Source organism: Eucyclogobius newberryi, unplaced genomic scaffold (assembly GCF_026437365.1).
Source record: "Eucyclogobius newberryi isolate DKJ021-1_F unplaced genomic scaffold, fEucNew1.0.hap1 SCAF_8, whole genome shotgun sequence".
Taxonomy (NCBI): Eukaryota; Metazoa; Chordata; class Actinopteri; order Gobiiformes; family Gobiidae; genus Eucyclogobius; species Eucyclogobius newberryi.
Genome location: NW_027316500.1, coordinates 31,635,104 through 31,694,285, shown reverse-complemented (window position 1 = coordinate 31,694,285; position 59,182 = coordinate 31,635,104). Strand labels below are relative to the sequence as shown.

At 42.4% G+C, this 59,182-nt stretch overlaps 3 protein-coding genes across 3 annotated transcripts; 1 reads left to right on the top strand and 2 right to left on the bottom strand.

Moving 5' to 3' along the window:
• The first annotated feature begins 5,548 nt into the window (after positions 1–5,548).
• LOC140350814 (B-cadherin-like) lies at positions 5,549–24,011 on the top strand. The gene is made up of 20 exons (XM_072436330.1): positions 5,549–5,600; positions 8,078–8,192; positions 10,872–10,960; positions 11,487–11,676; positions 13,255–13,316; positions 13,474–13,542; positions 13,765–13,863; positions 14,220–14,375; positions 14,908–15,052; positions 15,739–15,911; positions 16,003–16,131; positions 16,213–16,398; positions 17,468–17,712; positions 18,121–18,263; positions 20,205–20,296; positions 20,811–20,943; positions 21,965–22,183; positions 22,425–22,552; positions 22,664–22,807; positions 23,757–24,011. The coding sequence occupies exons 1-20, from the start codon at positions 5,550–5,552 to the stop codon at positions 24,009–24,011; spliced, it is 2,823 nt and encodes a 940-aa protein (XP_072292431.1). The 5' UTR covers position 5,549.
• Positions 24,012–26,338: 2,327 nt separating this feature from the next.
• Positions 26,339–42,531, bottom strand: pcgf6 (polycomb group ring finger 6). Its single transcript, XM_072437168.1, has 10 exons — positions 41,983–42,531; positions 39,548–39,644; positions 38,716–38,812; positions 37,841–37,896; positions 37,694–37,753; positions 36,642–36,762; positions 36,535–36,562; positions 32,111–32,209; positions 28,433–28,519; positions 26,339–27,461 (listed from the first exon to the last, which is right to left on the bottom strand). The coding sequence occupies exons 1-10, from the start codon at positions 42,046–42,048 to the stop codon at positions 27,414–27,416; spliced, it is 759 nt and encodes a 252-aa protein (XP_072293269.1). The 5' UTR covers positions 42,049–42,531; the 3' UTR covers positions 26,339–27,413.
• A 4,554-nt stretch (positions 42,532–47,085) lies between these two features.
• Positions 47,086–48,164, bottom strand: hcar1-3 (hydroxycarboxylic acid receptor 1-3). The gene has a single exon (XM_072437166.1). The coding sequence runs from the start codon at positions 48,137–48,139 to the stop codon at positions 47,198–47,200; it is 942 nt and encodes a 313-aa protein (XP_072293267.1). The 5' UTR covers positions 48,140–48,164; the 3' UTR covers positions 47,086–47,197.
• Between the last annotated feature and the right edge of the window lie 11,018 nt (positions 48,165–59,182).

Sequence of the window (59,182 nt, the reverse complement as noted above, 5' to 3'; positions counted from 1 at the left end):
GACACGTTTGTTCCAATCAGAAGATCTACTCCTGCATCAATATCTGGGATGTTAATGTGTCTAAGGTGTTTAAGGTCCTTCGCTTGCGGAATGTTTCCTCTGTGAACAGGCATGCTCTTTTGAGTAAAGACCTCATGTAAGACACAGAAGTCATTAGAGTCTAATCCAGCTACTTTCAACTACTTTCAAGTCAGCCAACATATGACTGTCTACCACGTTCTCTTGTCCCACATTTCGAAGAAGAATTCTCATCTTTCTGCCTGAGAGCTTCAGTGCAGAATGAAGCAGTGCTCTCAGGATCCAAGAAAGCATAAGTCATTACAGTTTTTTGTCCTCTTTTGGACTTTACTTGGACAGGCAGGATCGACAACGCACAGTCCTGCTCGCCAGCCCCAGTCAAACCTCTAGACTGAATAGACACCACAGCACCTTCTCCGGCCCCTTCTGAGCTCCCATTTGCCTGTACAGAACTTCCTTGCCTGGTTTTGGAATTGATATGCAACAACGTGAGGTGCTTAAGATTGCATCTCTACCGATGTGCCCGATGCACAAACAACCAAAGCACATCCTATTTTCCTTCAAAAAAGAAATTATCTTTCTATCCAACAGAAGGCAAATATCTAATCCATGACCAGCTCCACAAAACAAACAAATCTTATCAGGCAAGTTCTCATATTTAATTACAGGCTCCACTGTTCTTTCAACCGGTGCTATTGTTGTGGCAAAACTACTTCTTCTAGGCTGATGTTTAACAGGTTTGAATTCTTTCTTTCCAGTTCCTGGTGAATCTTGTATATCTCCAAACACAGGATTACTTGCAATCTTTACTTGCCTTTCTACAAAGTTTACAATATCATGAAATGTTACTCTGCGGTTAAACTTTTCCTGAATATCACATGCAACACTTCTCCAGCGATCCCTAAGTTTATAGGGCAACTTTTTTCACAATGGCTTGCATGTTGGTGGGGGTATTCAAATCACTCACACAACCTCGCATCATATTGCAGCATTCTCGCAGCAATAAACTGTAAGCCTGAAGCGTCTTAATGTCTCACCCTACACCACTGGCCGTGACACCTTTTCCATGTAGGTGGAGGCTACTTTGAAAGGATCTCCAAAATGTCCTTGAGGAAGACACTTTCCTGGGCTGGCCTCTGGTGTACTGCCCATGGTAGTACAAACAGTCCCTTTGGTTTTGAGTTCTTGCTTCAATGTTGTATTCAAACCCTCTAATAAAGGTTTGATATTGCAGTGGATCTCCATCAAAGGCATGCATGTCTCTTTTGGGCAGAAGAAAAAGTGACTGCTGCTCAACCAATAAAGATGTCATTTCATTCTGCTTCTCCAGAACCGAAAAATAAATGCTGATCAGAATGATTCTCATTTGCAGTTGCAGATGGGTGAGACTGAAGGTGGAAAACGGCTTGATGTTCTGTGTGACTTATGAATGCTGGCAGACCAGCCCCAGAGGCAGCAGTATGAGGCATGGCATTATAAGTTACCTTAGGGTCCACAGCACGATCAGAAAGATTAGCACCCTCCACAGCCTCCGTTTGCAACTGCTGGGTGAACGTTGGAATAAATGTGTCCTCGGTCGGTGCACTGTCCAGTACCCCTCCCAAGGACTCCAAGAAGGTACTCCAGTACTCTGCACTGCTTTTCGGCCAGTAGGCCAACACAACAGTGAGAGACCTGTCCCCCACCCGAAGGTGTTGGGACGGGATCCTCTCGTCCACCGGGGTGAACTCCAACACATGGCGGCTGAGCTGAGGGGCTATAAGCCCACACCAGCCCGCTGCCTCTCCCCGCGGGCATCACCAGAGAAGTGGAGAGTCCAGCCAATCTTGAGGAGATGGGTTCCAGAGCCCAAACTGTGCGTGGAGGTGAGGCCGACTATATCTAGTCGAGATCGCTCAACCTCCCGCACAAGCTCAGGCTCCTTCCCCCCAGCGAGGTGACATTCCATGTCCCCAGAGTTAGCTTATGCGTCCGGAGATCTGTTTGTCGAGGCCCCTGCTGTCGACTGCTGCCCAGATCACTCTGCACCGGCCCCTTATAGATCCTCCTGCGGGTGGTGGGCCCACGGGAGGACGGCCCCACGTCACTCGTTCGGGCTGTGCCCGGCTGTGCCCCATGGGGAAAGACCCGGCCACCAGGGGCTCGCCGTCGAGCACCCACCCCAGGCCTGGCTCCAGGATGGGGCCCCAGTGACGCCAATCCAGGTGACATAACTAACCCTTGTTGTTGTACGTCATAATGGACTTCTGAACCGCTCTTTATCTGACCCGTCACCCAGGACCTGTTTGCCTTGGCCCCACCTCACCGACAACATAGCTCCTGGGATCATTCGGGCGCTCAAACCCCTCCATCACGTTATGGTCGGTTCAAGGAGGAGCGAATGAAACATAAGATTCTAAAATAAATGTGTATTTAAACAAAAGCGCTTTCTTTAGAAGAAAGAAGAGGAAGATGAAGAAGAAGCTGTGGAATAAAGTTTGGAGGAATCTGAAGAATGAAGTCTAAAAAAAAAGTCTAAAGAATAAAGTCTGGCAATAATGTAACGCTAGCTGCTTACTTATATAGCACAGGCGTTTATAGAGTTGGGATGTGTTGGAGACTGAGCCGAGGATGAGGAGCAAGAGGATGTTCTAACATACTTTGAACTCATGGGCTTTGAAACACCAAAGTAATGAATGAAGAACTTCTAAAGGATACGACAAGCTGCAGGGAGATTCCTTGGAACAAAGGAGCTTGATTGGGCAGATATAGAAAACAGGCTAAAGGCGCTAAATGGGAGTCGGAGTGATGGGGGTCTGCTTGTGGGGAGTCAGAGTGATCAGAGTGACGAGATGGGGGTGGGGGTGGTCTCCTGTCCTCGCCCAGTCTCGTAGACGCACGGCTACCAAGCAGCGACATCAGTGGACATATTAAAGCCTATAGAATGAAGCCTGAAGAATAAAGCTGTACGGTGGAAGCACCGAACGTCAAAGAAGGAGAGGAAGATGAAGAAGAGTCTCCCTGGAATAAAGCCGGTTGGTCTCTGAAACAACAACTATTCTAGTCACAAAGACATATCATGACCTCATGGGCTTTGTAACAACAAAGCAATGGAAGGAGTACTTTTATGGTCTACGACAGAGTCTGAGGACTACGACAAAGTCTGAGGAATAAAGTCTGGCGGTAATGCAACACTTGGATGCCAACCGCCATAAAACAACAACAACAACAACTTCTATAGGATACAATAACAAAGACATCTCATGACCTCATGGGCTTTATAACACCAAAGCAATGGAAAAAGAACTTTTAAGGACTACGACAAAGTCTGAGGAATAAAGTCTGGCGGTAATGCAACACTCGGATGCCAACCGCCATAAAACACCACCAACAACAACCACCATAATACTCCAAAGAAGAAGAAGAATAAAGCCATAGGATACAATGACAAAGGCATCTCATGACCTCTTGGGCACAACAACAGATGCAACACTTGGATGCCAACCGCCATTATAGTACAAAACTGTGAGGAGACCTTGCTCAACACCCGGTCTGGAGAGACGGGAGATGGCGGAGGAGAGTGGATCGGGGATGGAAGACGTTCTGGACGGCGTGGAGGAGCAGCCTTTTCTGCCTGCACGTGCCCGGAAACGTAAAAAGTCCCTTAGCTCGTCCGAGGGTTCTGGGAATGAGCAGCAGGATGAGGCTGAAGCTATTGATATCCGGGGTGAGAGCAGAGACTGTAAGGTGATCATAAAGCTTGCACAGGATAGTGCATCCTTTAAGGAGTGGAATTCAGTGGCATTGTCAAAGAGCCTAACTGTAGCTGTGGGAGTGATCAAGAGTGCGAGTGTCCTTAGAGATGGCTCGCTGCTGGTCGTGTGCAAGGACGCGGCTCAGCAACGGAAGGCGATTGGAACTACACGTCTGGGTGGAAAGGACATTCTTGTGTCTGATGCTGAAAGAAACACGGTCAGAGGAGTTATCGTAGGTGTCCCTACGGCGACGTCTGTGGATGAAGTTAAGGAGAATTTTACGGGAGTTACGGTGGTGGACGCTAGGCGTTTGAAGGTGACCCGGTTTGGGGTAAGATGTGACAGCTTGTCGGTAATGGTAACACTTGAAGGGAGGTGCCTGCCTAGTAAGGTGTTCATTGGGTACATGTGCTATAGTGTCAGGCCATATGTTCCGCCGCCCCTGCGTTGCTTTAAGTGCCAGCGCTTTGGGCATATTGCGGCGGTCTGTAGAGGGAGGCAAAGGTGTGGTAAATGTGCAGGAGATCACGAGTATGGGAAGTGTGACGTGGGAGCAAAACTGAAGTGCTGTAACTGTGGGGAAGAACATAGCTCTGCCTACGGGGGATGCAGGTTTAGCAAAAGAGCTGCTGAGGTGCAGAAAATAAAGGTCTCTCAAGGTATATCCTATGCAGATGCAGTCAAGAAAGTTTCAAGTAACGAGTTTAGAGTAAATACAGAGAGAGGAGCCAGCGCTGCTCCCAGCCAGGGCGAAATGAGAAAGACAGCGTGGCTCCCAAGAAGTGTGAAGGTTTCAAGAGTGGAGGTCCCAAGTGTGCAGGTTCCAGAATTAATGAGAATACCCTGGTTGTGGATAGAGAGGATTTTGTACTCTTTATGGTGGATGTTGTAAACTGTGCTGCTCAGACTCAAAGCAGAACTGAAAGGATCAGGATCATTGCTAAAGCTGCAGGGAGATTCCTTGGAACAAAGGAGCTTGATTGGGCAGATATAGAAAACAGGCTAAAGGCTCTAAATGGGAGTCGGAGTGATGGGGGTCTGCTTGTGGGGAGTCAGAGTGATCAGAGTGACGAGATGGGGGTGGGGGTGGTCTCCTGTCCTCGCCCAGTCTCGTAGACGCACGGCTACCAAGCGGCGACATCAGTGGACATATTAAAGCCTATAGAATGAAGCCTAAAGAATAAAGCTGTACGGTGGAAGCACCGAACGTCAAAGAAGGAGAGGAAGATGAAGAAGAGTCTCCCTGGAATAGAGCCGGTTGGTCTCTGAAACAACAACTATTCTAGTCACAAAGACATATCATGACCTCATGGGCTTTGTAACACCAAAGCAATGGAAGGAGTACTTTTACGGACTACGACAGAGTCTGAGGACTACGACAAAGTCTGAGGAATAAAGTCTGGCGGTAATGCAACACTTGGATGCCAACCGCCATAAAACAACAACAACAACAACAACGGACTACGACAGAGTCTGAGGACAAAGCACTGGAAGTCAAGGCACTGGAAGAAGAACTTTTAGGACTACGACAAAGTCTAAGGAATAAAGTCTGGCGGTAATGCAACACTCGGATGTCAACCGCCATAAAACAACAACAACAACAACAACAACAACACTTGGATGCCAACCGCCATAAAACCACAACAACAACAACAACAACTAAAGTCTGGTGGTAATTCAACACTTGGATGCCAACCGCCATAAAACAACACCAACACCACCAACACCAACACCACCAACAACAACAACTACTTGGATACCTGCCGCCATAAAACACCAAAGAAGAAGACGACTCCGATGGGGACGGCCACGTTTGCGGCGTTGGGCGCTTTGCTCATCGTGTTACAGGTGAGATTAGTTTGTTTGAGTCGAACGCTTTCTGTCGCATTATTCTTTAGTCAGTAAAACACCCGGTGAAGTGGATTCACTGCGAACTGTCATTGATTTTGTGTCAAATGACACGTGGTGTCTCGTGAAACCCGTGGTAAATCAACTTCAGGAAGTCTAAAGATACAAATTCTAAAGTTTCATTGATCCTGCCCAACAAATAATTGTATATTGCGACATTATGTACATTTTACGTCGTCGCGTCAACAAAGGGTACAAGAGTTGAAAAAATGCTTGATTTTTCTTTATTTCATTCAATTAATTAATTACAACTCTCAACAATTGGAATATTCAATTTCCTGGACTATTTTGATTGTGCTTTTGCCAACTAATTTATCCCTCAAAAAATATCATTTTGCTCGTATTTCTACACGATTTATTTTGACACAAGTTCACAGCAACTACTTTAGTGCTTCACAACAGCTTTTTCCTCTGGTTTGTGTGACTTCTCATCAAGTCCCGGAGCTAAATGGCTAATTACTGTATCAAAATGCGGTTCCGACTCGAGTTAGCTGAAGTTTTCATGTAATAGTGCTGCGCGGGCGTGACCTCAGAATATTAATGAGCACTACAAATGTCCTGTATGTTAGTCAAACACTTTCATATTACATGGGAAAATGGCAGAACAACAGCGACTATGACAGGAAATCGCCATCAAAGAAGATGACGTCCCAGGAGTGAAGCTGAAACAGCATAAAGTAGAAGAACATTCTGTATTAGTTGAAGCGATGTTTACGGTGCAGAGGACGTCGTATTAGCAGAAAGAAGGCACAACTTGTAGAAAGGTACGTCCGGGCTTTCAGCGTCTTCATCTAGACTCTTCTCTCTCTCCTCGGTTCACAACAAGTCCGAGTTTTGAACATTATGACATGCCATTTGTAAGTGTCTACGCGCCTAAATAAAACTCATGTTAATTCTACAGCGTGAGCGGAACACGATAAACGTGATACATTCGGAGCTCCAGCGCAGGCCGCGGTGCGTGACAGCCTGCGTGCCCAGGTTCGCTTACCTATGCGGGGCAGAAGAGTCCACTCCGTCCACGGAGTGATCCAAGACTCGGTCCCGGTAAAACAAAGCCCATAGTCCAACAATCGGGAAGAAGTGCATTTCTCCCAAACCAGTGATTTGTCCCGGTTTTGCACAGGCTTCGTCCCGTGTGACCAGCTCTTAACCAGGACTAAACCAGGTCTAAACCAGGTCTAAAACAGGTCTAAACCAGGTCTAAACCAGGACTAAACCAGGTCTTAACCAGGTCCAAACTAGGACTGAACCAGGACTGAACCAGGTCTTTACCAGGACTAAACCAGGTCTTAACCAGGTCCAAACTAGGACTGAACCAGGACTGAACCAGGTCTTTACCAGGACTAAACCAGGTCTTAACCAGGTCCAAACCAGGACTAAACCAGGACTAAACCAGGTCTTAACCAGGTCTTAAATAGGTCCAAACCAGGACTAAACCAGGACTAAACCAGGTCTTAACCAGGTCCGAACCAGGACTGAACCAGGTCTTTACCAGGACTAAACCAGGTCTAAACCAGGTCTAAACCAGGACTTAACCAGGTCCAAACCAGGACTAAACCAGGACTAAACGAGGACTAAACCAGGTCTAAACCAGGACTAAACTCTGGGTCGAAAATGTCATGGAATGAGACATACACCAATGCTATTCCTTAACACATAGAGAAAACAATTCAACTTAGAATATGAAACGACACAGAAATATCAGATGTTTGTGTGGCAAGCTTGGGAGAAAACGCCGGGACGGGTTCACGCAGGCTGTTGTAAGCAGCCTACGTGACCCTCCTGCGTCTCACCCCGTTTTTTTCTCATGGAGGTTGTTTTTATTAGATATTCTGGAATAGGCGGGTCACATTTCTCATTGGTCAGCTTCACATCAAGGCACTTGTCTTTTACAACAGTTGGTATTTTTCCGTAGAGAGGGGGTGCAACTCCCCCCCTGGGGTGTTACCCAAACTCCCCTGAGTAAACATTCCGTTGCTCCATCTTTAGACCCCTTCACAAACAAATGCTGTCACACACCCGTTTTTCTCTTAGACTAATGATGCAGATAATATATCACTATTATGCAGATAAAATACATCACAGAAATATAATCATATATTCACATTTTATCACAATAATACTCCTCAAAATAATGGTGCTTGTTTTCAAAACAACGTTCATGACATTATCTCATTGTGTATTTTGCCATCACAGTGAATATTTGTGTATTTTGTAATTGTGACATCTTCACATTTAGACGTGGGAAACTGGTTCATGCAAAACACGGTTCTGGTGATTAAAGTGTGTTTTGTAAAATGTGTTAGTTCTTCCTCACAGTTTTGCTGATTCCACATGAATGTTTTTATGATCTGAGTTGCAGTGATATTTCCATATTGATCTCAGACTAAAGGTCTAAAGTCTTTGTTCTCTTGCAGACCTCATGCTCGCTCTCCACAGACGCTCCATCATGTTCTCCTGGTTTCTCCTCTGACTCGTTCCTCTTCAGAGTCGACAGAAGGCGGCTCCACTCCGGCATGAGGCTCGGCAAAGGTACAACACCTTTATCCTGCCGCTCTTTTCCCAAAGGGTTCAGCTCCTTTGTGGAAGGTGGATAAATAAATGTGAAAGAAACAGTCAGAATATGTTCAAATATTTACTTTCATGATTTCACTTTATTTAGTTTTGAACATCTGGTAAAAGACGAAAAGCACAGATCAGTGCCCGCCAGACGTTTTAATCTGGCCCGCCGAACATTTCAAATGTATATTAAAAAAAAGAAGAAAAAAAAGTTTTTTTTATATTTTTTTAAAAATCGATTCATAGAACCGTAGTTACATCCGTAACCGTTTTTATCGCTAGAAAACTACGCGTCCCACAATGCCGCCGGTGGCCGCCCCTCCCCCACGGGGCTCTGCTGCACTGCTGTGTGAGCTGCTGAGGTAGAAGTGCACTTTTGAGTAGAAGTTTAGTGGTGAGTCAGTTCAGGTGTACAGATAAATACACAGACGTGGAAATGTTAGTTAGTACATTTAAAAGTTTTTTTAGATCTTGAGAAGTTTATTTTGTTATAAAGTCAAATGTTTATCTCTGTGTAGATCAACTCTGAAGTTGTAATGCACATAAACTGAAGCACAGTATTGGTGTAATTAGGCCCGAGCCGAAGGACAAGTATCGTCCCGGCGAGGGACTTATTATAATTGGTACCGGGGCTGGAAAACTGCAAAAATCGAGTACTAAACAAAGATGGATATGCTCGTGGGTGATATCGAAAATTAGAACTCAGTGAGTTCTAATTTAGAACTCTAAATTCTAATTTTGAGTGAAGGTTTCGTGAAAAAATATTAAAAGACGGCTCAGTAGCGCCACCTCAAAAATCAAATAACATGGGGCCAATGGGAGCCCGACGCCAAAAAAAGTGGCCGTAAAAATATGACGCTCACTCCCAAAAATATTTCATGGGAGGACATGTAAAAAATAATATTATGACATAATATTAAGTCATACAGGAAGTCGGCTATATTGGATAAACTCGGCGCTGACAAATGTGCACCTCGTCGTACATTTGGCATTTTCTCTTACAGTTTTGATCAAAATCACTTCAACCTTTGCCACAAGACACAAAACCCATGAGCAAAGTAGTGAATTCTGAAGCTGATACGTATTATGGTATGGTCATCATGAATTTTAAACAAAATTGCGATTTATGGAAATTTAAAAAAAATTCTACATTTCTTACACATTTTATGGGGGGAAAGTTTTGACGTAGCGTTTGTGGGGATTTTAAAGTTGAACGCAGTAATGTGCAAATGTAGTGGCTAGCTAATAAAATGGCTCTCTAGCGCCCTCTCCAAATTTGACTTTTAAAAATTCATAAAAGACCATTTATGTGTTGTAGACAGCTGAAAATATTTATAAGGATTGAATGTGTAACTGGGCACAATGTGACAAAATTACGTGACTCTAGCTTGAGATTTTATACGACAAAACAATTACAGAAAAAAGAGTTTCCATTATTATTATTTATTTATTTTTCCTCCCACAAATCACCTCAATTTTGACGCCCTGAAAATTAACGAAAACGAAATTTTTTTTAACAAACAATTCAGGATCGTAAAAAAATTGTTATTTTGTGCGTAAAATTTTTTTAATAGCAAAATAACTCGCTAGCGCCATCTACACTGATGGGGATATTTTGTCTTAGACTTATGAAACTTGATACATACATACCTCATGTCAAGACAAGTAAAAAATTGTATTATGATCCCACCCTAAACCTCATAGGGAGTCAGCCATTGTGGGTGGAACCCAGAATTTTAACACCTCATACTTTATTTTTTCCCACTTTGGATTTTCAGTCAAAAGTCTTGAACATTTTTCAAAATGAACTTAACACATGTGTGATTAGAGGTAATTATTTTGATTTTTGATACAGTTCCAAATGTGGGCGTGGCAAGCTCGTTAACAAAAATGGCATTTTTTTGTGATAAAACTTGCGTTTCTCTGGAATGACATGTCCTATTTCCTGGTATTAAGATAAGTTTGGGGTAAAATTATGAGCTGAACAGTATGATGTATAACATATAAGTTGTAAGTTATACAGAGGCTCTACAGCGCCCCCTTGAATATTTAGAGGTCAAAAAATGTACTTAAATATAGTCAAATCAAATTTGCCATTTACCATTCTGATTGATAAAGCCAGGGATGGCATACCTCCATCAACAAGTATGTTGCCGTGGAAACCTGACAAATATTGTCATTGATTTATATGTGTTTTGGTTTACAAGCATTTTGAAAGGGATGAAAAAATGTACTTTGATGTAGACAAATTAAATTTGGCACAGACATCCTTCACAAGCAATGACCACATCTCCAGCTAAGATGCAAAGTGTTTATTCTCATAAATTAGAATGATAATTAGAAGAGGGAAGGAGGAAGGTGCACAAAGTCACAAACGCTGACGTAATTGCTTTAAAACAGCGGAGGCTATATAAAGCTATTTATTTCTTATATTTTTAATATTTTTATGTTTTACGTTATGTTCGGCCCGCAACCCAGCCTGAGCGTCAAAATTCGGCCCGCGGCCCAAATGAATTTGACACCCCTGATATAAACTCTTAGCTGTTTAAATATTGTCCATTATTGTTTGCTAAAGCCAAATTGAAATTGCACAAGAGTAATTGAAACACTTTATCGCTCGTGTCGATCCTGAAGGTTTTGTTTCTGTTCCAGTGGAGTTCAGCGACTGCTCGGATCGAAGGAGGTTCGTGTTCCACAGCGAAGACTCTGGATTTTCCGTTCAGAGCGACGGAGCGCTCACGGTGAGACAAACGCACACGTTACACCTGTGTGCGGTGACTAAAACTACAGCTTTCATTAGTGTTTGGGACATTCACCATGAAGAGAGTCAGATGCTTTTATGTCAATCCAACAGAAATGTGCAAAAACATGTTCAAACCGTATAATTGAGGACAAATGTGAAATGTCTGTAGAATAAATCAGGAAAATGCAGAAATGTGTGACTGTCGAGATGATTCTGTTCATTGACTATATCGTGTCCTTGAGTTATGTCGTTCCCATTTAGTCTGTTGTCTAGAAAAGTAAGAAAAGTGTTGACATCTGTTTATCTAACGCTGACATTCATTTATCAATCAGAAGGTTTGATCATTAACCATGAGCTCAAAAAGAGGCAGAAGCGTCTCGTGTACTGTCCAAAACTGTGATATTTATCCAACAAAACTCAACTCGACAAACTCTACGAAAGACTTGTTTTCAGTTGTCACGGTTACTCAGATGAACCTTTAACTTCATCTGGTGCTTTTGTTCCCGTCGCCCTCGAATGTCCAGGTGAAGCGACACGTGTCTCTGCACGACGGCCACAGACACTTCTCCGTCCACTCCTGGGACTCCAACGGGAACAAGTTCACCGCCCTGGTCCGAGTGCAGCACCAGGAGCGTCACCACGGCAACCAGAACCAGGAGCATCACCACGGAGATCAGCACCAGGAGCGTCACCACGGAGACCAGAACCAGGAGCGTCACCACGAAGACCAGAACCAGGAGCGTCACCACGAAGACCAGCACCAGGAGCGTCACCACGGAGACCAGCACCAGGAGCGTCACCACGGAGACCAGCACCAGGAGCGTCACCACGGCGACCAGAACCAGGAGCGTCACCACGGAGACCAGCACCAGGAGCGTCACCACGGCGACCAGAACCAGGAGCATCACCACGGAGACCAGCACCAGGAGCGTCACCACGGAGACCAGCACCAGGAGCGTCACCACGGAGACCAGAACCAGGAGCGTCACCACGAAGACCAGCACCAGGAGCGTCACCACGGAGACCAGCACCAGGAGCGTCACCACGGAGACCAGCACCAGGAGCGTCACCACGGCGACCAGAACCAGGAGCGTCACCACGAAGACCAGCACCAGGAGCGTCACCACGGAGACCAGCACCAGGAGCGTCACCACGGAGACCAGAACCAGGAGCGTCACCACGGAGACCAGAACCAGGAGCGTCACCACGGAGACCAGAACCAGGAGCGTCACCACGAAGACCAGCACCAGGAGCGTCACCACGGAGACCAGCACCAGGAGCGTCACCACGGAGACCAGCACCAGGAGCGTCACCACGGCGACCAGAACCAGGAGCGTCACCACGAAGACCAGCACCAGGAGCGTCACCACGGAGACCAGCACCAGGAGCGTCACCACGGAGACCAGCACCAGGAGCGTCACCACGGCGACCAGAACCAGGAGCATCACCACGGAGACCAGCACCAGGAGCGTCACCACGGAGACCAGCACCAGGAGCATCACCACGGAGACCAGCACCAGGAGCGTCACCACGGAGACCAGCACCAGGAGCGTCACCACGGAGACCAGCACCAGGAGCGTCACCACGGAGACCAGAACCAGGAGCGTCACCACGGAGACCAGAACCAGGAGCGTCACCACGGAGACCAGCTCCAGGAGCGTCACCACGGAGACCAGAACCAGGAGCGTCACCACGGAGACCAGAACCAGGAGCGTCACCACGGAGACCAGAACCAGGAGCGTCACCACGGAGACCAGAACCAGGAGCGTCACCACGAAGACCAGCACCAGGAGCGTCACCACGGAGACCAGCACCAGGAGCGTCACCACGGAGACCAGCACCAGGAGCGTCACCACGGCGACCAGAACCAGGAGCGTCACCACGAAGACCAGCACCAGGAGCGTCACCACGGAGACCAGCACCAGGAGCGTCACCACGGAGACCAGCACCAGGAGCGTCACCACGGCGACCAGAACCAGGAGCATCACCACGGAGACCAGCACCAGGAGCGTCACCACGGAGACCAGCACCAGGAGCATCACCACGGAGACCAGCACCAGGAGCGTCACCACGGAGACCAGCACCAGGAGCGTCACCACGGAGACCAGCACCAGGAGCGTCACCACGGAGACCAGAACCAGGAGCGTCACCACGGAGACCAGAACCAGGAGCGTCACCACGGAGACCAGCTCCAGGAGCGTCACCACGGAGACCAGAACCAGGAGCGTCACCACGGAGACCAGCTCCAGGAGCGTCACCAGGGAGACCAGCTCCAGGAGCGTCACCAGGGAGACCAGCACCAGGAGCGTCACCAGGGAAACCACGAGAAGCACCACACCCACGGACAAACGGAGGTAGATCTGTTTCTTTTCTTCTTTGTCAAATAGATTTCTCCTCAACTCTTGGTGCAGCGCTGCCCCCTACTGGCATGTATGCAGTAGTTTGTGTATATTTCTTTTCTACTCTTTCTCCTTTTGACAAACGTCTTCAAATGTTTGTCTTTCTGTTCAGACTCCGCCCGTCGCTCAGGTTCTTGTTCAAGACGTTTCCAGTCGCCAGAAACGAGAAGCTACAAGAAACGTAAGAAACCAGGATCATCTGGACCGATCATCATAGGTCACATCAGGCTTTAGGACATCTGGACCGGGACTAGACCGGACTCTGGACCGGGACTAGACCGGACTCTGGACCGGGACTAGACCGGACTCTGGACCGGGACTAGACCGGACTCTGGACCGGGACTAGACCGGACTCTGGACCGGGGCCTGTATTAAACATTAAAGTTGTGTTGGTGCGTTTCAGGAGGAGTCTTTCCCTAAAGACCTGAAGAGGAAGAGGCCTATTGTTATAGAATTCCCTGAAAACGAAGAAGGTCCTTTCCCAAAGACAGTTGGGATTCGGGTGAGAAACTTCACAAAGGCCCAAACAAAGACCGTTGTATCATTAAATCTAAATGTCAATTGTAATTAAAACACTTCATAAATATTCTATAAACATTCAGTTTAGAGCTCTAAAATCTGTCTCAATCAAAGTGAAATGTAATGAATATTAAACACATTATTTTCAGTTCTCAAACAAAAGCAGAAGTACTAAAAAGCATGTTTGAAGAAGAACAATAACTCATGTGTAATATGTAGGAGAGTATTTAACCCTTTTACAGTAACAGCGCCACCTATGGAGTGTTTGCAGGAGTGTTAATCGTCCTCTTGAGCAGAAAGAGCAGCAGAAACTTGAACTGGATGTAAATGTGTTTTTAGATCGAATCCCCCAAAGGCAAAGCTGGTGGGTTTCACTACAGCATCACGGGCCCCGGGGCCGATCAGCCTCCTGAGGGACTCTTCACTATGGACAAGACCTCTGGGAGGATTTATGTGACACAGCCTCTGGACAGAGAAGCCACTGACCACTACATTGTGAGTCTCCCCGCCTAAGGCCCAAAGTCACCCGTGACCCTGAAAGGGAACAAGCGGTAGAAAATAATGAATGAATGAATATTTGACTGTTGTAAAAAGCCCCAATATTTCTTATGACTAAATCATTGATTTGAACACTTTAAATTGAGGCCGACAAACGGAGTCAAAATCTTTCTCAGCGTCCAGACTTATTATTACTGCCATGTTTTGTTTTTTAGATCTGGCTGGTTAAGTGTATATATCATTCTGTTAATAAATCCTGTCTGATCATTGTGAATCAGTCAAAATGTCTTTCATAAGCTCTATTTAAATACATAAAACATGTCAAATGACTCAAAGTGTTGACTTCATTCTGTGGTTTTCATATTTTGTGAAATTCTGAGGTTAATCCCAGTTTCTCCAGTGAAATGACTTTATGTTCCACTCAAAACTTTCCTGAAGTACAGACTTTAGAATGCTTTTTGGAAATGGCTCATGTGGAAGAGTTGACTTTCCTTTCATGTTTAGTATTAACACTTTGTCCTTTTCTCAGCTCATGGTTCATGCTGTTGCTGAAGGCTCCGGTCAGGATGAAGAACTCGAGGAGATTAAATTAATTGTGATCGACATGAACGACAACCGGCCGGTCTTTACCAACGACACGTACTTTGGCGAAGTGGCAGAGTCGTCACCTCTCAGTAATGATCACCTCTGTTCATTATGCACCTTTATGTAACGCACACGCAGCTCATTCAACTCCACACAACATGGCAAATAAAAGACACTTCCAAATGATACTAATGCACACCAGGTCTAAATAATCCTCCCATTTACTCCAGAGTCGCTCAAATTGGTCCATTTTCCGTTTGCCAGTGATGTCGGTCCAGTTTGTGTCATCTATTGTTTGTGATTGTGTTTTCCCTGCTCCCAGCAATATATTCCAAAGGTATCCATTGATTGTGTCCATGATCGGAGTTTTGAGTTCCAAATGCATAGTTCTGAAATTGAGAGTGACGTGTGATTGACATGTGTCCAGTTTTCATATTTTACAAGAATAATGACTGTTGGGATCTGCTGCCTGTCCGGTCCATGGCTTTTTCTGTGTGCGGGTTTTACATCCAAACACTGATCCGTCTGGGCCAATTCACTGGTCCACATTTACTTGTAAACCTTTTTCTTTTTTAAATAAAAGCCTATCCCTAACCCTAAAAAATAAATAAAAAATACAATTAAAAATAAAATAGAATAAATAAACTTAAAATTAGAATTAAATTAGAATTAAATTTTAATTAAATTAAAAAACATACAATTAAAATAAAATAAACATAAAATATGAATAAATACAAATAGATAAATACATTTTACTCTGCATTTTCTTCTTTAGATTATAACATCCTGCAGGTGACAGCGACCGACGCAGATGAGGAGGGGACGACTAACACTCTTATTCAGTTCAAGATCCTGGACCAGGAGCCAAAGACTCCCTCATCCGACATGTTCACCATCAACCCCGTCAACGGCTTCATCCGAGTGAACGCTCAAGGCCTGGACAAAGAGGTGTGTTTCAATCTAAAGGTCTCACTTGCTTTACTCTGCCGCGTCTGCCCTGTGGCTGTGGCCTCAAGTCTGTGGATCTGGTCTGTTACAGAAGAACACAAAGTACACTCTGGAGATCCAGGCGGCCGACATGGAAGGAAATGGACTCACCGGGAAAACTAAAGTCATTCTGACCGTAACCGACAGCAACAACAACGCCCCGGCCTACGAGCAAACGCAGGTGAGGGCGGGGTTTAGACCTGGTTCAGTCCTGGTTTGTGTTTTTGGTTCGGTCCTGGTCTTATTCTCTCCATTTCTTCAGTACACGGCCACAGTCGCTGAGAATAAGAAAGACACTATGGTGGTGAAGATGCTGGTGACGGACAAGGACGACGCCCACACGCCGGCCTGGAACGCCAAATTCACCATCGTCGACGGCGACGTAAATGGGCTGTTCTTCGTGGAAACCGGCCCCAACAAACAGGAGGGAATCATCTCCACTGCAAAGGTACAAAAGACTCATATTGTGGTGATGGTAATCGTTCTGTGGATTGTACAAACAAAAAGGCCAAAATATTAAAGTATAAACTTTAGTATTTCATCAATATTTCCCTCTAGAAGACTTCAGACTGAACAATATTCCAACCCATACTTGGTTAAAATGTTCTGCCCCTCTTCTTTATACAAGTTTCACCTAATTTGAGCTGGAACAAATGCCCAAGGAAGAGATTTGTTAGGTCTGTATAAACCTATCTGGTGTGTGTAGCCAGGGCCTCATTGGCTCCGTTTGATCAGGACGCCAACATTTTACTTTGTGCTACATTTTTCAAAAACAAAAAAGTAAAAAATCCCCCAAGAAAACCAAAACAGACACATGAAAATGTTTGAATCTGTAGGAGCCGCTTCTTCACTTTGAGCAGTTTTGGACCAACATGTCAGACTTTAACAATTTACTCAGCACTACTTCCTGTATTTAAAAAAAATCCAACCTCTTTGATGGGATAGTACCTGTGGTGATTTATCATAATTTACACAGGGAGTAATAATTGGCTAAACATGAAGTGTTCCCTTTAATGACGTGATCACCATTTTCCCTCAAAGAGGAACTGGCAAATATTTATCCCAGTGAAGCACAAAACAGACTTGAGTCTCGCGCTGCAGCTTCAGCTTCTGACACGAGCGACACCACATGACACAGATGTGTTGGTCACGTGACTGTGACACACAGAGTGACACAGCCCGACACAAGCGTCACTTTCAGAGCTCAACTCGTTTGGCTCATCACTACTGAGTGGCTCTGATCCACAAACATGGCCACATTAGCATGTCAGAGGAAAGCTAGCTTTTTTACTCGTCTATAGAATTCACACTCCCTTGTCAGGAGTTGACTTTTGTCCCTCTACTGGCTGCACCTCCATACACGCCGTAGTCATTTAACGCTTTTTAACACTTTTCTTACGTTCTAAAACATGAGATGCCAAAGTAGTGTCATTGGAGTATTTTTAAAGACGACTGATACAAAGCATCAGATTTGTCTTTTCCTGACTTAAATAAACCTGTGCCTCGCTCCGTCCCAGGGCCTGGACTTCGAGGAGAGTCAGACTCACACTCTGCTGGTCGCCGTGGAGAATGAGGTGCCCTTCGCCATTAAGCTGCCCACCGCCACGGCAACCGTCGTTGTCACAGTTGCGGATGTAAACGAAGCACCCATCTTCAAACCCACCGTAAAGCAGGTCTCCAAACGCGAGGACCTGGATTTGGAATCTGAGGTGGTCCAGTACACGGCCTACGACCCCGACACGGCCCGCAACCAGAAAGTCATGTGAGTGTCCCGGGAAGCAGTCTCGGGAGGGGTTTGTGGGAGGGGTTTGTGGTAGCAGTCTCGGGAGGGGTTTGTGGGAGGGGTTTGTGGTATCAGTCTCGGGAGGGGTTTGTGGGAAGCGTCTCGGGAGGGGTTTGTGGTAGGGGTTTGCAGTAGCGGTCTCTGGAGGTTTTTTTTGGAGAGGTTTGTAGGATGGGTTTGTGGGAGGCGTCTCAGGAGGGGTGTGTGGGAGGGGTTTGAGGGAGGGGTTTGTGGGAGGGGTTTGTGGGAGGGGTTTGTGGGATTGGTTTGTGGGAGGGGTTTGTGGGAGGCGTCTCGGGAGGGGTTTATGGGAGGGGTTTGTAGGAGGGGTTTGTGGGAGGGGTTTGCGGGAGGCGTGTCAGGTGATCCCTCATGTTTGTGTCTCAGGTATCGTATCGTGAGCGACCCGGCCGGCTGGCTCAACGTGGCCAAAGACACTGGACTGGTCACAGTGAAGTCGCCGATGGACCGAGAGTCTGTGTTTGTGAAGAACGACATTTATACAGCTCTGATCGGCGCCTACGACAACGGTGCAAACCACGCTAATAATCACTCCTCCTGCAGCTTTTACAGCATCGTCACGGCAGCTTCAACAACAACCAAAATATCGTCATGACAACATCAATAATATTGTGGGCTTTATATTACAAGCTTCTCTAGACCATGATCTTTGTACATTTGATAATGTTACTATCATACCGAAACAACCGTATTTTCCGGACTATAAGTCGCACCAGCCAAAAAATGCATAAGAAGAAGGAGAAGAAAAAAATCTATATAAGTCGCATTTTGGGGGAAATTTATTTGATAAAATCCAATACCAAAAGCAGACATTTCATCTTGAAATGCATTAAAATAAATAACACATTAAAGAACATGGTGAATAGGTGTACGTATGCTAACGCTAACACTTTCAGCTACATGAGGCACAGACAGAACTGTGGTAAGTGTCTGGTATGTTAACGTATCATATGAACAGTTATTCAGATAACTATAGCATAAAGAACATGCTAACAAGTTTACCAAAGCATCAGTTTTACCCCAAATCACTAAATCCATGTAATTCTTCTTCCTCTGTGACACTTAAGATAAGATAATCCTTTAATGTCCACACATGGCTAATTTCATTGTTACAACGCAGTAGATACAGAAGGAAAGGACAGATTATAGGATGTTTCAAAAAACTCTCTTAATTCAAGAACTCTTATGAACAAAACATAAAACTCTTAGTAACAAAACTCCTCTCATATCTTAATAGGGAATGGAGGGGGAAAAATAATTTAAAAAATAGATAAAGTCTCTCACTGAAGCTGCTCTCCAGAGTGGACAGAGTGTCCTGCAGGGGGCGACACTCATGGTCCAGAGCACAGCCCATGACGGAGCTTTGTCCAGCCTCCTCCTCTCCCTCTCTGTGATGCTGCTGCTCCAGCAGGCCACACCTACAGGAGCTGATGCCACCACAGAGTCAGAGAAGGTCTTCAGGAGTGGCCCTGTCACTCCAAAAGACCTGAGTCTCCTCAGGAGGTAGAGCCGACTCTGGCTCTTCCTGTACAGTGCGTCTGTGTTATGAGTCCAGTCCAGTTTGTGGTTCAGATGAACACCCAGGTACTTGTATGAGTCCACTCTCTCAATGTCCCGTCCCTGGATGTTCACTGGTGAGGGGGCAGTGGGGTGGCGTCTGCGGAAGTCCACCACCATCTCCTTGGTCTTCCCCGCGTTGATGAGGAGGTGGTTCCGCTGACACCAGTCCACAAAGTCCTGCGCCAGTCCTCTGTACTCCGCATCATCGTCGTCCGTGATGAGTCCGATGATGGCAGAGTCGTCAGAGAACTTCTGCAGGACAGTGTCACAAACTGGGGTCGGTCTGTGAGGTAGTCCAGGATCCACTCTGCCAGGTCATACTCCACACCAGCCGTCTCCAGCTTGTCCCTCAGGAGCTGATGGTGTTGAAGGCGCTGGAAAGATCAAAGAACAGGATCCTCACAGAGCTGCCAGGCTTTTCCAGGTGAGAGAGAGAGAGGTGCAGCAGGGAGATGACGGCGTCCTCCACTCCGATGCCAGACCGATATGCAAACTGCAACTGGTCCATGGCTGGGCTCACGGTGGAGCGGAGGTGGCCCAGGACCAGCCGCTCCAGTGTCTTCATCAGGTGGGACGTGAGGGCCACTGGCCTGAAGCTGTTGAGGTTGAGACACTTCTAAATAACTCCACAAACTCTGGAGGTAGAGGAAGTGCAGATTATTCTTCTGCGTCGCTTAGAGCCTAGAGCGCTCTTGTGGTTGCCAGTGTGAAAATAACGAATAATATGGAGTATAAGTCGCACCCCGGCCAAAACTATGAAAAAAGGTGTGATTTATAGTCTGGAAAATACGGTAATATTAGATCATCTTCTAATCCTGTTGTCCTTGATGTGAACTGGAGCGTTTCTGGATAAAGTCTTAAGTTGTTGTCCCTCCTCCTCTTTTCTCCAGACGAGGTTCCGGCCACAGGAACAGGAACTCTGCAGATAAAGCTGGAGGATGTGAACGACAACGCCCCGTCCATCGATGACCGCGACATCAAGGTCAGCACTAACTGATTATTATTTCATAACCCTTGGTCCAGAGAATAAGCCTGTGATTTTGGGCGCTGAATTGTGAATTTAAAGACAATCTGTTACCTTGATTGGCTCAAATTGAAATGGTTTCTGTCTTGGCGTTTCCTCAGAAATTAAGCTCGTCTGACTTGGTCGTTCTAATGTGTTTGTGGGTGTAATCCCTCATTCGTCCAGGAAGGGTCGATTGTAGAAAAATATTCAGTTGTTTTATCTGAACGTTTCAACTCTCATCTAAGAGTCATTCTGCAAATCAGGAGCGGGAACTCAGATATTTATTTGAAAGGTGTTATTGGCATCAACAGAAACTAAACCTCTTTGTTTTCTATCAAACAAGGCTCTTTGTTTCCCGTCAGTCCTTAAAAAGGCTTTCAGCTTCTATTGTCCCAGACTAAATGCAAATGTTTGGACGTAGCAGCTTCAGTCGCTCTAAAGTGTTTCCTGTGTTTCTCCTGTGTGTTTCCTGTGTGTTGTCTCTGCTCAGGTGTGTAACAAAGAACCAGTGCCTCACCTGCTGAGCGTCACCGACAAAGACGGGCCGGGCTTTTCTGCCCCGTTCAGAGTCGAACTGCAAGGATTGTCCATGGCCAACTGGACCGCACACATGACTGACAACAGTGAGTGACACACGACACGCGCCACACACACACACGCACGCACGCGCGCACGCACACACGCACACACGTGCACCATGGGCGGAGCCAGGCCCTGTGTTTGCGGCTTGAGCCCTGGAGCTTTGTTCAAAAGCCTGTGGCGCTACAGGTAGAGCATCGGGTTGGGATGCAGGGCACCAGGGTTCAAATCCAGCAGAGGCTCAATTCTCTTTACCCGTTGCATTGGTTATTTTTGTTGAACTGATGTATGATTTGCTGCTTGTAGAAAGTGGGCGGGAGCGTAGAAAGTGCCCAGTGTTTACAGCACGTCATGCAATCTGACCAATTTGGCCTTTTCTACATCATTTAACTGAGGTTTTGCAAAAAGTGAAGGGCATAAATAAGAGCATTCAGAACATGTGCTGAAAAACAAAGATTATCTAACGTAGAAGAGACAACAGCACATGATTGTTCAAACCATGAAGTCATTGTGGTTGTAGCAGTGGCTCAGGTTTTATTCCTCTACAAAGCTAAAGCAGAGAAACTACAGGACAAACAGCTCATGAGGAAGCTGTCTGCTAAAGGTAAGACTGACTTTTACTTTTTATAAAGATCAACATAATTCTAAAACAGTCATTTATTAACTGAGGGCCTATTCGCCTAGACAGCATAGCATGAGTCTGTGGTCATTAGTGTTGTGAGTTCAAGCCCAGTCAGGGGCATGCTTTTCATATTTGTTTTGTCACTGATTGTTTTAAAGAACACCAAGATGTACAATTTCTTGAATAACTAAATGTCACCTCTGCTGTTCTGTTCAACGTGTTGTGGAGGGAGGAGCTCTCTCAGAAGTCTGTCTTTGCCTTTGGAGGGCTACTGTCTGTAACTGCACTAAAACCACATCATATTGGCCAGAATGAACCCCCTCCCTGTCTTTTTGGGCTAAGCCCCGGATGTTTAGAATGTCTGGCTCCGCCTCTGGCGTGCACACATGAACGACAACAGTGCAATAAACTTGTAATAGTCTGATAAACCCGTTCCTCCTCAGACTCTGGGATCGTCCTGTTCCTGACCACAGACCTGGACCCGGGCTTCTACGACGTGCAGCTGCAGGTGTATGACGCTGAGGGTGAGAACCAACTGTCCACGGTCAAGGCCCAGGTCTGCTCCTGCAAAGGTCCAGACGTGATGTGTGAAGGCCGAGCTGCAGGAGGACCACCTCTGCCCATTCTCCTGGGGGTGCTGGCCGGGATCATGCTCCTGCTCAGTGAGTTCACTTTACACTCATCCATGTTCTACCACCAGGGACTTTGGGCCTGAGGCGGGTTCACCCTGGACAGGGGCAGGCGTCGGGTGAACAGGGCAGAGCTAATGATCTACATTACTATATATTATCATATTATATATCCTGCTTTAGGATCGTCCGTGACATAAAGTGAACTTCGACATGTCAGTTCAGATGGTTCAGGGTTACTGCAGCTTCACTTTTACCTGACTTTTGGTTTCAGTGATGGTTCTGCTGCCGCTGCTCTTCGCTCGACATAAACAAGAGGATCAGATAGAACCTCTGCTTCAAGAAGACGACAGAGACATTATCTACTACTACAACGAGCAGGGCGGAGGAGAAGACGAGCAGGTGCTGAAACCACTACTATTCACACTACATCTCCTACACCTCCTACACCTCCCTTATCTCTCCCCTCTGGTCCTACTCTGTGTCTGGTCTAAACTCGATTGTCTCCCTCAGATCTTCGATCTGAGCGTTCTCCAACGCGCCCTGGATGACAGACCTGAAGTCTTCAGAAACAACGTGGCTCCAAACTTGTTGCCCGCTCCGCAGTTTCGCCCTCGACCAGCCAATCCCGACGAGATCGGGAACTTCATCGATGAAGTAAGACGCACAAACGTTCAGTCACGACACATCCTCGTTTGTTTAACCACCGTTTCATCTACAGAAAAGTATCGAGAGGAAACGTTTTGTGTCAGAAATGCATCAAAATATGAATCAATTATTTGCACTCGCACAATATTTTAGTCGTTAGTTCAATGGTCAGTGTTTAATTTTGAGGTGGTCGACAGTCAAATGAGCATTATTATTAATCTGTGTAATTCCCTCTGAAGCCAGTAGATGGAGCGAAAACTCTGGTCATCTCCTGGGAAAAGGCAAAGATGCATCTCCTTCATCCCTTTTATCTCCCTTTTATCTCCCTCACCTCCCTTATCTCTCCCCTCTGGTCCTACTGTGCGTCTGGTCTAAACTCGATTATCTCCCTCAGACTTTGGACCTGAGCATTCTCCACCGCGCCCTGGATGACAGACCTGAAGTCTTCAGAAAAGACGTGGCTCCAAACTTCTTGCCCGCTCTGCAGTTTCGCCCTCGACCAGCCAATCCCAACGAGATCGGAAACTTCATCGATGACGTAAGACGCACAAACGTTCAGTCACGACACATCCTCGTTTGTTAAACCACCGTTTCATCCACAGAAAAGTATCGAGAGGAAAACGTTTTGTGTCAGAAATGCATCAAAATATGAATCATTACTCGCACTTGCACAATATTTTAGTCGTCAGTTCAATGGTCAGTGTTTAATTTTTAAGGTGGTCGAAAGTCAAATGAACATTATTATTAATCTGTGTAATTCCCTCTGAAGCCAGTAGATGGAGCAAAAACTCTGGCAGTCTCCTGGGAAACGGCAAAGATACATTTCCTCCATTTCCTCCATCTCTTCCATCTCCTCCATCTCCTCCATCTCCTCCCGCATCTTAAACTCGAGCTGCCAAACTAAAGTCCCTCAGGAGCAGGTTTACAGAACACTAACGATCTCGCTCTGTCCCTGTAGAAGCTGAAGGTGGCGGACAACGACTTGACGGTGACGCCCAACGACTTGCTGCTGGTGTTCAACGACGAGGGCGATGGCTCGGATGTCGGCTCGCTCTCGTCGCTCAACTCGTCCAGCTCCGGCGACCAGGACTTCCACTACCTGCACGAGTGGGGCCCGCGCTTCAAGAAGCTCGCCGACATGTTCGGAGGAAGCAACGACGATGACGACATGATCCAAGGAGGAGGCGAGGAGGAGGAGGACGACATGATCTAAGGAGGAGGCGAGGAGGAGGCAAGGAGGAGGAGGACAACATGATCAAAGGAGGAGGCGAGGAGGAGGAGGACGGCATGATCTAAGGAGGAGGCGAGGAGGAGGCAAGGAGGAGGAGGACAACATGATCCAAGGAGGAGGCGAGGAGGAGGACGACGACATGATCTAAGGAGGAGGCGAGGAGGAGGCGAGGAGGAGGACGACGACATGATCTAAGGAGGAGGCGAGGAGGAGGCAAGGAGGAGGAGGACAACATGATCCAAGGAGGAGGCGAGGAGGAGGACGACGACATGATCCAAGGAGGAGGCGAGGAGGAGGAGGACGACATGATCTAAGGAGGAGGCGAGGAGGAGGAGGACGGCATGATCTAAGGAGGAGGCGAGGAGGAGGCAAGGAGGAGGAGGACAACATGATCTAAGGAGGAGGCGAGGACGACATCCCCAACATCTCCGCCTTCTCCGTGAAAATATTTCGTTATATTTGTATAAATATTGTTTCCTGTTAATGACGAATTATTAAACCTTAAAAAAAAAGTGTTTTTATAGTAAATGTTTAGTTAAGATTGAACTTTTATTTACGATTATTGACATCAATATATAAAGACAAAACACTGGAGACATCAAGTAAATGAGAACCATCTGCAAAATATACTCAAAGTCAAAAAGTGATTGAATTCCATGTTTTTTATCTTGATTTGTGCTTTTTTAAGAATGTAAGTTTCCAGTGACGGGTAAAAAGAGTTTGACTTTCAGAGTTACTGTTTAGATGAGATATTGAGCTGAAATGCCTTATTTTTTACTCTAAAATGGTCCGGTTTATGCTCTTTTTTTGTCCTGAATAATCACTTATTATAAACGGGACCATGTTTAATTTCAGACATTATATTTACTGTTCTGAATGTGGTGGTTTTATTTTATGTCACTGGTTTTGAATCCTTTACATTAAAAATGTTTTTTGATGTTCTCTGGTCCTTTCTCTTCGACTGTTGCAAACGCTGTCCGGATTTTTGATTGTTTTTCATATACAATTATTATATTGTATATGAAAGTTTTCATATACAATATAATAAGAGTTTTTTTAACTGCAAATAAAAAGTGATGGTTATTATTTGAGAGGCGTTTGTTACTTTTATTTGTCATGGAAACGTGCCATAAAAAAAACACATCTTTGGGTGAAATTAATTTAATAAAGAGGCTGAAACAGGATGCAATGGAAACTTTTATGGCAATTACCATGTCATACCAACAGTGAAACATGGGGGTGGCAACCATGCTTTGGGGCCGTCTCTTTACAAAGGGACCAGGACGACATGAAAGAATGAATAGGGCCATGTAGTGTGAGATTTTGAGTGCAAACCTCCTTCCATCAGCAAGGGCATTGAAGATGAAACGTTGCTGGGTCTTTCAGCATGACAATGATCCCAAGCACACTGCCACGGCAACAAAGGAGTGGCTTCGTATGAAGCATTTCAAGATCCTGGAGTGGCTTAGCCAGTCTCCAGATCTCAACCCCCTAGAAAACCTTGAGGGAGTTGAAAGTCTGTGTTGCCCGCTGACAGCCCCAAAACATCACTGCTCTAGAGGAGATCTGCATGGAGGAATGGGCCAACATACCAGCAACGGTGTGTGCCAACCTTGTGAAGACAGAAAACATAATTCATATACACATATTACCTCAGATCCATGCAAACACACATTCAAACTTACATGCATGCACAGATTGTGTAAGTGAATACAAGTCTGTGCTTGCACAGGCCAGAGCACACACACTTATCCTTATATAATGCTTATACTTATATAATGCTTAAAGGCGATTTGAGAACGCAGGCGGAAGTGCACATGCCACTATCCCGTGCGGACTGATACGACACACACGTGCGTTTGTTTATTAGCGCGACGGATCGCATCACATCTCTCGTCTCCCGTAGATTTCAGTCTTCTTCAGAGACAGCTCGAACTGTCTTTCTCCGTCTTCATCGTGTCCCGTACACTGAGGGAACTATATTATCATAGATCAATGCGCTTAGACACGCGGAAACGTGAGACGAGCCACACGCAGCTGCAGGTGAGCGGTAGGTGCGTTTCATGATTGATACGTGGCAGGACTAATCGTCAGTCCACGCCACGAGGAAATAAGACTCAGATTTGGGCCAAAAAAATCGTCCATTAAACCTTTAAACTTATAAAAATAAAGAAAAGAAAATATTTTTTGTCTTTTTAAGTTTGATGCTTCGTATAAAGAAAACACATCTATATAATGTAGATTTCATGTTTTTTTATTCATTAAAAACAGAAGCACAAGTACAAACGAGACTCATAAATGTTAGCAGCTTTTTTCATTTCCTCACACAGAAATCAGCCCTTTGGTTCGAAGCCCTGAACAACAAATACGACAAAAACGATATAAATACGCAAAAGCCATTTCCTATGTACAACGGATCAAAAGAAGTTGTTTCACAGTGTCTGAGGTTTTGGACATTTCAGAAAAAGTAAAAACATAAATGTGCAGAATTACAGCCGACGGACGCAAAGTTAATAAAACGTTCAGGCGAAAAAGGAATTTTTTAGGGGTTTAATCTGCTCCTAAATATGTCAAATTATCTTTATTTAATCCTCGGCATTCATAGATTCTTCTGGGACATTGAAACTTTAAAAAATACATAAAAATCAGACCTTAAATCAGATCTTACATGCTCCAAACTGTACAAGCTTTTTCTTAATTCTTTCTGTCAAAATCTTGTTGAGGTCCAATTCAAAACGTGATTTTATTTAAGTTTTAATTCCTAAAATAATTAGGTAAAACATTTTTTGGGGGTAAATTTTCCATCAAATTTAGTTCTCAAAAACCAAATAATAAATCCAAAATGTAAATGTTTTTGTATCTAATGTATCAACAAATTAAACCTGGTTCTGTAAATTTTTCTGATTTAATGTCCCAAATGTGAGCAATCTCGTCAGTTTTTACACAAAAAACGCCCTATCTCTACATTAAACTATGACCAGATAAAATACGACATCAAAAGTTTCCAAAACAAATCTTTAAATTTCATATTTCTAATTATTCACCTGCAGCGACTCACATTTAATAATTCCATTTGTAAAAGAAAAAGCCGTTTCAACCGTCGCTTTGAGAGTTAAATAAAACATGAGCAAAATTATAGTTTTTTCCCCTTCAAAAACAACAAGAATGAAAGTTACAAACACTTGATTGAACATTTAGCTGCAAGAGGGACTTTAAATCCGACGGCTTGGTAAAGATCTTCTTTTCAACACATTCGGACTCAAAATGTACCTGAAAAACAAACTGTTTCCAAAGTAACGCCAGCGAGGAAACGTACGATATGTGAACCCCGACCGTCGCGTGTCGAGGAGAGTTCGAGATGATTTTAGAGCATTTTCCAGCTCTTCAGGGAGAAGGAAGAACGAGGCCGAAGTGAAGCACCAACAGTCCGTCCTGAAACGCAGGAAATCTCGTGAAATAACTGACGAATGATGAAGGACAAAGCAGGCAGAAGATTTGGCTTCAGCGGAGACGAGTCCATCGTAAAAACATCACAACAATATTAACATTACAACAAGACGTTTAAAAGTCATTAAAACAAATGCTTCAAATTTTTAGTCAAATACAAACTTTACAAACAGTGCCAAAAATATTGAGATGTTGGGATACTAAATGTGGCGATACGGTATCGATGAGGGAAACTTGTTTTCAGGATGAAAACTGCATGTCGCATTTGGAGTCTTTGCCGGTCGCGGTTTGACAGAAAAACGTTCTAAAATAAATTATACATCATCGTAAAATCGTGATGTTGTCGTATTGTGAGCCAGAAAGGTGCATCATAAGGTGTAATCGTCTACATTTAGCATCAAAGATAAGGGATTTAATTCCTCAAAATGAATGCTTAAAGCGCCCCCTACAGGTCAAACGACTCATTGAACTGAAACGCAGTTAAGATAAATATATTAATTTAAATATATATCAATTTATACAAATGTTATCACAGAGTAGCACTTTTTTTTTAAGGTTATAATTTCACTTCCTGTTTGCAATTGATGACATCAAAATAGGAAATTACCCAGAAAACACTGGGACAATCTAATACTTTTATTGCACAAATAAAATTATATGAGAGCAACTTTTTTGATGAATTAGTTTAGAGAGTCAAAAAAAGTTTTTTCTTTGTGTAAATTCTGCATAAACTTAGACTGGAATGAGTGTCCCTGGTGTGATGTTATTTCATGTCATTTTCTACAGATTTTTCAACGTTTTCTCCACAAATACCAGCTCGATTGGTGTAAAACTATCATTTATATGTACAACAGGTACAAACACACCAAATAAAGTCTAAATTAGAAGGTCGTATAAACCTCTCACGGGCCCTTTAAGTAGAGTATATAATAATATGCAGAGTGTATAGTTTCTACCTGCAGAGCGTCTTCTCCCACCGCGCTCTGGACCTCTTTGAGCGACTGAAACTGGTCCAGAAGATGGTCTCCACACACCACATCCACCTGAGACAAAACAAGACGTTGTTTCCATGCCAACTCTTGGTTGAAAACGACAAAAACGAGCAGACGGTATATTTGATGAGACGCAGGGTTCAGAATAAGCGGTATCGCATCGCAAAATGCGACGCAATTTCTCTCAAATGCGATGAGTTCGTCAGAAAAAAGTGCTTTTGTATCGCAGCTTTTGCGATACAAAAATATGTGTTCAATTGTATAACCAAAGCGCCTAAAAAGCACCGATCACTCGTCAATCGATCGTCAATAACAGCATGACACACTTGACGGGTCCCGCTGCTGTCACAGATCGCGCGTACGAAAACTGCTGCGCTGGAGGAGCCGCCGGGAGCGCGCGGCGGCGATGAGTCGCTTTATGAGCGCCGCGTCTCGCTGATCTCACGTAGTTGTGTGTTACACATAACTATGTGTAACACACAACTATGTGTAACATGTAGTTATTGTGTATTAGTTATTGTCGTGAGATCAGTGAGATCTAGTAAAACCCCTCGTCGCCTCCGCGCGCTCCCGTTTTCACCCCGAGAACACTGAGGATGTGGAATTCAAAGGGTCAAACTCACTCATGTCCAGGACAAAACCAAAACGTGTTGTGTGTGTAAGAGAAGTCATTCTGATACAAACAGCTCATCGTCATGACGACTGGTGGTGATATGTAACTAGTGAGTGTAAAGACAATATGTAAATGAGACTCATGCAAATAGTCATCTGATGATGATGATGATATGGAAGAAAGTTGTGACTTGGTGTTAATTAATTTGTTCAACAAATAATTTTATTTGCAAGTTTTCTATTTTATTTAGAAAAAAATTAAGAGTTCAAAAGTTGAATAGTTTTTTTAAAAATAGAATATTTACAAATACATTTGAAATAAATAATCTTGTTACATCAATGGAAAATATTGATTGTTAGTCACTTTTGTGTTTTGCTATGCAATTATCAAATTGCTATACAAATTTGAAAAAAATTGCGGATTGTGTAGCAGCACCGCTATACAAGTGAAAATCCTTACTCTGAACCCTGAGACGGTATATTTGATGATGGTTCTGTCACGTTCGGATAAAGTATTCATGATCAACCAGTCGATCGCAGAGGTATGAGGGTTGATCGCGCCGAAGCGCGGTGGAAGAGCTGGAAAGCGCCGGAACATGCCGAAGCTCCGGAAAATGCCGGAAAGCTCCAGAAAGGGCTGAAGCGCGCCGAAACACGGCCGGCGCGCCAAAGCGCGGCCGAAAGCGCCGAAGTGCACGCTGTGTAACGCAGAGGAAAGAGATGAAGTTCTGGTTAAGCTCGAACCTTCTATCATTTAGCGTAGTTGTGGTCAGTATATTTTATTTTCAGCTGTATTAAATGGTCTAGTTAAATAGCAGATTTTCTCTCTCCATTTTATATTGCACATTTGTATATGATACACAATAAGGCTATTAATGAAAGCCTACATTGTGTTTCTATAGCCTAATTATGGTAAAACAAATATAAAACCCTGTTTAATACTGAAAATAAAAATACTAAATTATACAATCATTTAGATCTCTAGGTAGATCTTCGGGCTTTATCGAATATGAAAGTAGCTCGTGAGCCGAAAATGTGTGGGCACTATAACAAAGTGACAAATGTCTGCGTGACGTGCTTCATAATAAATCCACATCCAGTTTAGAGAAGATGATTAGGTTCATCAATAATGTTTAGGTCACAATGTTAAGACAAAAATAACATTCTTAGAAGAAAAATGTGTTTATTCTTGAGTCATGGTTGAGTGACCATTTCTGAAGTAAACTAGGACTTTTCAGTTCAATTAAAGAAAATATGATTATTTTAGAAGAAAAATTGGGTATTTTCTTCAAAAAAGTAAAATTGAAGTTATTTTATGAGTGTCTGCAGAGCCGCGGCGTGCGGCCAAAAAAGCCATGTTATTTTGTGACGGGTGCGCGCCGCGGCTCCTGAAACTGCGCCGCTATTTGACCGCGTTTTAGCGCAGTTTTAGACCGCGCCGGGTTAAGGTTAGGGTTAAGGTTAGGGTTAAGGTTAGGGTTAAGGTTAGGGTTAAGGTTAGGGTTAATGTTAGGGTTAATGTTAGGGTTAATGTTAGGGTTAATGTTAGGGTTAAGGTTAGGGTTAATGTTAGGGTTAATGTTAGGGTTAATGTTAGGGTTAAGGTTAGGGTTAAGGTTAGGGTTAATGTTAGGCATGAGGCTATAACGGGCTATAAGGGAAATGCTGCGGTCCCTGAAACTGCGCGGCCATTTGACCGCGCCACGACTCTCCAGCCACGGCCTAAGATAAGATATTCCTTTATTGTCCCACATGGGGAAATTTCATTGGTGCAACGCGGTAGATACAGAGGTAGATACAGAAGAACAGATACAGAAGAAGAAACAAACACACACACACACAAACACACTCACACAATCACACACACACGCACACACACACACACACACTCACAAATACACACACACAAACACAAACACAAACAAACACACACACACACACTAACACACTCACACACACACACACAGACACACACACACATACACTTCCACACACACACACACACGCACACACACACACACACACACACAAACACACACTCACAGACACACACACTCAAACACACACACACTCACACACACACATAAACACACTCACAAACACACACACACACACAAACACACACACACACACACACTGACACACTCAAACACACACGCACGCACACACACACAAACACACACACACAAACAAACACACAGACACACACACAATCACACACACAGACAAACACACACACAAACACACACACACACTCACACAAACACTCACAGACACACACACAGACACACACACACACACAAACACGCACACACACAGACACACACACACACACAAAAACACACACACAAACACACACACACAAACACACACACTGACACACACACACTCCACACAAATTGATCTTTCATGTGATCTTTCAAAATGAGCCTTGATCTTAAATTCAGTGACTTTTTCACTGCAAAAGTAAGAATTTTTTTATTACAGGTTTATGTCGGGTCTATGTTTTTCTTTAGAACTAAGGCGTTTTAAGTACAAAAACGTACGTATTTTAATCTGAAAAATGGACAAAGACTAATCCTAGGTGCCATAGTCCTGGGTTAAAAATGTAACCCTTTGTAGATTAAGGAATATTTGTTGTCAAAAATCAAGGATTCTTTTCAATAGCCCTTAAGTCAGGTAACCTAGATAGTAAATGCTAAGTGACTATGTAGTTTGAGTTTACAGGTATCACGCACACCTTTTACTTTTTAAATTTAATCTGTTGTATATTTTTAAGAATCAAGGATTCTTTTCAATAGCTCCTAAGTCAGGTAACCAGGAACATCAAACCCAAGTTATTATAGTAGTTGTGGTCTCCAGGGATTATCCACACCTTTTTACAGGGATGTTGTGTTGTTTAGTGTTCTTATCCCCATTCTTATTGTGTCATTCCGCGTTCTTATCGAAGTCGTTCGGCGTTCTTGACGCGTCGTTCCGCGCTCTGGTCGTGTCGTTCACGTCTTTCAAGCGGATCAGATGTAAACAAACCTGGCAGCTCGGGCCCAGCTCCATCTTCTTCCTGATGAACAGCTCGACGTGGCGGATCGTTGCCTCTCCAGAAACTCGCACAAAACGACGCTCCAGCGGCTGAACACAAACACACACATTACATATAACACACACACACACATTACATATAACACATACACACACATTAAATACAACATTAAACGCACACACATTACATACAACATTTAAAGCGCACACACACATTACACACAACATTTAAAGCGCACACACACATTACACACAACATTTAAAGCGCACACACACATTACATACAACATTTAAAGCACGCACGCACACGTTTAGATAATGATATTGTTTGATATATTTATATTACACACGCACGGACACTCAAGATTTAGGGCTTGAAACAAATGGTGGTTAAAACAGGTACGACAAGTGTCGTATTACACACACACAGACTGATTGATCCTCATGGGGGGAGCCATATCCCTTGGGGGGCTCGGCCAAGGATAGGATGTGACTTTTGTAATGTAAGAGGGCAGAGGTGAGATTGCGGAGGTTAAGGACAGATGCAATTCCATCTCTCCCTTGATTTCAATAATCCAGGTAGTTTACAAGATGCACTTTATTAAATACAGAAAAAGATCTGAGTTCAGTCTTTATTTGAGAACAGCCACCACCGGAACCAAAAGAATCGGGAAGAGAGGAGACCAAGCCCTTGATTATAAAAAGGTCAAGCGAGGCCTCCTCTGGAGACTAAAGGAGAATCTCCCAACACACACATTTAACGCGTGCAAACACACATTAAATACAACATCTAACGCGCACACACACATTACATACAACATTTAGCGCACACACATTACATACAACATTTACCGCACGCACACACATTACATACACCATCTAACGCGCACACACATTACACACAACATTTAACGCGTGCAAACACACATTAAATACAACATCTAACGCGCACACATACATTTACATTTAACGCGCACAAACACATTACACACAACATTTAACACGCACACACACATTACTTACAACATCTAAAGTGCACACACTTTACACACCGCATTTAACGTGTGCAAATGCACATTAAATACAACATTTAACATGCACGCGCACACACACACTACATTCAACAATTAACACGCGAGCACGCGCGCGCGCACACACACTACATTACATACATTTAAAACGCGCGCGCACATTACATACATTTAAAACGCGCGCGCACATTACATACATTTAAAACGCGCGCATTACATACATTTAAAACGCGCGCGCGCACATTACATACATTTAACGCGCACACGCGCACATTACATACATTTAACGCGCACACGCGCACATTACATACATTTAACGCGCACACGCACATTACATACATTTAACGCGCACACGCGCACATTACATACATTTAACGCGCACACGCGCACATTACATACATTTAACGCGCACACACGCACATTACATACATTTAACGCGCACACACGCACACATTACATACATTTAGCACACACACACGCACACATTACATACATTTAGCGCACACACACACACATTACATACATTTAGCGCACACACACACACATTACATACATTTAGCGCACACACACACACACATTACATACATTTAGCGCACACACACACACACTACATACATTTAGCGCACACACACATTACATACATTTAGCGCACACACACATTACATACATTTAGCACACACACACACACTACATACATTTAGCACACACACATTACATACATTTAGCACACACACATTACATACATTTAGCACACACACACACACATTACATACATTTAGCACACACACATTACATACATTTAGCACACACACATTACATACATTTAGCACACACACATTACATACATTTAGCACACACACACACATTACATACATTTAGCACACACACACACATTACATACATTTAGCACACACACACACATTACATACATTTAGCACACACACACACTACATACATTCAGCACACACACACACACACACACACACACTACATACATTTAGCACACACACACACACACACACACATTACATACATTTAGCACACACACATACACACATTACATACATTTAGCACACACACACACACATTACATACATTTAGCACACACACATACACACATTACATACATTTAGCACACACACACACACATTACATACATTTAGCACACACACACACACATTACATACATTTAGCGCACACACACACACACATTACATACATTTAGCGCACACACACACACACTACATACATTTAGCGCACACACACATTACATACATTTAGCGCACACACACATTACATACATTTAGCACACACACACACACTACATACATTTAGCACACACACATTACATACATTTAGCACACACACATTACATACATTTAGCACACACACACACACATTACATACATTTAGCACACACACATTACATACATTTAGCACACACACATTACATACATTTAGCACACACACATTACATACATTTAGCACACACACACACATTACATACATTTAGCACACACACACACATTACATACATTTAGCACACACACACACATTACATACATTTAGCACACACACACACTACATACATTCAGCACACACACACACACACACACACACACACTACATACATTTAGCACACACACACACACACACACACATTACATACATTTAGCACACACACATACACACATTACATACATTTAGCACACACACACACACATTACATACATTTAGCACACACACATACACACATTACATACATTTAGCACACACACACACACATTACATACATTTAGCACACACACACACATTACATACATTTAGCGCGCACACACATTACATACATTTAGCGCGCACACACACTACATACATTTAGCGCGCACACACACACACACACACACATACATTTAGCGCGCACACACACACACATACATTTAGCGCGCACACACATTACATACATTTAGCGCGCACACACATTACATACATTTAGCACACACACACACACACACATACATTTAGCGCGCACACACACACACATACATTTAGCGCGCACACACATTACATACATTTAGCGCGCGCACACACACACACATACATTTAGCGCGCACACACACACACATACATTTAGCGCGCGCACACACACATTACATAGAACATTTAACACACACACATTACATACAACATTTAACGCACGCACACATTACATACAACATTTAACGCACGCACACATGACACACACATTACACACGAAATTACAAAACGGATCAAGTGCGTGTTAAATGTTAACATCTTTGTTGAAACTCGCTTTGTCCCAAGAATGTGGCACAAAACAATATTTAGTCAAATGTCGTATTAGAACGCTGAGAATCTGTCAGGTGTAATTAGAGGAACAAATGAAAATGAGGTGCAAAATCTGGTATTTTCAAAAAGGAAAAACTGAAGCAGTGGAAATACGGCTGCACTGTACATTATATTTCTGACCCTAAACTAAATATAGACTCTGTGTTTTTGATCATAATGACATTGTTTGCCGCGCGATGCATTGTTTTTAGTGCTCATTTCTCATGGTGCAGAAAGACAGAAGCAGACACATGAACCTCGCTTTCAGAGTCCTGCAGAACATGTCGAGCTGTTGAGAGCTCCACCGTCGAGAGCCGTTTGGACGGTTAAAAACGTGTTTTAAATCTCCACCGACGCAGGCTCCGGTGCTCGGTCAGACTTCTGACCAGACCAGGAAACGGCCACTGCGCTTCGTCATTTAAAGTCCATGCGACACGTTAAACTGCAGTTTTCAGTAAAACAAAGGGAATGCGATTATGTTTCACATTTTACACAACAGTTTTGCTCCAATTTGGCAATTTTGGTGATATTTATAAAGTCCAGCAAATATGACACAGGCAGAGGCAATACCACAACTGTTACTTAGAAACCAGATTGTAAACTAGAGCCAAAAGCCACATAAATCCTCCAATAGTTATGATTTGACGAATAATTATACCTTTATTTTGTTAAATGTTTAAACTGTCATAAAAAGGTGCCGGTCGCGTGCAAAGTTTCTCTGCGTTTTTGATGGAATGGCGCTTTTTGATGACATCACAGAGGAATTCTGTTGCAGAACTCGGCACTGCTTCCCGTAATTTTCAACTTGTCGTTACATTTTCTTCACAAAACGGGAAATAACTTTAAACTACCACAGGGACTATGCATCATAATTAGAACAAACATGTCGTATAGACTTTAAAAACCTGTTTCAAGTTACTACAATTTTAAAGATTTACACTTAAAATGTTACACGCAGAAAATGTCTGGTATTATTCAACTTGTTCAAATGATTTTTAAACGGTCAAGAAACAAAAGCACGTCGTCACTTGTGTTCAGTACCTTATAGCTCTGCACGCCTTCTTCAGCTCTGCAACAGAAACAGAAAACAGACGAGTTTCACACTGCTCCCTCTAGTGGCCAGGTTAATGACACACACAGTTCCTCACCCGACAAACTCCAGCATGATGGACACGTCCAGCTCGGGAGGCATGGTGAAGACGGCCTGAGGAGGGACTTCCTTCTTCTTCTTCACGGCGACGGGGCCTGGAGGAGACGAGAACGCCGCGACTGAAGACGAGGAGGAAGGGGCGGGGTCAGAGTCGAAATGTTTATGTTCTCGAGACAAAACGTGCCAAAAAATATATATATCATGGGGCAAAATTATGGAGTTTTGAGACTATATAATGCCAAAACCAGGAAAAGTATATTAAAATAGTGCTTGATAAACAAACTAAACTAAACATGATTTATATTTATTTTCAAAAAGGCACAAAGAAACAATTTTACAGGGTTTAGGCTGAAGTTTAAAGTCCATGTGACAGTTCTTCTGTTTTTATAATTCTGACTTCGTTTGGTGGTGTAGAACCTGTGGTAAATGTTTATCACAGTTTTCCGTTAAGTTGCAGTTTGAGAAGAGAATTTGGAAAAATAAGAGTTTAAAATGATCTGAATCCCTCTGTGATGTCATCAGTGTACGACAGACCGTTTAAACCATGGTTGGACTAAATAAATGTGTTTTATGGTATTATTGTGGCTCTTGTTTACAGTCTGGTTGCAAGGTAACAGCCGTGGAATCACCTCTGCCTTTGTAACTAGGGCTGCACGTGTTTTTCACTGCTTAAAATACGCTTTATTTAGCTATAGTAACTCAAATAACCTAAAGGACAACTTGTATTTTCGTGGTGAATTTAAATGCAATTAAGGATTATTTTAGGATTGACGCGATTGATATGATTATTTTCTGTTGTACAATTATAATGACTGATGGCTTTTAGATCTAAAGTGTATATAATCCTGAATTGTTTATTCTATTTTGACTTAATGATAAAGTGTTTATAATGTTATAAAGGGTCTGTCTGTTTGTACAGTCCAGATAAAGACTTTAATAGCGGATTAGTCGTGATAATTCAGATCTTTGCTCGTGTGAATGTGTAAATATCTGATCACTAAATGAAAACATGCATAAAACTACTAAAATTAGAATAAAGTTGGCGTTTACCTGACTTTGGCACATCCAGACCTCGTTCTTTGTAAAACTGGTACATTTGTTCTCTCTCCACTGAGAAAAACAACAGGTTAAAGTTAATTATAACGGGCAAAATAAAACATAACGATGAACATAAATAAGTGAGTAACTTCTACTCACGCTCTTCTAGAAACGGGACCATTTTATAAACGATATCCTGCAGCTGTCGGTCCGGCCTGAGGAAGAAGAACACAACAAACATGAGCTGTAACATAAGTGTTTTTAGTTCAATATAAAGCCCAAAAAATTGACTCGAACGTAAAGATGTTTATTTTATGGCTGTTTTTGTCACATTTAACTTTATTTTGTCTTTCAGAGAGTTCAAACTTGAGGAACAGTCACAAGTCAGAGCAAAAGAGAGAAAACTCAAGATTTCACTGTTTTTCTGTCACACTCTCAATAAAAATCGTGAATTAACGTCAAAAATGACCCGAGAGCTCAATTAATATACACGTATTCTTGGACTGTATTTTCTGGATTTTTTTCATAGTTTTGGCCTGGGTGCGACTTATATTTATACTTTTACTCAAGCGACTTGTATGTGATATCATTTGTTATTTTCACACTTACAAACGCATTTCATACTCCAGTGCGATTTAAATATGTTTTTTTCCTTCTCTATTATGCATTTTTTGGCTTTTTTTTGGCGACTTATACTCCGGAAAATACGGTATTACCATATTGTGCCATTATTATTTTTTTCATTATTTGTATTATTATAATTTTTCTTTGCTCCCTGGTCGCGTTTTTCTATTTGGTGTATTATTAAATTGAAAACATTGAAAATAATAAAACATATATATTTTTCAACAGAATACACTTGTTAAATAATCAGATGAAAATACCAACGAGAGCCTGTAAAAAAACAAAAGGCAGCGCTGTACAAGAACTCTAAAGTCCATCCTTTGCCATTTAAACCACCTGATGGCGCTGGAGAAGGCTCCGACGGGGCGCCAACACGTCCGGCGTCGTCATGGTTACAGAAAGTGACGAACCTGATGTTGTAGTGCGGCTGCGTTTGGTGCACGACGATGGAACAAGTGGGACATCGGTTACTGTAGAAAAAGTGCTTCACGATGCAACTTTTACAAACTGCAGACAAACAAAGACAGAAGAATTAAATATAAACTTATATATTCACACAACAATGAAGTCCGGTCGCTTTGACAGAGTTTGGACGCAAAGAAGTTTCAGTAGTATTTTAGCAGGCACAACGGATTTAAAGTAATTTGATTGTACAAAATATACACAGGAATGGCTCTGGTGGAGTAGTTTAAAACGTATTTCTACAGAAACTATGGAGGACAGATATCACTACTAAACTGGAGCTTAGAAGAACATCCATAAATATGACACAAAATGCACACAAAAGATCACAAAAATGTCAAAAGTTTGCAAACAAAAAATATAAAATAATTAAAATAAATAAAATTCACAAAACATTTTTTTTTAAATGCAACAAATTTAAACAAAAAAAACAAAAAAAGTTTTTTTTTAAAAAGTTGACTAAATAGTTTGGCCCATCTAAAAGCTAAAAACACAGGTCACAGCAAATTTCATAAATCTAACCAAGATTTCAATCAAATAAAACTAGACAAAAAAATGTTTTAAAACATTTCTACCAAATTAACAAAAAATAAGTGAGACTATCATCATTATTCAATTCACTTTAAGGATTTTTTAACCTTTAACAAGTGCATTTTTCTAGATTTAAAAAAGGTGTACTTTCGCAATGCGTCTGCCCTTCTGCTGTGATCAATATAACCCCAATAAAATAATTAGTCGACTAGAGAATAGTTTGGACTGATGGCGCGCAGCTTCACTCACAGGTGTGCAAACATTCGGTGATGGTGGTGGCGTCGATGAGGAAGCCGCAGCAGAGTCCACAGCGGATGTACGGGTAGAACTGGTTTAGAGGCAGCGTCTGGAGGAAAGACAACCATTTTAAACAAACGACGGAGAGAAGGTTCAATCACAGAATCTCACAAACTATGAAGACTCCACGTGTTTTTGTGCAAATGAAAAGCGGTCGGACGTGTGCGTGACGTCAGAGCACATTTAAAACACATTTACAGTGTATTCTTTTATTAGATAAGCAAACTGACATTTCTAACCTGTAAATGTCAGTTCATTGTTGAAAATGTGTCGTTTTCGACTTTATTTTGCCTCCGGACGCTTTCACTCTGAAACTTCAAACATTCTGAAGACGGGCATTTAAAGGGTCAATATTTTCACACTGCGATTTTACAAGTTCTCCCACTTTGACAAGATGGAGGCTCTGAATCTAAATTAGCAGCACCTGTTTGAGCTCGTTAGCTGCATAATGCCCCCTGTCCAGCCCACAATCAGTCAAACTCCACCCACTGCCATGAGCAAAGAGCTGTCAGAAGACCTCCACAAGGCTGGAAAGACCCCAGGGACTGAACTGTAGACCTCCACAAGGCTGGAAAGACCCCAGGGACTGAACTGTAGACCTCCACAAGGCTGGAAAGACCCCAGGGACTGAACTGTAGACCTCCACAAGTCTGAAAAGACCCCAGGGACTGAACTGTAGACCTCCACAAGTCTGGAAAGACCCCAGGGACTGAACTGTAGACCTCCACAAGGCTGGAAAGACCCCAGGGACTGAACTGTAGACCTCCACAAGGCTGGAAAGACCCCAGGGACTGAACTGTAGACCTCCACAAGTCTGAAAAGACCCCAGGGACTGAACTGTAGACCTCCACAAGTCTGGAAAGACCCCAGGGACTGAACTGTAGACCTCCACAAGGATGGAAAGACCCCAGGGACTGAACTGTAGACCTCCACAAGGCTGGAAAGACCCCAGGGACTGAACTGTAGACCTCCACAAGGCTGGAAAGACCCCAGGGACTGAACTGTAGACCTCCACAAGGCTGGAAAGACCCCAGGGACTCAACTGTAGACCTCCACAAGGCTGGAAAGACCCCAGGGACTGAACTGTAGACCTCCACAAGACTGGAAAGACCCCCAGGGACTGAACTGTAGACCTCCACAAGGCTGGAAAGACCCCAGGGACTGAACTGTAAACCTCCACAAGTCTGGAGAGACCCCAGGGACTGAACTGTAAACCTCCACAAGTCTGGAGAGACCCCAGAGACTGAACTGTAGACCTCCACAAGACTGGAAAGAGAAGCGGGCAATTGAGTGAAGAAAGATCAAGTGTTAGAGCAATTGTTAGAACATGGAAGAGGCTGAAGATTATGTCACTCTCCCTTAGACGAGCTCCATGAAGATCTCACCTCGTGGGGTTCAATGATGATAAGAAAAGGTGAAGAATCAAACCTTCTTCTCTCAGTCAGAGCATTGAAGATGGGGCGTGGCTGAGTCTTCAAACATGACCATGGCCTGAAGCACACAGCCAGGAGAACCAAGGAGTAAGAAGTAGATCAAGGTTCTGGAGTGGTCCTGCCAGTCTCAGACCTAAATCCAATAGAACATCTTTGGAGTTGAAACTGTTGCTCAGCAACAGCCCTGAAACCTGACAGATCTAGAGAAGATTTGTGTGGAGGCGTGGCCAAAATCTGCAGCGTGTGCAAACCTGGTCCAGAACTACAGGACACGTCTGACCTCTGTAACTGTAAACAAGGCATTGTACCAAATATTAACACTGGTTTTCACAGGTTTTCAAATACTTATTTGCAGCAATAACAGACAAATAAATTATTTAAAAATCATACAATGTGATTTAGCATTTCTGTCCCTCACAGTGGAAATGCACCAACGATGAACATGTTTCAAGTGGGAGAACTTGCATAATCACAGAGCGTTCAAAAACTTTAATAACTATTGCACAACTACTGCATTGATGGAGAGCTCCTGATTTTCAGGATGTTTCTCCCATTCAAAATGTATATTTAATACAAATGTAATATTTTTTATTGTTTACACTTAAATGGTTGCTTTTCATAAACGCAAAAAAAAATGTTTGTGATAAGGTCAGGTAAAAAATGAAGTAAACACTGAGGCTGGTAGTTTTCTGCATTTGAGAACCTCAAATATACCAAAATATGTCCATTTAAATAATTTTATCAATGAATTTTCAGATTTTTTGCTGCTACAATAAAACATATGGTCAATGATGCTAGCTTATAATAAACTATTGTCCTTTCGAGAGAACACTAATTAATAACTTTGACAATTAACGCAGTTGAAAGATGAGGGGGGGATCCTAAAATGCCACATAAATGACTTTATTGGCGTCGTGTTAATGCAATAACAGTAAAAGTGTTTAAACGTCGCACCTCTTCGTCCGAGTCGCTCTCCATCGACACATCCGCGTTTCTGCTTCTAAACGGCGCCAAAGTCATCTCCACTTTCACTTAAACCACAGCAAACGCCAACAAAACACCGTGACACCGTCTCCTTTGTGCCTTTTCCTCCGCAGATCAGAACCAGAACCAGAACCGCATTTACGTGAACTTTAAGCGCTTCAGTGCGACACCTGTTCACTTCCCGCTTAGCATTAGCATCTAGTTAGCTCCAACGTCACTTTTTAGCCTTTTCTAACTCTTTGCGACGTGTCCAAACCCGGAGTGCACGTGTGGATATGTTGATGCCGTTTGTCCGTAGCGGGTCATCGGGTGAGAACGCTGTTTTGAACAATTTTAAGGCCCCAAAATAACTTTTTTGTGGTGTTTTTAGGACCCGCGTTGATTTCCCGCGGAACGAACCAACAGTGGCGTCATCGCATTTCTCTTTCCTCGTGTCCTTCCGCCCTCGAGTCCTCGGTTCCTCCGCAGGAAATGGACGAGGAAGACACAGCGAGGAGGAGATAGAACTAGATTTTGGCTTATCTTATCCTATTATTCTAGGACTTTTACTCCTTTGTTTCTGTTATTTTACTTGTTTGGTCGTGACAATCCAAACTCCTCAATGTGTGACAAATAAAACCGATTAAAGCGACTTATGTCTGCGTCCTAAACCTTCGCTGGTTATTCCTCTGTGATTTCCTTCCCTTGTCTCCTCTGAGCTTGGGAACAACACTTAATATGGCGCAGGTGTTTGACAGCTGAAGACACGACGACGTGTTAAAATATCGGACGAGGAGAGGAAAAGAAGTGAAGTCGGAGAATTGAGACGCAGCCCAAACTGCTTCTTCACGCGCTCAGGGCGGAAGGGCGCTGAGGTTAAAGCTCTCTGCTGCCCCCTGAAGTTCAGGAGGAACTGCAGATAAAGGACATGATACCAGTCGGTATCGGACAATCCTTATCTTTTATTGTCTTCTTTATTTTTACTACTGTCTACATTGTCAATATTTCTGTGGAAACAAGACGATGGAGGAAGATGTGCATATTTAGGTCTTTCAAAATGCAAACGTACACCCAGTTTCTTTAAAACAATTTTATTTCAGAATTTGACATTACAGACATTGTAATACTGAGTCTCTGTCGTTGGGTGGCGCCAATGTTACAGATGATACACCTTACAAAGCACAACTCTTGTTCACTGAACATACAGGGAGCTCCATAGTTCTTACATAAATAACATACAAAAGTCTCATGTTGGATATACAGTGTCACGAGCATTGTCTCACTCTGTTATTAAGAGTGTTTTTTAAACTTCCTACAAGTTATCTGTCCTTTTCCTCTGTATCTACCTGTGTTGCAACAATGCAATTTCCCCATGTGTGGACAATAAAGGAATATCTTATCCTATCTTATCTTACTGCAATATGTCTTATTTTAATGATATTTGTGTCTCAAATCATCCCGTAAAAACACACAAGGGATTCTTGAACACTTGTTTTCCCCAAAACTATTAAATGTAATATTTTTTCTCAAATCTGAAAACATTTCAACTAGTGCTACAACTTTTCAAGTACCATCTTTTACTCCACAACATTTACTCTTATTCTGCACAAAAATAGTTTAAATCCTCCTGGACATGTTTGAAACGTGATCAAAATGTAAATCTAATTGCAGTTAAAGGAGTAATGGACAATTTTTCAGCGATTTGAGAACGCAGGCGGAAGTGCACATGCGCACTCTCCCGTGCAGACTGATACAACACACGTGCTGTTTATTAGCTCGACGGATCGCATCACATCTCTCGTCTCCCATAGATTTCCGTCTCTTCTGAGTCAGCTCGAACTGTCTTTCTCCGTCTTCATTTTGTCCCATACACTGAGGGAACTATATTATGAGAGATCAATGCGCTTAGACACGCGAAAACGTGCTGCTCATGGGGACGAGCCGCACACGGCTGCAGGTGAGCGGTAGGTGCGTTTTATGATTGCTACAGGACTAATCGGCAGTCCACGCCACGAGGAAATGAGACTCAGATTTGGGCCAAAAAATCGTCCATTCAACCTTTAAATTTAAGAAAGTATTTAGGATTAAATTAAACATAAAATGGTTGTTTCTTAACAGATATTTCCACCAGATCACTTTATTACCTTAAACAATTGCTCTTTCTGTGCTAGAATTAATAAGAGATTGTCCAAAGTGGAGTAATAGTTTGTGTTAGATTTGGTCTCTCACCTGTGCAAATATTTACAGTTTTGCTTGAACGCATTTTTCCATTTTGAATTCCTGGTTCGCAACCGTTTACGCGTCAAGTCTGCGGGAAATCGTTTTCTGATTAAACAAACACACTTCAGACCAGCGCGATGCAGCGTGATTCTATCATTATCAAACCCAAAAGGCCGAGGATAAAACCAGGACTAAAGCGCGATCAAACCAAGTCTGAACCAGGTCCAAACCAGCGAAAACCGGGTTCAAACCAGCAAAAAACAGGTCCAAACTGGAAAAAACAGGTCCAAACCAGGAAAAAACAGGTCCAAACCTGCAAAAACCAGGTCCAAACTGGCAAAAACCAGGTCCAAACCAGCAAAAAACAGGTCCAAACCAGGAAAAAACAAGTCCAAACCTGCAAAAACCAGGTCCAACCCAGCAAAACCCAGGTCCAAACCAGCAAAAACAGGTCCAAATCAGCAAAAACAGGTCCAAACCAGGAAAAATCAGGTCCAAACCAGCAAAAACTAGGTCCAAACTGGCAAAAAACAGGTCCAAACCAGCAAAAACCAGGTCCAACCCAGGAAAAAACAAGTCCAAACCTGCAAAAACCAGGTCCAACCCAGCAAAACCCAGGTCCAAACCAGCAAAAACAGGTCCAAATCAGCAAAAACAGGTCCAAACCAGGAAAAATCAGGTCCAAACCAGCAAAAACTAGGTTCAAACTGGCAAAAACCAGGTCCAAACCAGCAAAAACCAGGTCCAACCCAGCAAAACCCAGGTCCAAACCAGCAAAAAACAGGTCCAAATCAGCAAAAACAGGTCCAAACCAGGAAAAATCAGGTCCAAACCAGCAAAAGCCAGGTCCAAACTGGCAAAAACCAGGTCCAAACCAGCAAAAACAGGTCCAACCCAGGAAAAATCAGGTCCAAACCAGCAAAAACCAGGTCCAAACTGGCAAAAAACAGGTCCAAACCAGCAAAAAACAGGTCCAAACCAGGAAAAAACAGGTCCAAACCTGCAAAAACCAGGTCCAACCCAGCAAAACCCAGGTCCAAACCAGCAAAAAACAGGTCCAAATCAGCAAAAAACTAGGTCCAAACTGGCAAAAACCAGGTCCAAACCAGCAAAAACCAGGTCCAACCCAGCAAAACCCAGGTCCAAACCAGCAAAAAACAGGTCCAAATCAGCAAAAACAGGTCCAAACCAGGAAAAATCAGGTCCAAACCAGCAAAAGCCAGGTCCAAACTGGCAAAAACCAGGTCCAAACCAGCAAAAACAGGTCCAACCCAGCAAAAACCAGGTCCAACCCAGCAAAACCCAGGTCCAAACCAGCAAAAAACAGGTCCAAATCAGCAAAAAACAGGTCCAAACCAGGTCCAAACCAGCAAAAACTAGGTCCAAACCAGCAAAAAACAGGTCCAAACCAGCAAAAAAACAGGTCCAAACCAGCAAAAAACAGGTCTAAACCAGCAAAAATCAGGTCCAAACCAGCAAAACCCAGGTCCAAACCAGCAAAAACCAGGTCCAAACCAGCAAAACACAGGTCCAATCCAGCAAAACACAGATCTAAACCAGCAAAAACCAAGTCCAAACCAGCAGAAACCAGGTCCAAACCAGCTAATACCAGGTCCAAACCAGGTCCAAACCAGCAAAAACCAGGTCCAAACCAGGTCCAAACCAGGTCCAAACCAGGTCCAAACCAGGTCCAAACCAGGTCCAACCCAGGATTTAGTCTTGATAAAAACGAATGAATCGTGATGAAAACAAGGTCAGAATTTCAAAACAGACGCAGTCGAGAAACTGAACCAGGTCCAAACTGTGACAAAAGGTCTGAACTGTCGTAAATCAGGCCTGAACTTTCATCAAACTAGAAATAAAGAAATAAGAAAGATAAGAAATCTGTGTTTTGGTCATAGCTTTTTCACAATTTCTTTTTTAAATGCTGTAGTCCCGGTTGATGGTTTATACCTCTGGTGCTGCTGAGTCTATTCACATGAAACAAAAACGGTCAAAAACAGTTCAAGTCTCGCGAAAATGAAGGAAATGAACAAGGATTAAAACGGAGGCAAGTGAGTCGTGGAATAAACCGCGACTGAACGGCGACTGAAGGACGTAAACGGGTCTGAACTTGCACCAAACTAGAACCAAACCGGGTCGATCCGCACCGAAACAAAGACTGGCAGAAAGCTCGACATCTTCTTGCTCTTAAAAGTGACATTTCTTTTTCGCTCGTGTTGAAAATGTCGTAGTTTTGCCGAAAATATCTGCCACGATTTTAGCTACAGGCGTTTGTACTGCATTCTGCCGTTTGGAAAGGATTCAAGTAAAAGTATTGAAAGTCTGCTTCTAATCGACACCAAAAATACTATTGAAACTACTAAATACTCATTTGGACAAGTATTGACCCTAAAACAATCACATAAACAGGAGAAAATGTGATCTTTTGTTCCTAAAAAGTCTGATGATCTTGTGAACTAGTAAGAGACCACATAACAGCCTGAATCTTTTTTTAAAGTGAAATGGGCCATAAATATTTACCAAGATTAATCCATGTCAGATCTAAATTCAAATTGTTTTAAGTCTTAATGACAAAAAACGAGCAACAGTTTTGAATTTCCAGGGTAGAAATGCCATGTGAGTTTGCGTTTCGATTACAAATGGATGGAAAAATGTCATTTGGGCTTGACAAAATGGACATATTTGTTCAGTAAAACCTACAAATTGGGAGTTTGTCCACAAGTGTCGGTGATCCTTGTGGTAAACGTGTTCAAACTCTGATGTCACTCGCATGTGTCATCACGGTTTCCATTTGACAAAACCATCTGTAGTTTTCCTATTTTGTGTTATTCTGTGGTTGATCCCAGCTCCTCCCCTAAAATCAGATTATGTTCCACTTCAGCTTTGTCTCCGATCCAGAGTCCAGAATGTATTTGCAAATGTTTACGATGCTCCGTCGCAGAATAATAAGACCTATCATACAAAGCTATTTACAGTTTAAAGTTCAGCGCTGCATCTTGTTGAAGACACTTTTGAGCGCGCTCCTGAACATGGAGCTGGAGAAGGTGTAGATGACCGGGTCCAGAGTGCTGTTCAGGTACGTGAGTCCGATGCTGACCATGAAAGCCAGCGTCGTCTTTCGGAAACCCTCGCAGTCGCGCGGATTGAACTTTTTTATCGCCAAACTGCCCAGCCCGGTGACGATCGCGGGCAAAAAGCAAACGGTGAACACCAGATTGATCACCGTGACCGATCGTATGGCCTTCTTGAACTTCTTTTGCTGGATGATTTGCTCCTGTCTTTTCAAGTACCAAATGATCCTCGCCGAGCAGAAGATGAGCAAAAACCAAGGAAGGATGAACTCGGCGACGTAGGCGATGTAGTGGACGGTAATGGCCAACGGTGGGTTTTGGTAGGAGCTAAAACTTCTGCACATTGTGCGATTGTCTTTGTGATGCAGGAGATCGATAGTTAGCAACGGGACGCGAAGGATTACGACGACGGACCATATGGAGACGGAGAGCCAGACAGCTAGGCGCCCGGACATCAGGCTGACGCAGTGCAGCGGGTGGAGGACTTTGAAGTAGCGATTGAGAGCCACGATGGTCATGAACCCGATGCTCGCCGAGCGGTTCACGGCCAACATGAAGAGGTTAACCCGGCAGGACACCTCGCCGTAAATCCAGTGGTCGCCCCGCAAGTGCGTGTCGATTCGGAAAGGGACGCACACCAGAAGCAAGAAGTCGGCGAGCATGAGGTTGAAAAGGAAGATGGCGTGAGGCTTCCAGAATTTCATGCGGAAACAGAAGATCCACAGGGCGAAAAGGTTCACGGGAAGACCGACTACAACCTCCACGATCATGACCAGGAAGAGGAACGACGTCCGTGTTTCTGGAGTGTAGGAGCAGTGCAGGACCGTGCCGACGCCGATGGACGAGTTGGACATGTCGAGGAGAAGATGCAAGTGTCCGAATTCTGTGATCAAAGACAAGAAAGAAGTACTTTAGTTTAGGTTATTTACAGACGCTGCGGGTGGATAGGGAAAAATCTTAAATTCAAAGATATCAATTTGAAACTTTTCCAGTCGATTACTCATAAATGTAAAGAAATATTACATTACAAGTTTTTCATGATCTCATGTTTTCATGTAGAAATAAGACATTTTATGTGCAAAAACTGACAAAATTAAGTCATTTAAATCTGAAAAATGGACAGAACCAGTTTAAAAGTCTATTACATATTAGGTACAAAAATATTTACAGAGGAAATTTTGGATTTCTGATTTAGTTTTCTAAATCTGACTTAGATCTGACTAAAATTTCTAATTTTGCCTATTTTTCTAGACTTGAATCTTAAATAAATCGAAAGGCTTTGAAACTCTTCTGCACGTCAGAATCTGGTACAGACTGTTTAGTTTGGTGTGTTTAGGAGCTCGTTTAGGGCCTGATCTTTATGTCTCTGTGGGAGAATATACATTTTAGGAAAACTGCCTTTGACGTTACAATGAGCTAGAGACATTTCTGAATGAAGTGGAATAAATCAAATATTTTTAATAAACAGGAGCAGATTTGAACATTTTGTTGTCATTGGTGCGAATTTTAACCAAAAAAGCCATGTTCTACTAAAGGCTTTTTCATTATTTTCTCTAAACAGAGTGCCTTGGATCTTTTGTCTGTGGGAATTTTCTACTTATTTAATTTTTTTGCTACAATTAATACCCACATAGACAACTTTCTCTTTTTGAACATTTTGTTGTTTCTACGTGAAAGCCCGCTGAACAAAAAACTACATTTGAAGTTAAAAAAAAGAAGATACATATAAAATAGTTTAGTAAACATTTTGAAGTAGACGTTTAAAAAGTAAAAGTATTTCCCTGACTGTGGAATAAAAACATAACGACTTTTTAAAATTATTTTCTGCCTTATAATGGATTCAAAGAGACGATCCACAGAACCATGGTGGTGTGTTTTTAGGTATTTGTTCCTTTTATTCATTGTTTGTATTGGATAGTTATTGCATTATATTGGGATAAGATGTACTGCATGTACTGTATGTACTGCATGTACTACATGTACTGCATGTACTGTATCAACTGTATGTACTGTATGTATGTATTTGGAAAAGTAGAGTTTCTCTCATTTGTTTTCACTTGTATAAATAAATGATAAATACATTTTTCCTATTGAATTGTGTGTGTATATTTTTGTTTTTGCTCCAATCTGGGACTTGAACCCAAAACCTTTACGCAGAATGCCACACTTGATGTACTTAAAGTATCTCTTCAAACTAAACTTTCTGCTTTTCTATTTTCTTTTTAAAGATTTTTGGCCCGTGAGCTTTATTAGACAGGAAAGACAGTGTGGAATGGGGATGAGAGAAGGGAGGACATGCAGCAAACTGTCGGGGTCGGGATTCAAACTCACTTTCTACTTTTCAGTCCAGTCCAAAAAATGTACAGAAAGTAAAAAGTATTCACTGTAAAAACTGAGTAAAGTACAGACACCTAAACTCGTTACTCGTTACGACTCTTTGAACTAAAACACAGTTTTAATTCATATGTACAACAGGTACAAATACACCAAATAAAGTCAGAATTAGCGTAAAAACCTGTCAGAGCCACTTTAAGTAGTACTTTTACTTTTGTACTTTGTTACTTTCCACTGCTGACACGCACACGGACACAGAGAGAACATGCACATCCAGGCTCTCTCTCACCGCTGAGCTAATTAACCTATAGATACTTTAACATAACAGTTAAATCAACTGAACAGCCAGTGTCGCGTCTGCGCAGCGACTTCACCTAAAAAGGCGCTCTTTGCGACGCTCTCGTTTGGTCTGTTTTTTATGGATCAGTGTCAAGTTTCTGCACAGGTCGTTCCACAACGTCAAAAAAACATTCCCAAGTGAAACGCCTGGTTAAAAAAAACATTATTCAAACAAAACGATAACCGTCTTTTGAGCTATTAAAGATACTTTCGTCAATAAGATTTAGTTTTTGTAACATTGTAACAAACATTGTCCCTTTTTAAAAAAAAATGTCCTGCTACTAAATATGAAATAGAAAATACTGTGCTCATTATTCATGTCACTTTATAATAATTACAACATGATTCGCCTTAACAAAGCATTAAAAATGTCCAGTAACTCATAGTTGATTTGATTTAAACCTTCAATCCATTTGAGTTCTTTGTGACGTAAATGTGTGTGTTGTGTGTGTGTGTGTTGTGATGTAAATGTGTGTGTTGTGATGTAAATGTGTGTGTTGTGATGTAAATGTGTGTGTTGTAATGTAAATGTGTGTGTTGTGTGTGTGTGTTGTGATGTAAATGTGTGTGTTGTGATGTAAATGTGTGTGTTGTGATTTCAAATGCTTGTGTTGTAATGTAAATGTGTGTGTTGTGATGTAAATGTGTGTGATGCTTGTGTTGTGATGTAAATGTGTGTGTTGTGATGTAAATGCTTGTGTTGTGATTTAAATGTGTGTGTTGTGATGTAAATGTGTGTGTTGTGATGTAAATGCGTGTGTTGTGATGTAAATGTGTGTGTTGTGATGTAAATGTGTGTGTTGTGATGTAAATGCTTGTGTTGTGATTTAAATGTGTGTGTTGTGATGTAAATGTGTGTGTTGTGATGTAAATGTGTGTGTTGTGATGTAAATGCTTGTGTTGTGATTTAAATGTGTGTGTTGTGATGTAAATGTGTGTGTTGTGATGTAAATGCGTGTGTTGTGATGTAAATGTGTGTGTTGTGATGTAAATGTGTGTGTTGTGATGTAAATGCGTGTGTTGTGATGTAAATGTGTGTGTTGTGATGTAAATGTGTGTGTTGTGATGTAAATGTGTGTTTTGTGATGTAAATGTGTGTGTTGTGATGTAAATGCTTGTGTTGTGATGTAAATGTGTGTGTTGTGATGTAAATGTGTGTGTTGTGATGTAAATGTGTGTGTTGTGATGTAAATGCGTGTGTTGTGATGTAAATGTGTGTTTTGTGATGTAAATGTGTGTGTTGTGATGTAAATGTGTGTGTTGTGATGTAAATGCTTGTGTTGTGATTTAAATGTGTGTGTTGTGATGTAAATGTGTGTGTTGTGATGTAAATGCGTGTGTTGTGATGTAAATGTGTGTGTTGTGATGTAAATGTGTGTGTTGTGATGTAAATGTGTGTGTTGTGATGTAAATGTGTGTGTTGTGATGTAAATGCTTGTGTTGTGATTTAAATGTGTGTGTTGTGATGTAAATGTGTGTGTTGTGATGTAAATGCCTGTGTTGTGATTTAAATGTGTGTGTTGTGATGTAAATGTGTGTGTTGTGATGTAAATGCCTGTGTTGTGATGTAAATGTGTGTGTTGTGATGTAAATGTGTGTGTTGTGATGTAAATGTGTGTGTTGTGATGTAAATGCGTGTGTTGTGATGTAAATGTGTGTTTTGTGATGTAAATGTGTGTGTTGTGATGTAAATGTGTGTGTTGTGATGTAAATGCTTGTGTTGTGATGTAAATGTGTGTGTTGTGATGTAAATGCGTGTGTTGTGATGTAAATGCCTGTGTTGTGATGTAAATGTGTGTGTTGTGATGTAAATGTGTGTGTTGTGATGTAAATGTGTGTGTTGTGATGTAAATGTGTGTGTTGTGATGTAAATGTGTGTGTTGTGATGTAAATGTGTGTGTTGTGATGTAAATGTTGTTATGTAAATGTGTGTGTTGTGATGTAAATGTGTGTGTTGTGATGTAAATGTGTGTGTTGTGATGTAAATGTGTGTGTTGTGATTTCAAATGCTTGTGTTGTGATGTAAATGTGTGTGTTGTAATGTAAATGTGTGTGTTGTGTGTGTGTGTTGTGATGTAAATGTGTGTGTTGTGATTTCAAATGCTTGTGTTGTAATGTAAATGTGTGTGTTGTGATGTAAATGTGTGTGATGCTTGTGTTGTGATGTAAATGTGTGTGTTGTGATGTAAATGCTTGTGTTGTGATGTAAATGTGTGTGTTGTGATGTAAATGTGTGTGTTGTGATGTAAATGTGTGTGTTGTGATGTAAATGTGTGTGTTGTGATGTAAATGCCTCTGTTGTGATGTAAATGTGCGTGTTGTGATGTAAATGCGTGTGTTGTGATGTAAATGCCTGTGTTGTGATGTAAATGCGTGTGTTGTAAATGCCTGCGTTGTGATGTAAATGTGTCTGTTGTGATGTAAATGTGTGTGTTGTGATGTAAATGTGTGTGTTGTGATGTAAATGCGTGTGTTGTGATGTAAATGCGTGTGTTGTGTTGTAAATGCCTGTGTTGTGATGTAAATGTGTGTGTTGTGATGTAAATGCGTGTGTTGTGATGTAAATGTGTGTGTTGTGATGTAAATGTGTGTGTTGTGATGTAAATGTGTGTGTTGTGATGTAAATGTGTGTGTTGTAAATGCCTGTGTTGTGATGTAAATGTGTGTGTTGTGATGTAAATGTGTGTGTTGTGATGTAAATGCGTGTGTTGTGATGTAAATGTGTGTGTTGTGATGTAAATGTGTGTGTTGTGATGTAAATGTGTGTGTTGTGATGTAAATGTGTGTGTTGTGATGTAAATGTTGTTATGTAAATGTGTGTGTTGTGATGTAAATGTGTGTGTTGTGACGTAAATGTTGTTATGTAAATGTGTGTGTTGTGATGTAAATGTGTGTGTTGTGATGTAAATGTATTTGTTGTGATGTAAATGTGTGTGTTGTGATGTAAATGTGTGTGTTGTGATGTAAATGTGTGTGTTGTGATGTAAATGTTGTTATGTAAATGTGTGTGTTGTGATGTAAATGTGTGTGTTGTGACGTAAATGTTGTTATGTAAATGTGTGTGTTGTGATGTAAATGTGTGTGTTGTGATGTAAATGTATTTGTTGTGATGTAAATGTGTGTGTTGTGACGTAAATGTTGTTATGTAAATGTGTGTGTTGTGATGTAAATGTGTGTGTTGTGATGTAAATGTATGTGTTGTGATGTAAATGTGTGTGTTGTGACGTAAATGTTGTTATGTAAATGTGTGTGTTGTGATGTAAATGTGTGTGTTGTGATGTAAATGTGTGTGTTGTGATGTAAATGTGTGTGTTGTGATGTAAATGTGTGTGTTGTGATGTAAATGTGTGTGTTGTGATGTAAATGTTGTTATGTAAATGTGTGTGTTGTGATGTAAATGTGTGTGTTGTGATGTAAATGTGTGTGTTGTGATGTAAATGTGTGTGTTGTGATTTCAAATGCTTGTGTTGTGATGTAAATGTGTGTGTTGTAATGTAAATGTGTGTGTTGTGTGTGTGTGTTGTGATGTAAATGTGTGTGTTGTGATTTCAAATGCTTGTGTTGTAATGTAAATGTGTGTGTTGTGATGTAAATGTGTGTGATGCTTGTGTTGTGATGTAAATGTGTGTGTTGTGATGTAAATGCTTGTGTTGTGATGTAAATGTGTGTGTTGTGATGTAAATGTGTGTGTTGTGATGTAAATGTGTGTGTTGTGATGTAAATGCCTCTGTTGTGATGTAAATGTGCGTGTTGTGATGTAAATGCGTGTGTTGTGATGTAAATGCCTGTGTTGTGATGTAAATGCTTGTGTTGTGTTGTAAATGCCTGTGTTGTGATGTAAATGTGTGTGTTGTGATGTAAATGCGTGTGTTGTGATGTAAATGTGTGTGTTGTGATGTAAATGTGTGTGTTGTGATGTAAATGTGTGTGTTGTGATGTAAATGTGTGTGTTGTAAATGCCTGTGTTGTGATGTAAATGTGTGTGTTGTGATGTAAATGTGTGTGTTGTGATGTAAATGCGTGTGTTGTGATGTAAATGTGTGTGTTGTGATGTAAATGTGTGTGTTGTGATGTAAATGTGTGTGTTGTGATGTAAATGTGTGTGTTGTGATGTAAATGTTGTTATGTAAATGTGTGTGTTGTGATGTAAATGTGTGTGTTGTGACGTAAATGTTGTTATGTAAATGTGTGTGTTGTGATGTAAATGTGTGTGTTGTGATGTAAATGTATTTGTTGTGATGTAAATGTGTGTGTTGTGATGTAAATGTATTTGTTGTTATGTAAATGTGTGTGTTGTGATGTAAATGTGTGTGTTGTGATGTAAATGTATTTGTTGTGATGTAAATGTGTGTGTTGTGATGTAAATGTGTGTGTTGTGATGTAAATGTGTGTGTTGTGATGTAAATGTTGTTATGTAAATGTGTGTGTTGTGATGTAAATGTGTGTGTTGTGACGTAAATGTTGTTATGTAAATGTGTGTGTTGTGATGTAAATGTGTGTGTTGTGATGTAAATGTATTTGTTGTGATGTAAATGTGTGTGTTGTGACGTAAATGTTGTTATGTAAATGTGTGTGTTGTGATGTAAATGTGTGTGTTGTGATGTAAATGTATGTGTTGTGATGTAAATGTGTGTGTTGTGACGTAAATGTTGTTATGTAAATGTGTGTGTTGTGATGTAAATGTGTGTGTTGTGATGTAAATGTGTGTGTTGTGATGTAAATGTGTGTGTTGTGATGTAAATGTGTGTGTTGTGATGTAAATGCTTGTTGAAAGCGCCTTACCTCCTGTCTCGTGGGTTTTCTCTCGCGTCTGCTGCTCTGGGCTCCAGCTCCAACAGCTTTTATGAGGAAACATAAATTCAGATGTCGTTCCCTCTCGACTTGTTCAAACACGACTGGTTCGTCCAAAGAAATACGATATCCTGACGTTGGACTCGGCACTTGACAAAATTCCTTTTGCAGTGAGAGTTTTTTAAACTTTATTGCTCCTGAAAAGTCTTTTTGGTTTAGACCTGGTTTAGTCCTGGTTTAGTCCTGGTTTAGACCTGGTTTATTCCTGGTTTAGTCCTGGTTTGGACCTGATTTAGTCCTGGTTTGGTCCTCATTTAGTCCTGGTTTATTCACACAGAAATACCACCGCAGACAAAGTGACCAACACGTGAGGAGCGTTACAAGGAGGAGGAGGAGGCCAAGTATGAGTCAGGTTTGTGGAGCTGCAAGCCCACGACATGAAAACAAAACACTCTAAGCCTTTAGATAAACAGAGGAGACAGACGGAGATGCTGTGATTGTGGAACTATGTGAGATTTGAACCTGACTGTTCGCTCAATTGAGCAGAACTACGCAAAACAACGACATCAACGTTTGAATCAGAAAACAGGAGAAGAAGCAAATGTGCATGAACGCAAAAACACAATAAGAATCCAAAAGTCATAATAGCCACTTGATTGATAAAACTCTGCACATTATTTTATTATTCCAACATTAACATGCCACTGCATGTCCGGGACACACATCTCTGAAACAATAAATGGATACGTTTAATGTGCTTTTGTCAGCAGAAAACAGAAGGTTTCACAGAGAAAAGGACGACCAACAATAACTGTGATAAATGTGTTAAATATGCAGATTCAACCCTAATCTCTCTTTAGATCAGGGCTACTCAACATAAGGCCTGAGGGCCAAATCAGGCTCTCCAAGTGATTTAATCCAGACCACGACTCATCTTCCAAAGAATAAAACAAAAACAAAAAAATATTGTTTACTTTTCTGGGTTAGTCCTGGTTCAGACCTGGTTGGTTCTAGTCCTAGTTTAATTCTCGTTAATTTCTGGTTGGGTTTTGCAAATCAATGTAGCTAAAGCAATTTGTATGTTGTTTATCACAAAAACCTGACTCATCGGGAGTCATTTTATTGTATGTACTCAATTACCCGGGATATCTTGCCATAGCGTCGCGTTTTGCACCTCGGGCCCAGAGAGCTTTGGTCCTCGGGAAAATAAAGTGGAAAAGCCCTGATCACGATTAACTGAGGAGACAGACGGAGATGCTGTGATTGTGGAACTATGTGAGATTTGAACCGTTCGCACCATTGAGCAGAACTGACAAACATCAAAGCAAGAACAACGTCATCAAAACCAGGAGAGGGGAGAGAGGAGTGAGGAGAGAGGAGAGACGAGGGAGGAGAGAGGAGTGAGGAGAGAGGAGAGAGGAGTGAGGAGAGAGGAGAGACGAGGGAGGAGAGAGGAGTGAGGAGAGAGGAGAGAGGAGTGAGGAGAGAGGAGTGAGGAGTGAGGAGAGAGGAGTGAGGAGAGAGGAGAGACGAGGGAGGAGAGAGGAGTGAGGAGAGAGGAGAGAGGAGTGAGGAGAGAGGAGTGAGGAGTGAGGAGAGAGGAGTGAGGAGTGAGGAGAGAGGAGAGAGGAGTGAGGAGAGAGGAGAGAGGAGTGAGGAGAGAGGAGAGAGGTGTGAGGAGAGAGGAGAGAGGAGAGAGGAGTGAGGAGAGAGGAGAGAGGAGTGAGGAGAGAGGAGAGAGGTGTGAGGAGAGAGGAGAGAGGAGGGAGGAGGGAGGAGAGAGGAGAGAGGAGAGAGGAGAGAGGAGAGACGAGGGAGGAGAGAGGAGTGAGGAGAGAGGATAGAGGAGAGAGGAGTGAGGAGAGAGGAGAGACGAGGGAGGAGAGAGGAGAGAGGAGAGAGGAGAGAGGAGTGAGGAGAGAGGAGTGAGGAGAGAGGAGTGAGGAGTGAGGAGAGAGGAGAGAGGAGTGAGGAGAGAGGAGAGAGGAGTGAGGAGAGAGGAGAGAGGTGTGATGAGAGAGGAGAGAGGAGTGAGGAGAGAGGAGAGAGGAGTGAGGAGAGAGGAGAGAGGTGTGAGGAGAGAGGAGAGAGGAGGGAGGAGGGAGGAGAGAGGAGAGAGGAGAGAGGAGTGAGGAGTGAGGAGAGGGGAGAGAGGTGTGAGGAGGGAGGAGAGAGGAGAGAGGAGAGAGGAGTGAGGAGAGAGGAGGGAGGAGAGAGGAGAGAGGAGTTAGGAGAGAGGAGTGAGGAGAGGGGAGAGAGGTGTGAGGAGAGAGGAGAGAGGAGAGAGGAGGGAGGAGAGAGGAGAGAGGAGAGAGGAGTGAGGAGAGAGGAGTGAGGAGTGAGGAGAGAGGAGAGAGGAGAGAGGAGAGAGGAGTGAGGAGAGAGGAGTGAGGAGAGAGGAGTGAGGAGAGAGGAGAGAGGAGTGAGGAGAGAGGAGAGAGGAGAGAGGAGAGAGGAGAGAGGAGTGAGGAGTGGGGAGAGAGGAGTGAGGAGTGAGGAGAGAGGAGTGAGGAGAGAGGAGTGAGGAGAGAGGAGGGAGGAGGGAGGAGAGAGGAGAGAGGAGAAAGGAGAGAGGAGAGAGGAGAGAGGAGTGAGGAGAGAGGAGGGATGAGGGAGGAGAGAGGAGCGAGGAGAGAAGAGAGAGGAGTGAGGTGTGAGGAGAGAGGAGACTGGATAGTAAGGATGGGCCTGCGGGTTTGTGAGTGCGGCTTAGGGTAAGTTAAACTGTAGTTAAACCATGAAATACTTATGTACTTCCTCCTTTTGCAGCGAGAAAATCCAGTACTACAGCTTTAAAGCTCCAAAAGTCTTAGTATTGGATTTAAAGTAACAGAAGTAAAAAAACATAAGGACATTTTACCCATTCATTCCATTTTGTCCCCCAGCTCTTAAAAGATAACTCCTGGGAAGGCAAAGTATAAAAAGAAAGCTATAACCCACTTATTTTCCATAAAATCTGGGAACATTCTGGAAAGACTCAGGGTCAGTTTCTTTCTCTAAAAACACAGATTAAAATAAGACAAAAATTCAAAACCGTTTATTAGATGTATTGTCTGTATTGTATTAGATTATGTCAGCATTCCACCTAATTTATTTGACGTTATTATCTCTTTTGAAGCTAAATTGTCTTTGAAGAAAGGAATTGTCAAAACCAAACAGGCGGAATTTAAAACAGGATTTTAGACCTCGTCCTCGCTTCATAACCAGTAAAACCAGCTTCAGTCGCAGCTTCAAACATAATAATGAGAACACAAACGATCACCTTCATGTTTCGTTTGAAAAGGGACATAATTTAACCAAAAATAAATAAATAATATATAAATAAATACAAATAAACACAAAAAATAGATACAAAAAATAAATAAATAAAAATATGAAAATAGAAAATGCATAAATTAATAATAACGTAACATTAAATAAAATCAATAAAATAAATAAAGTCAATAAAATCAATTAAAAATAAATAAAATAAATAAAATAAATAAAATAAATAAAATAAATAAAATAAATAAAATAAATAAAATAAATAAAATAAATAAAATAAATAAAATAAATAAATAAAATAAATAAAATAAATAAAATAAATAAAATAAATAAAATAAATAAAATAAATAAATGGGGGACTAATGACGAGCCAGAGTTTGTATGCACCAGTTACACTGTTGTTTTCATCTTCCATTCTTTGTTTCTTGTTTTATTTTTTTCTACTTTTAAATATATAACTAAATAAATAGCAGAAGCTCCAATGGTCAGCGTTAGTGTTGTGCTGTAAACAAACAGTTTGATCGCTCTCCGTTCTCACGTCCCTGTTCCAGTCCCTCCCTCATCCTCTCTTTCCTCTTCTACTTTGCACTTCCCGCTTTCTCTCTGGCTTTTGTTTGTCCGTCCCTGGACTCTGGTCTGAAACTCTTCGTTTGACAGTTTTATCAGGGCAAAACAAACACGATGGAGGACGAGCTTCACTTCCACGTCGAGCCAAACGAGCGTTTTATGGCTTTTCACAGGAGCTTCATTCACCAGCGGGAAATGATGATAATGAAGCTCGATATCACAGAGCGATAAAACCAAACTGCCAGAGCGTTAATATGAGAACTAAGACATTAAGAACTAAAACATCATTAATATAAGAACTAAGACATCATTAATATGAGAACTAAGACATTAAGAACTAAAACATCATTAATATAAGAACTAAGACATCATTAATATGAGAACTAAGACATTAAGAACTAAAACATCATTAATATAAGAACTAAGACATCATTAATATGAGAACTAAGACATTAAGAACTAAAACATCATTAACATAAGAACTAAGACATCATTAATATGAGAACTAAGACATTAAGAACTAAAACATCATTAATATAAGAACTAAGACATCATTAATATGAGAACTAAGACATTAAGAACTAAAACATCATTAATATAAG

Coding starts and splice junctions, on each gene's coding strand:
- pcgf6 (XM_072437168.1), bottom strand. CDS start 42,048: ATGACTTTGGCGCCGTTTAGAAGCAGAAACGCGGATGTGTCGATGGAG. Junction 36,563..36,641: donor ATCATGCTGGAGTTTGTCGG/GTGAGGAACTGT, acceptor TTTCTGTTGCAG/AGCTGAAGAAGGCGTGCAGA. Junction 32,210..36,534: donor AAGGCGTGCAGAGCTATAAG/GTACTGAACACA, acceptor GTTTGTGTTCAG/CCGCTGGAGCGTCGTTTTGT.
- LOC140350814 (XM_072436330.1), top strand. CDS start 5,550: ATGGGGACGGCCACGTTTGCGGCGTTGGGCGCTTTGCTCATCGTGTTA. Junction 16,132..16,212: donor CGGCCTACGAGCAAACGCAG/GTGAGGGCGGGG, acceptor CCATTTCTTCAG/TACACGGCCACAGTCGCTGA. Junction 22,808..23,756: donor TCGGGAACTTCATCGATGAA/GTAAGACGCACA, acceptor CTGTCCCTGTAG/AAGCTGAAGGTGGCGGACAA.
- hcar1-3 (XM_072437166.1), bottom strand. CDS start 48,139: ATGTCCAACTCGTCCATCGGCGTCGGCACGGTCCTGCACTGCTCCTAC.